Raw genomic sequence first — 72,089 nt, 5'->3', positions numbered from 1 at the left:
TTTAAAAAGCAATTTTCATGATAAAAATATAATATTCCCTGCCCCTCACGCTTTGAATATAGTTTTTTTTCTCTAAAATAGAATTTTGCCTTCCAAGATGTTATTATTTCAACCTCTGAAAGGTTTAGTTATCTATAGACACACCATGGACTATCACTTTTTTTTAAAAAGTAAGTTTTGTTCCCATAATGGTGAAACCTTCTAACTATGCATATTTCAAAATTTTCAAGATTTGAAAGTGGAACTTAATGAAATGGAAATCTGGTTGGTAATTATACCCAGCTCAGCCAGAGAGTTCATGGTGCTGTCAGCCTGTTTGGTCATGGGTAGCTAAGCAACACAGTCAACTAGCACCTTGATGGAGGATATTTTTAGCTTCATTGCACATTTTTCATTTATCTACTAGAGATTGATTTATTTTGCAATTTATTTTGAGATTTCAGTACCTAGAATGAAAGGTATACCCTTATACCAAAGGAAATGTACAAATGGGAATTTTTTAAAAAGATATAATAAGCTCCATGATTCGATAGAGACACAATATAAATGTTATTGGAGAGTTAAACATTATACTTTACATTTTTAAAAAAATTGCAAATACTTTTGAAGCTTTGAAAATAATGTCTCATCAATAAAGAAAAGAGATGGGTTCAGTGTTCATCAGTGAAGATACGGACACATCAAAAGTTAAATAATTTAATTTGTTTCTAAACTCAAATTAATAGTCTAGGGACAAGTTCATGATTGCTTGGTAAGTAGAGAATGAGTTAGACCCTAGGATTATGTACTTTTGTTAAACAGCATTTCAAGAATTGAGGAGAAATGTAACAAGTTGTCCGAAATCTTAAATGCCAGAGCAGCAATGGGCAAAAACTTTTGGAGTACTTACTTGATATCCAGATCCCTGTGTCCTGTGCTGCACTGGGGGAATGCTGATGGCCACAAAGAACCTTTACTCCATTGGGTCCATTTCCACTCACTAAGTTTGATGGAGTTTCTCTCTTTAATATAACCTGCTATTCACTATCACAGATGGGAAACTGAATGGCTTAGAGAGAATAAACAATCAACAAATAAAATGACAACTGTGAAGGGTTCAATACCAACTCAATTAGTATCCATGTTCCTAAATTAGGTACTTACTTTTCCTCTACTTTGTGTCCTCACTTATGCAATGGGGTGATATTTTTCTACCATTCAGAATGTTATGAATAGTGAGTGAAATACATAAAATATCTAGCACAAATTAGGCGACTTAAATATGATCCAGTTATGTTCCCACCCTTTGTAACCAGACACAATGATCAAGTATGGATAGTGTTCTAGACATTTGTCATAATCATATCTGTTATCATTAACACAATCTAGGAAGCTACCAGCTCTTAAGCATCATTGCCATTTTCAAGGAGGAATAATCAATCTTTCAGCAGCAGAATAGATGTTATTTCTAGAAAAAAAGTGGAAATTGACCTGGGGTAACTGAATATAAAGAAGGATTTTATAAACGTATATCTCTCATGATTAAAAACCTACTGAACATTTTAAATTTTAAAACTCTTCTCAAATATATTCCCTGCTTCATTCAAATATGATGATAGCTTGTTTAATAGAATAAAATCCTCTTTTAAGGGAGACCATTTATAAGGATTTCCTGTGTGATTTATTTAAGAGTCTGGAATCACGATTCTGTTTCCCAGGTGTATTCTTGGTGGTATTCAGTGTATTTCTTAAGTGATATCTTAAAGGGTGAGGGATTGTTGTCTGTTTAAACTGAAGGACTCCGTGTTTCCTTCGTGAATTGATAGTGGAGACAGTAACATGTTTGAGGAAGATTCCCCTACTATTCCATTGTTCATTTTTAGGTATTAGCTAAGTTGAATTTCAAGCATTAGCATCTGTAGTTGACGAAAGTGATCACGTCAGGGTGCTGATGTAGCCTCCTAAAGAGATGCTCGGGCCTCAATCCTAGCACAGTAAGGAGACAACATGGGAGAAGCCTGGTTGGACTCAAGCAGTGATGTGAGGAGGAGGTGACTATTTTTAGCTTGATTTACTCTTGTTTGTGTTCCTTTCCCAGTAGGCTGAATAAGGTAGAACCTGACTCCTGCTATTGGGGACAACAAAGAGAGGAAGTCACATAATACACTCCCTTTAGTTCTGAAGTGGAGATAAGATTAAACAATACTAATGCTTCTCACTACTGACATAAAAATAAATTGAAAACATTATCAGGAACGCCACTAATTCAAAGTTCCCCAATCACACTTCCAATAGAGACACCCATTTCCTGGCACTCTGGAGACTTGCAAATAAAAGGATGAAAATGTAACTACTCCTATAAAATGAGTCATAGGTGGAGTAAAAGCCAACAGAACATCCATGCCTGAAAATTGGTAATGACATCAGGTAATTGCAAAATATGAAAAAAAATTCTTTTCATTTAGTAGTTTTTATTAGTTAATAGTAGAGACAGGCTTCTACATGTTGGTATGCATGATATATGTTTGAGCACTATTACTTGTGAACTATATTACTGAACACAATAAAAAGAAGGTCATATGCATTTGAGGGTTTGCACATTAGTATATAAAAGATATAAATGTTAGTATCAAATATATAGAGAGGGTGGGAACACCTTGCTATTCTGTGCACACTACTTATTTTATGACTAGAGGCCTGAAGCACAAAAATTCCTGCTAGAGTAGGCCTTCCTTCTTCCCCTGTCTGCCCTGGCTGCCAGCATCAGCTTCCCTCCAGCACCCGGGACCCGGGCTGCCAGTACAGGCCTTCCTCCCACACCTGGGACCCAGGCTTCCCTCCTCCAGCTGCTGGCAGGCACCCAGGACCCGGACTGGCTTCCCCCCAGCCCAGGCTTCATCAGGAAGGATGTCTGAAATGACTTCCAGAAGATGTCCTGTCTAATTAGCATATTACCCTTTTATTATTATAGATGAGTTGCTATTACTCTAAGATAGTGTCTTTATCTGTGGTTCGTTTTTCAGAGTTTATTCAGTTTGATTTGTATTTGTTATTATTTTCCCATAGCACATTATTGGGCTTACAGATCATCATAAACCATTTATTTCATCTTCCGTTAATCTGAGTATTTGTTCTTAAAGCATCCCCTTTTAAAAAATCACCGATTTTTAAAGTTTAAATTTTAACCCAAATAAGAAAGCACAAATAATATTCTAATTATTTTAAACATGGTTAAACACAGCTGTTGTTGACCTTGATATGATATTGATGATTTTAAAGTTTTAGGTCATTTTCTTTCCCTTCACTTTTGAGTTGTATAAATGTTTAAATAGCTAATCTTACACAAATATGATAAAGAAGTTATCCTGAAAGAAATCTCCTTTATTTCATTTCTCCTTTTTTTTTGTCTTTTTATTTTTCTTTTACTTAGCAGGATATACCTTATTAAAATGACCATGCAGCTTTTCCCTGATATGTCTAGATTCATCAAATTGTTTTTTTGGTCCTTCATTTTTGACAAATATTCATTAATTTAATATTTACAATATTATCTGTCAATAATCCTAAACTAGGACAGATATAATTTCTAAAGAATGTATGCAATTCATTTTAAATATATCCTTACTGTTTTTATTTAAAGTTGACTGTATCAAACTGTTTTTAACTCCTAAATTTTGCTTCACAGCCTTAAAAATATATAATTCCATGTTGTAATATAGTTAGGCATTTAGTAATAGGTTTTATTATATGATGATACTTCTCCATGTTCTATTATGTATTGATTAGAAGAAATATAATGTATGTGGTGAGTGAGATTATGGAATTTTGTGTCAGAATATAAAGTGTAACAAGATATTAAACACTTTTGGACCTAAGTTTTCCTATCTGAAAATGAACATAAGTATATAAACTCTTGATAATAGTAAGATATAAGTGAGCTTTGCATATGAAATACCTAAAATTTAGTTTGATATGCCACTGATATTCAGGAAATTGTAGCTATTATCATTAAATATATGCTGAACTTGACTTTAAAGTTTTAATTAATGAAAATGTTTTCAGGAAATAAAGCAAACATTTAGATTGTGCTACCAACCAACAGCCTGGTCTTTATTTTTTTCTGGGACAGTTTATAACTGAATAAAATTATCGAGCTTAAAGTATAAAACAGATATGGATCTTTTTTCTAAAATGGATTCATTAAATTTTGCTATTTCAAACTTTGTGATTATCTTCACAAAATTCTGATTTTTGAAAAATATGCATGTGGTTTTTAAAAAAAAAATTTGACTAGTTCCTTCCCTAAATGTGGGTGGCCTCAACTGAAACACTTATACAAGGAAGCAGGAGACATGATCCAGAATATATTTCAAAGAATTTAAATAGGTATCCAATTAATTAACATCTGTATTCATTTATGCCTAGCTTTACATTGGATGGATTCTATAGTCTATATTCTTCCATGGTTCAGAGCACAGGACTCTTTCTAACTAGAAAAATAGATGTAAAATAATCAACGCAAAAAAGATTGTTCACTTCACCTCCAAGGAAAACTTTTGGCTTCTTTATTTTAATGTTAAACAAGAAACGTTTACTCTATCAATATTGGCATTTGTGACAGCTATAAATAAGTGTGGGGAGGAGGAGGAATCCATAAATATTACAAGAAGTTCTTGGTTAGGAAAGTACCTTCGATACTTCAGCATCCTTACATGATATGAATAATTTTATGAATGCATTCAAGAAAACAATTGGAATTAATACCTTTAATTAATCCATTTTTCCTATTTGAGTGATGCTGCAATGTAGCCATTGAATAAAATCAGTCACATTGAGGGAAATTTGGGCTTGGGGCTATGCTTTTTTAATATATGGAAATGTCATAATTTAATAGTCTTCTAATACTAATTACCTCCTGTGATATTTTTTCTGAAGTTTCTTTAGACAAACCTAAATTGGACTAGATTATTTATCCTTCTCTCTTCTTATCTAAGAACCTTATTTAAATCTGAACACCAAGTATAAGGTGAGTGTACCTTGTTTTCACATTGGTGCTCTATAATGAATATATTACCCCAGGAACCTTCTTGGCTTACCTTTTGCTGTTGAGTAACACCACATTTTATTAAAGATCTGTGAAGTATTCCCTGAGTTGTTATGTAGCCTGTTTTCTAGACGGTAAGTTTTGCAAAGTCTTGGCTTTGTATAGGTGATAACAGGAAACAAGAATAATGAGATAAAACCTCTTCTTTCAGGTTTTTTAATTGAGGAACAAATTATTTCATAGTTTCTCATTAGTTATTCACATGGATTCTAATGACAAGGTGCCAATGTTCACACCTTAAACAGGTTAATTAATCAGGTAGTAATGAATTGGGTGATACCTGAGTGTTGGTGTGCCGAATAATCACAGTTCCTAATAATGTGCTTAAATGTCTGTAAACCCGAGAGAACAAGTTGAAATTCAGATTTTCTGAGTTCTGCATAAATAAGCATGTATTAGCTAATGAGAAAACTAATTTTAACTTAGTACTGTAAGTATAATTTTTAATTGTGATATATATGTACATATATAGGTAATACACACATATATGTTTATATCCACAATTTTATGTATTTTTATATGAGTGCCTGAGCCTGATTACACTTCAGCCTTCACATTTAGATGATTTGTGCTTTGTTTAGCCATTCCATAAGATTTTATATTTTAAATTTAATTGTTCAATTGTGATTTCACATATGAAACTAGGTAAGAGTGACATTTTAGGTGGGATCCCATATTATGATACAGTATGTAAGTGTATCAGTAAGTATAGGTGAGTCTAAGTACGTGTGTCAAATGAGATATCATGATCAGGAAGACATTACCAAGTTGTAAATAATCTCAAGGACCTGAGTGTCCCCTGATAACAAGGATACATTGGAGAGGTTTCAGGTTCTTGTCACCTGGATTTCCTTTTTTTAACCACCTCAGGAAAGATCAGCATGCAAACAAATATACATCTGTTATGCTGAATGTCACCTTGTTATAGTCATAGAAGATTTTAATAAGTATTTTAAGAATAGACAAGTTATTCCTGTTTTCATAATGATTTTATAGACAAGTTTCGCTCTAAGGAAACAGAAAGCTCAGGATACAAGGTGGTGTGTTTTCTCTCCCACAGTTTCATCCTTGTGAAATCAATAGAGAATCAAAAATGTAGTATGTGGGGCATTTACATTGCACTGGTGACAAAATATTGTAGGATAATAACCGAGATCATTAACTCTCAATAATTAGGATTACTAAATAGAGGGTGGGTGTGGGAAGAAAGGGAACATTCAAATTCCAATCATTCTATCAATTTTTTTATTGTCAAAGTGAGTTAACGTGGTTAGCATCAAGGAGCTTGAAATACCTGACACTTCTAGGGTGATGCTGCCCAACGGGCATTTAATCATAATCAGATCTTGATCACAGCTACTACAGAATGGGAGCTACACAGCAAAGCCATGAACCTGGGTCACTAAGGACAGAAAGGAGCATGGAAGGATGGGGTGCAAGGCTCCCATCCGCATTTCCACCATATCCTTAGAAGGCTTGAAACCTGGGATCACAACTCTACCCCATGGGGACCTGGCCATCAAAACTCAACAGGCACCTCTCTTAAGCTCACTGCCTTTGAGAGGAGGGCACTTGGCTTACTCCTGCTGCAACTTAAATTCAATAAGCCAGTAAGCCCCCTGCCTTTGAGTAACTTACAATTCTCTCATTCTGCTTACTTATCTATCTACACATATTTGTGCATGTGTAATATTTATTTTTACATGGATCAGTTGACATACAGGCTGAAAGATGTATATACATGAGCATGCATGTCTGCATATTTATGTGTACCTAGCTTTCCTGAGGTATTTTATTTTTTCTTTATTCTCATTTTTGTTTGTGGATTTGTTTCTATTTGTTCTATTTTGACTTGAGTTAAACAGGACTCAATGCCCCAACTTTCTGAATGGCGGCATTGTTCAACCACTCACAGTCTCATTAGCAGTACGATCTAGGGGTCAGACTCTAGTTACCCACCTGCCTGGAGTATGACATATACTGATGAATTAACTTTTAATTTAAATAATGCATCATGTGAAATTCAGCAAATGGGAACAATGAATGGATTTTATTAATGAAGATCAATATTAAATAATACATAATCATGGAGTCATGGATTTCAAAACACTCATTTTAGACAGGAGAGAGAATGATAGATTTTCTTATTATTCTTGAGTCTAAACTAAAGTTTTCTAGACCCTATGTGGTCTAACAATTAAATTTTACTCTGCTGGAATATAATGAATGACACTCTGGCCATTGAAATACCTACATATTTTTATTCTTATTTTTACGTTACAATGTGTAAGTAAGAATGAAGCCATGATCTTTATTTATATTCTATTATGAGTAACTGTCAATAATACTCATTAATGGAAGTATAAGATGAAGGAGCCAAAATAAAATATTTTATGATATTCCAAAGGCACTTAATATTATGCAGTTTACCTTTTTCCTCCTAAAAACAGTGTATGAGCAATCCAAAACCCCAAAATGCCCCTAAAGCTTTTGTTTAAAAATGACATGGTTTTGCTAAGTTGTTGTCGAAAAAGGAAAAAAAATACAGAAACGTGTATATCATTAGCACAATGGCATTCCACTATTTTCTTTTGCAAAACAAATTACATAAATGGGGTTTGCATTGTTTGCTATACTTTACCCAGAGATTGGGATAATTAAGTTTCAAGAACTGAGATGCTTTAAAACACATTTAATTTAGTAAAATTGGTAAGGAAGCTACTGCAATTTTAAAATAAATAAATAAATACGGACAAAAGTTTCCTATGTCTTACTGGGTAATTTGGAGTGAATTTAGACTATGGCATTAGAAGTACAAAAGGTAACTAAAAATGCCATTAAATGAAATGTTCCAAGTCCAAGCAATTTCCTTTTTAACAGAAAGCAAAATGCAAACAGAGATTACTAAAGCCCTGCTGTGTTTAATTTAAGTGTATGTAAGCCTTTTACTCACAGTCATTTTGGCTGGAGATAATCACGGCCATCCACCGTGTTCAGGGCTGTGAAGCACGGGTTGTCCAAAGTTGCTCACTCTTTGATTCCACCTTGCTTGTGTCGGCCAGGGTTCACATCACACAAGTTCAGCTCATTCATCTTCTGACAGGGTGGGATTCTCCTCTTTCTGTCTCCATCAATTTGCTTTGGTTGCCTCCGGACTGCTTGCGGCAACATGAAATCCCGTGTATAACTGCATGCCCACCATTGCAAGGTGACACAATTGGCCACATAAAGGCAAACAGACCTCAGCTGTATAGATGTAAATTACTTACAAACACCTTCTATGTGGATTATTTGTGTATATATGCATGGTTTATTCAGTATAAAATGTCAAATGATAAACCTTGCAAATAGGAAGTCATCGTTTTTATACTATTCAAACTGCTAGAAGTATCTGTTACACACAGGACCCATTTTGAAAAGTAAGCAAAATCTTGGTAGTGTTTCTCAAAAGTAAAGAAGAGACGTGACTAAGCCCATCTTTTAAATATATAGAGAATTAAAGAGGTTAGGAAAGACACAGGTGCCAACTAATGAGACTATTTGTTATTTGAACAAATTGATTATTTTTCTAATATTTTTAAACATATTTCACAATTTGAGCTAAGATATTTGGAAGACAGAGGTTGCCACTTATGAAAGAGATGCCCAATTTTATATTTTAACTTCTGTTAGTAAGGAGAAAATTTACCATGTGTGATGATTGGGTCATTACTTAATTTTCAAAATAATACATTGTGTGTTTATTAAGCATCTCAGTGTTCATGAATCCCAGATGATAGTTTATATACACAAATAAAATGACAGTGAATGAAATAACAGTTTTTGGCTTCAAGTTAGAACATGAAGAATTGTAAAAATTCCAGAAGGTGTGTCTGTGACACAGATGTATGAATATGTTCTGCCACTTTTCAATAGAAAAAGAAAAGATTCTTGGAGATCAGGACAAGCTCTTTCTTAAGCACTTGTGAAATGTTACACTGAGACTATTTTTTTTTGTTGTTTTTGGTATGATATCTTATATAATAAAAGCCTAGTATGCGAAGTGTCTGATTGTCTGGTCATCTGTTCAACCAATCAAAGTGTAATATGCTAATGATATGCTAAGGCCGCTCAACCACTTGCTATGACGTGCACTGACCACCAGGGGGCAGATGCTTTGACCCGTAGGTTAGCTTGCTGCTGGGGTACTGCCAATCGAGCCTGAGTGAGATGGGCTGGACACACCCTGGATCCCTCCTGCTGTCCCTCCCTGGCTGGCCAACCTCCCGCGTCCCTCTCCAGCCCCAATTGTGCACCAGTTGGATCCCTTGGCCTGGCCTGCACCCTCTAACAATCTGGAACCCCTCGGGTGATGTCGGAGAGCTGGTTCCGGCCCAATCCACAGGCCAGGCTGAGGGACCCCACTGGTGCACGAATTTGTACACCAGGCCTCTAGTAACTAAATAATGGTCCCTGAAAATGTTTAATATGATCCAGAGGAGCATAAAAAATTTCAGAAAAGTTATTAAATGGTGTGATCCAACAGGCATTAAAAAATAGTGGGGTCATCTGAACTTCTGATGCAAAATGATAGGAGTGGCTTCTGACATGAAAAATTCAATCACAATACCAACTGGAGTGCTGTTTGGTCTTTGAGCTCACAGGAGCATTGGATGTCATCAACAAGCCTGGGTTATAGCCAATAATGAGTATTTCAATGCGCTCTGTTGTGATGTGTCTGGCTCAGGAAAAATTATTACTTAAAATGAGCAGTTTTACCTTATTTATTTTAGGTAGCTCTTTCAGGGAAGTTATTAGAATACATATGATGGCAGTCATGTATTCTAATTATCATTAGAATAATTAGAGTGGTTCCTCTGTTAACAATATCATTGACTACTAGAGGCCTGGTGCACGAAATTTGTGCGCATTAAAAGGGAATTAATTAGAGGAAATATTTTAATATTGCTATTTGCCCTTTCTCTGTAATAGAAGTGTCAGAGATGAAAGAAAATTAGTAAAATGTATATGAAAATCTTCCTCCTGTCAGAGTCTGGGACACGCCGCAGGACCCAGAGTCAAGTCCCCACTCATCCACGTGCACCTCGAAATCACACAAGACCAAGACCCGGCCGGCCCCACCCCCATTGGGAGAGATCCAGACCTGGCCGGCCTCACCCCGTTAAGCCCCACCAGGTGGGGGGTGCAGCCTCAGGTCCCGTGGCCTGGCGCCGGGAAGGGAGCGCAGCCTCAGGTCCCCCGTCAAGCCCTGCTGGGTGGGGGAGTGCAGCTTTAGGTCCCCTGGCACACCCTTAGGTCCCCTGGCCCAGCACCGGGGTGAGGAGTGTGGCCTGAGGTCCCCCATCAAGCCCCACAGGGCAGGGGGCTCAGCCTCAGATCCCCCACCCCGGCCTGGCACCACGCAGCCTCAGGTCCCTGCTGATCACTCGTTACAACTTGTTACGGGAACCCTGCCTCCACTGTGGGCTCAGCCATATTGTGTTACGGGAACCCCGCCTCCACTGTGGGCTCAGCCATATTGTGTTATGGGAACCCTGCCTCCACTGTGGGTGCAGAAATCTTGTGACGATGTGACAGAGTGAGGGTCAATTTGCATATTACTTCTTCATTATATAGGATATTCCCAATTCTGTGAGTTATATCTCTGTGACTATTCTGTAACCACCAATTTGTACTTCTTCATCATTTCAACTTTTTCGACCAGCCCCCCCAACCTCTATGCCCTCTGATAACTGTCAGTTTGTTTCTATATCTATTAGTCTGTTTCTTTCCTGTTTATTGGTTTATTTTTTTCTTTAGATTCCACATATAAGTGTAATATATGGTATTTTATTTCCCTGTCTGACTAATTTCACTTAACATAGTACCCTCTAAAATCATCCATGTTGTCTCAAAATGTAAGATATCATTCTTCTTTAGGGCCCAGTTGTATTCTATTGTGTAAATATACCACCACTTTTTACCCACTCATCTAAAAATGGGCACTTTATTTTTCTTCTATATTTTGGCTATTGTTAATAATGTTGCAAATAATGTGGAGTTGCATATATTTTTTCAAATTAGTGTTTTGGATTTCTTTGTATATACACAGTGTCCCCAAAAATGTGTATACACTTTAACAGATGACAGATCAATTTTGAAAATGACATGTATTTTAATGAACATTTCTTTTACAATTATTCAAAGTGTGTGTGTCATTTTGGGGGGACATCCTATAGTCTCAGAAGTGAAATCACTGGGTCATAAGGCAATTTCATTTTTAATTTTTTGAGAAAACTTTACACTGTTTTCCATAGTGGTTTCTATACAACTGAAGCAAACATAGAATAATATTAAATGTAAATGGTAATTGAAAAATAAATTAAAAATAATTAATTAAGAATAAAACATTAGGGAAAAACAGTGAATGCTAACTTCTAATCAAAGCTGGATCTGGAATGATTTTTCAGGAAGGTTCTAATAGAAAAATTCAATTTAATTGTTAGGATTTAGAGCAACTAAATAATAGATGCTCTATGATTTCACAACCATTCACCCAAGTGAAAAATATCTGAATTTATTTATACAATAAAAATTAGTGCAAAAAATACATGGTGATGAGGTGTGTCTATATGTAACTGTCCTCTACAAGTTTGTCACTATGAACATCATTAAAAGAGCTTGATATAAACCAGAACTGCAATATATATCTATCCTATATAATAAAACCCTAATATGCAAATTGACCAAATGGCAGAACCACCAGTAGCTATGATGCACAATGGCCACCAGGGGGCAGACACTCAATGCAGGTGCTGCTCACTGGTGGTCAGTGTGCTCTCAAAGAGGGAGCGCTGCTCAGCCAGAAGCCAGGCTCAGCCAGAGCCTCTCCCACCTCTGTGGCAGTACTAAGGACCTCTTCGGGGATGTCGGACTGCCAGCTTAGGCCCACTCCCCATGAGGAGCCGCCCTAAGCCAACAAGTGGACATCCCCCGAGGGAGTCTTGGACTGCAAGAGAGCGCAGGTTGGGCTGAGGGACCTCCCTCCAGTGCATGAATGTTGTGCACCGGGCCTTTAGTATGTATTTATATAGCAGTTTATATATATATATAATCATTGTTATAATTAATAATTTTTTACATTCAACATATATATGTGTGTGTGTGTGTGTGTGTGTGTGTGTGTGTGTATGTAGTTGGCAGTGTCAAAATATGTGGTCATGTGGATTGAATATTTAATGCTCCTGACTTTACCTAAATAAAAGGATATTCAAACTCATGAAAGGGGAAAATAGTGATTGCCAGGAGCTGGTGTGTAAGGTAAGTAGGAAGCTGTTGTTCAATGGGTATGAAGTTTCCTTTAAGTAAAACAAATAAATTTTACTCATCTGCCTTACAACATAGTCAATAGCAAGCAGTACTATATTGTGTACTTTACAAATATAAGGAGGTAGGTCTTTCATTAGGTGTTCTTACCACATGCAAAAAAAATAACAGAAAACAAAAACAAAGGAGTATGAGGACATTTTTAGAGGTGGTAGATCTGTTTGTTACCTTGATTTTGGTGATGGGTTCATGAGTGTATGCATGTGTCCAAACTTACCAAATTGTGCATATTAAATAGTTAATAATGTGTTTGTATATATACACATTCTTTTGACATATGAGAAAAAATTTTAATGGTGCTCAGAGTTGGCTGGTAGTTGTTCAAGTACCGATTTTTATATTTTCAGGAATTTTGCAACCCATCTGTTCAACCAGTGGTAGTTTAAACTTAGCAATAATGGGAATATTTACAATGAAAATTCACAAATGCTACACACAAAGGTTCTTCCTTTCCCTCCAAAACTGGTTGCTAAATATTTATTAGCATAACACAGATAGTAATTTTCACAATGAAGAGTAAAGAAGCAATATTTAAGATTATATATATATATATATATACATATATATATATTTAAGATTATATTATATTATATATATATTTAATATATATATATATATATATATATATATATAGTAAAACAGTGGTTAACAAAGTAATAATTTATTGGCCAATATATAGGTTAAGAATGATGACAAGATTGATACCAAAGGACTGTAATTTATTAAGAGAACTTTAAAAACATTTTTTATCCCTGGGGTATTTTAATTCTATCTACAAGATGTTAATATTATACATATTTGTTAAAAGAACAACAGGTATAAAGGAGAAAATTAATTCTATCTTACATGTTATTTACAACTTCCTTTTTATCCCTCATTCCCATCATTAGAAAAGTAGTAATACGCAAATTTCAACATTATTCATGTTATGCTATTGTTACTTGACTTGATATACAGAATAAGTTATTCACTTTCTTTCTCATGACACCTGACTATTTAAATCTTGACTGCAGTCCTGCTCGCAATCACCTCAATAGTTGGTGCAGAATGTTCCAGTCCTTTTCTAACTCAGAATGAAACGACACCAGAGTTATCACAGCAATCTTATCCATCCATTGATTTCTCGTCAGCTGAAGGATTGACTTCAAGGCATCTTTGAGTTCTTCGGGGTTTTATTTGGATTATGAGATTGAAGGCTTTGTTTCTTTGTATTTGATGAAAGTAATTACCACCGATTCCTCATTGTAGGGGTAGAGCATTACTAGAATTGTCAAAGTTCACCTGGTGATCGTGTGGAATGGAAGTGCTTTTTCTTTATGGCTCCAACTTAGAAATCCATTGATCAATCTGTTTTTATTTTGCATATTACATTCAAAATTTCTTTTAAAATCATTTTAATCTTCTTTATAGTATATTAATTATTTTGGTGCTTAGTATATTTCACTTTCCAAAATCAAAATGACTGCCTAGTATATTTGAAAACTTCTACATAAAAGTGCACTACAAAACAAATGCTTTTGTTGCATGATCACAATTTCCAGCCACCAATCAGGAACATGATCTTACAAGATTATTTCAGCCTCTGTGTTAGGGGAAAAATACATTTTGTTTGTAATGCAGTTCAAGGAGTGAGAACTTGAAAATATTTTATGTTTTCTAAAATATAAAGATAACAGAGTAGCTGCTTTAATCTAATATACCAGAATCATTGCAAATCTATTAAAATCAACTTTTTTTATTATCACATTTAAAATGTAGTTGGAAGTGAGTTCTTGTGACATTATCAATAACCACATTTTTTTCACATGCTGTTATTTTTCTGGTTTGCTTATTTGTTTTACTCGAAGAGAAACATTTGAGTAACAGAGAATAAAGTATACTCATCCTTTGGAACTATATATATTCATGCTGGTGATTCTGAAGCTCCCTAGATTTCTTCTGAACTTAATGTGATTTAATTCATAGAGACACTTGTTGCTGTGATACCTTGAATCCTGGAGGAAATTTAAAAAAAACTGAAAGTGATACAATAATGATCAATTTTAAATGTGGAATCCCTGATTCAAAAGACTAGCATATCCATCTGAGCAACACTAATATACAAATAGATAAAATTCCCCCTCAAAGCTGGTGGCCAATTATTGGTATCAGTTTTAAAGAGACAGAAACCTTTCTCAGGCCAAAGGGACAGCAGGAATAGTAGTAATATCAGTTGGAACCTTGATACACATCAAAGGAAATGAAGCCCTATGGCTGAAGAAATTACATGGGTACCATAGACCAGTAATTTTAAATATTAAAAGGCTTTTCTCAAGCTAAGGACAAGTACTGAGAAAAATCAGTCCCTTGAACTCGATATTATTTTTACCTTCAAGCTTCCTAACGATATTATTTTTACCTTCAAGCTTCCTAAGGATTAAGCAACTCATCTAATTCTCTCTGATTATTGTGATGTCGTGTGTGTGTATGCTTTCTTATTAACTTATGTACATATTTAAAAAATACACTTTCTTTAATCCATTTTCTATATCATATATGGAAGAACCATACCAATTTTTAAATTTAAATAGAATTGTATTGTCATTTGGGGTGTCTCTGGCCTATTTTAAACCTTGCATTTAAGTTGAAATTCAAATTTGAAGTCTCATTTTCTTTCTTTTATTTTTTATTTTGAGAGTGTGTTTATTAAAGCTGGGGACAGTGAAACAAGGAAGGGCTTATGTTAGAAGAAGCAACAAAGGGGGCTTTGGAGACAGGTTCAGGGGATTAATTTACATTTTAGACTTTGACCAAGATATTAGAAAGAAATAACATGTATTACTGTCTGAAAATACAAAATAATTATTTCAAAGTGGAAAAGAGTAAAAATACTTGGATTATTAAGATATTTGTGTTCATATCATTTATTTTTAAAGGAAGAGAATTCAACATGATTTGTCACTAATTAAATAGTATTTTGAAAGTTGTGATTCAGTAAATGTTTGCCATTTCCAAATACCAGAGCAATCTTTGTATATAAATTTGTATAAGGAGATTTAGATTTTCAAATGAGGTGATGTTTGGACATATGTATAAAACTTAAGATTTCTTCTAATATGATCATATTGATGTGAACAAAATAAGCTTTTTGACTATGTGTTTGACTTCCATTTTTTCTTGTTTTATTTAGAGAATAATTTGATTTAAACATATATTTATGATCTTCTTCAGTCTGAGTTTAATACACAAGGTAAAATCTCAATGAACAGAATTCTTAGCTTCTGGGTTATATTCTGGTTAACAAAATTCTGATGAAATTAAGATTAACTCTTAATTGTAAATTGTAAAATATATTTGTCTATTTTTCTACCTTACTATATTGAGCTCAATTCAATCTTTTTTTTCTGAATTCATTGTGTGTTTTTTTATTGTACCTTAGGGTCATCTTCTTGAGCATGAATTATAATTTTCCAAATATTGGATTTTAAAAATCCTATATAAAAAAGAGGTAATATATAAATTGACCATCATGCCCTTGCACAAGATGGTCGGCCCCCATGTGGACACAATATGGCTGCCACAAGTTGGCCGGCAGGGGAGGGCAGTTAGGGGTGACCAGGCGAGCAGTGGAGGGCAGTTGGGGGCATTTGGGCCAGCAGGGGATGGCAGTTGGGGCCAATCAGGCTGGCAGGGGAGGGCAGTTGGGGGGAACCAGGCTGGCAGGGGAAGGTAGTAGGGGTGACCAGTCCAGCAGTGAAGGGCAGTTAGGGGTGATTGGGCCGGCAGGGGAGGGCAGTTGGGGGCGACCGGGCCTGCAGGGGAGGGCAGTTAGGGGCAACCAGGCTGGCAGGGGAGGGCAGTTTGGGGTGACTGGGCCAGCAGGAGTGGGCAGCTGGGGCAACCTTGCCAGCAGGAGTGGGAAGTTGGGGCAACTGGGCCGTCAGGGGAGGGCAGTTGGGGGCGACCAGGCCAACAAGGGAGGGCAGTTGAGGGCGATTGGGCTGGCAGAGGAGGAAGGGCAGTTGGGGGCAACCAGGCCTGCAGGTGAGGGCAGTTAGGGGCGACCAGGCCAGCAGGGAGGGCAGTTGAGGGCGACCAGGTCAGCAGAGGAGGGAAGTTGGGGGGCAGGGACCAGACCTGCAGGGGAGGACAGTTGGGAGCAACTGGGCCGGCAGGGGAGGGCTGTTGGGAGCGATTGGGCCAGCAGGTGAGCAGTTAGGCGTCGATGAGGCTGGCAGGGGAGTTGTTGGGAGCCAGCATTCCTGGATTGTGAGAGGGATTCCAGTTTGAAGAAGGTGAAGGCTGGGCTGAGGGACACCCCCTCCCCAGTGCACGAATTTCATGCCCTGGGCCTCTAGTTAGGTTATTAAAGGAATGACAGGAGGACACTGAGAAGCTACCATATTCAACCACAAACAAACAAAGTAACTCCCAAATTAGCTTGTTTTCCCTGATTATTGCCTTCCTCCTATAAAAATTATAGAAAAGTTTTTCTTAGATATTACTTATTATCTGAGGATTCTGATTGGCTGGAATTCATTTAATCAAAATTTAATTAAGAAAAATGATGAAAATGACCCAAAACAGATATATTATATATGGTTAACAAGAGCAATAATATAGATCCTCAACTTAATTTGTTAAAAGTCAAAAAATGTTGAATTCACTGTTACTTTGGACAAGAGAAAGTTTGGAGACTAGAATTTTCCAATAACTTTTTATTGGGGGGCTTTACCTGATTATGTATCTGTAAATAATTTCATGCTTGAAGGAAGCCATCCAAATCTTATCTCAATAATAAGCCTGTGTCAAATAAATTGTCTCCCATTTTTACTGTTTTCTCTGGTTGATTTGGGAATACGGTGCAAACCAAATATTTAAATGTCCTTGTACAGTTGCCTACTTCCCATGTACCTAATGCTTGGAGCTGTCCCGAGTGTAGTTCACTAAGGCTTTGAATACAAAAAGTCCTCTGACCAGCCCATCACGGCACTAATAGAAGTTTTTGTCCCATGGATAGCTCAGACCACACATGTAGTATAGCAAAAGTGCCATCTGGAAGTGATTCACTGTTATTGCTTCTTATCAGGACTGCTGAGGATTTTTTTTATCAAGCAGTAATGAATCATAGAACAGACTGATGTATGTTCATTAAACTATAAAAATTTATTAGGCTATCATCTTAACATGCAAAATGAAAGTCTAATAGAGGTAAGCTAGATCATGTGAGCCCATGGTATGAATGTGACATGTGAGGGGAAAAATAGACTGGATTCTATCTGTGTTATACCAGGAAATTACATATTCTTCTTAAAGTAAAATAAACACTTGACAAAGCTGTTAATCATCCCTAGTGAAAGGATTTACAGATTCAATATTAAGATGATGAGCTTCCCACTGGTCTTAGAAGCACTGTAGTCAAATGAATCCATTTTCCTCTGAAATCATTTAGATAAAAATTATATTCACATTGAGGAATATGAATGGCTTGAATGCTAAAATGTCACTTTAAAAATGTATTTTCCCTTCAGTAGGCTCCTAATAATTTCCAGTTAATATTTGGTTAGAAAAGAAAGACATTCAGATTCAAACCACTTTCTTGAATGGAGAAATAACTAACCTATATTTTCTATGAAAAAGAGGATAAGACTGGGGATGACAATCGAAGCAAGTACATACATCTCTCAAATTCACTTCATATTCATGCATGTAACTCAGCCATAAAAGAATATTCGTTTTCATCTGAAGACTACTTCATAAAACCCCTTTCATACATTTTAGAGTAAATTGAAATAATCTTTCATTGATAACATATTTGGAAATTTACCTGCAGTGATATTGTAGCTGGTAACTCCTATAAAAACAAACACATTTTAGAAGTTATCTATTCACACCGAGATTATGGATTTCAGTGGTTAAGGATGGCTGCTGTGCTGTCTAAATGCATTTGTTTCCTAGGAAACAAACCAGTACTGTGCCACTGAAGAAATTTGTAAGCGTTAAGATATTCTGTAATCAGGCCTCTGGAGAACATATACAATTTTTTAAAAGGAATACATATTTGACATCCTAGCCTTTTTCTAAATATACTTGTAGATGAGTTCTACTTCAAAGGGCTGCTTCACAAATGATATCATACATGAGCCAAGAACATACTTTAACATGGTTAATACAAGTGGCAGGATTAAAGCAGGTATCAGCCTGAACAATTGGAGTCATTCAAAACCGTAACGTTAGAATGACAATTATCATAAGACAAAGGAAAACTAATTTTAGAATAAAGATTCAGAGGCAGGAATGAAACGACATAGATTCAAAACACAACCCTCTTTAAATCAAAAGGATGTAATTAAAGAAAAAGTTAACCTATTCTCAGGAGGCATCATTACAGGTGGCCAGACTAAGAAAGTGGACAACAAAATAAGGCAATTTGCTGAACAATTAAAGGTACTCCAGTCTAAAAATATGTTCTCTGTGTTTTTATTTTTTTAATCTTTATTGTTAAAAGTATTCCATATGTCCCCATTTTTCCCCCCATTGACCTCTTCTAACCTGCCCCCACCCCCACCCAAGGTCTTTACCACCCTATTGACTGTGTCTGTGAGTTATGCATATAGGCATGCAAGTTCTTTGGTTGATCTCTTCCCACACACTTACCCTCCCCCACCTTTCCTCTGAGGTTCCACAGTCTATTCCATACGTCCATGTCTCCAGATCCACCCTGCTCATCAGTTTATTTTGTTCATTAGGTTTCAAATATCAGTGATGTCATGTGACTTATCTTTCTCTGACTGGCTTGTTTCGCTTAGCATAATACTGTTTTTATTATAGTGGCTAAAATCTCCACGACTCAATAGCTACATTTCTGAGAGACCTTCAGTATCTTTGTGACTATGAATGAAGCTATAAGATGTTTATGGAGCTTTTACTTAAATGCTGAAATAGAGAATATAGAATGTTCAAATCTGGCCTCAATATCCTCATCTATGAAATAGAAATTATATTATATCTGCTTATTGTGTTATCAAAGGGATACATTTTTTGAAAATTCCAATATATGAAATAAGTGTCTTATTCAATTGAGCATTCAATATGTGAGAGTAGTTTATTTTCATTATTGAAAGTAAGAGTCATACATTTTTAGGAATCATGTATATTCAAGCACCTACTATGCACATTGCCTTCATCCCAGTGAGTTTTTGCTTCCCATAAATGGTAAAATATAAACAACTGTATAATACATCTGATTATGATTTTTTGTTCTGAAGAAAAAACAGGAGTGGTGGGGGAGTAGGAGATCCCATTTTAGCTGTAACAAACAGAGAAGGCCTTTCTGTGCAGAAGACATCGGAGAGAAGAGCTAAAAAGTAATGGTGAATAATCTAAAGGCTGGTGGAAGGGCAAACAAAAAGTTGTTGTGGATGGGTATACTTGGTTAAGCAAGAAGCAAGAAGTATGTAGCTAAAAATAAGAATGGAGATTAAAAAATAAATGGAAAGAAATAAAATTAGGATGTAGTTAGAAGCCAGAAAATACTGTGATCAGAATCTGTGGCCAGAACTTTGTTATTTTATGTGTAATGGGAGGTTACTGGAAGTTTGTTCAGTGAATATGAGTTGATTTGTCTTTGACTAATGAGATTAAATTCGATATTTAATTGGTGGATAGGGTTGTGAACTCAAGGAAAGGGTTTTAGCACTGTGCAGGTACATATTGGGCAGAGCTGGAATAAGTAGGTGGCTGGTGTGGTAAGCTATGCGTCTGTTGGCTGCATGAGGATCCTGGGGACCTCTGAGTAGCAGGTATTACCGGGAGTAGAAGAGTTTAAATGCTGACTCTTACTTTCGTGGACAATCTCTATGTGCTCAGGATACAGTATCCAGAGGTGGCCATAGAATCAGCATCGTTGCTAGAAATGCCATTTGCCTTTTTCTCCCCTAATCATGTGTGGCCCCAAACACGGGAATCACACATGCTCCTCATTAAAGAAGAAATATTCAGAGGTCAACTTTTGTCATTCTTGTCTCTGCAATATACAGATGGAGAACAGCATGGAGTATGTGGGGAAACAAAATATTTAAAATCTGAAGTTAGTGGTGGAATTGGGGTTTATTTTCATTTGGGAAATGGTGAGATATCTGTTTTACAGTATTGTGCTGTGCAGAGGTTCTCTCAACCATGAGGAAACTTTATTGAAATTGATCTAAGCAAAAACTTTCTATTGGCGAAGCCCTAAGAATATGAAGATATAAGCACTTGCTTATCTAATATGATCACGACTAGTCAGGAGACTATATACAAGTGGAGTAGGAAAGTCTAAGAAAGATTTTTGAATAGATTGTAGATATAAAATACATACATGTTCATGAAAAATTGCAGAGAAGTAAACTTGGCCATTACTCCATTAAATGAGATATAAATACCTATCTTAGGCAATTGAGAACTATAAATAACATGGAGAGACATTTTGAATAACTTTTGAAAACTCCAACTTAAATTCTGGCCATTATCTCACCTACCATAGAATGTCTCCTGTTCGTTTCCAAAGCATCTTTATTGAACCTTTGGTTATCAGATTTGGCATCGTATCTTGCTGTTGGCAGTCTGCTTGGGAAAGAATGAGGAATGGGATTAAGGCTGGTGGCATGTTAAGCTCTAGCTCCTTTGGCAGAACTGCATGGCAAAGCTGGCACAGCACCTACCTACATTGATCCTCTGGCCCTTAGCCAGTGAGCTTTATCAAATATACACGTGAAGCCTGAAGCCCTACTGAGTAATAAATAGAAAAAACATGGTTTTAAATTGAAAGCAAACATTCCTGCATGCACTGAAACTGAATTGTCCAAAACAGTAGTCACTAGTCACAGGTTTATTGATTTTAGCTATAACTATTGCAACGTTTGAAATATGGCTAGTATGAATGAAGATGCTCTGTGAGTGTAAAATATAGATGTGGTTTAGAAAAGCACATACACAAAAATAATGTAAGATATCTCATTAATAATTTTATGTTGATTACATGTGAAATGATATTGTTATGAATACTTTTATATAGATAAAATATAATTTTGAAATTACATTCAACTATTTTTGTTTACTATTTAAATACAATTATGAGAAAATTTTAGATTATCTATTGGTTAATACTTATGGCTTTTATCAGATTTCTATTGGGCAATGTTGTATTAGAAGTTTATTGGGTAGGACTTCAGTTTGGCCAATGTACTGTGCATTAGAGAAAAAAAAAAAGAACAGTATTGTGTCTTGGATATGAAGGTTATATTTTGGTGTCCAATCTGAGTCTGAATCCAAGTTACTTAATAATTTAATAACTATGTGACCACGGGTCTTTTATTTAAATTTCTGAGGTTCAGAGATATTTTATGGTTAAATAAATAATAATAATAATATTAGAGACTTAAGGTTATGAAAAGTAGACTTAGCATAGGTCCTAGTTCATAGAAAGTTCTAGGTAAATTTATTTACTTTACTTTTAGCACGAGAAAAAGAGAAAACTGAACTCTGCCCACCCTTCTCTAATAACAAACTTTATGTTGGCAGGCTTATCTGTTCATTTCTTTCAGCTTCAGTTAATTCAGATGTAAAACTAGTGTTAAAATGCAATTGTTTTGAATATAAGTACCTGTGCAAATTGATTTTCTGAATTATTTTCACTCCAAATATATAAATATTAATTGTTGTATTTCTAATGACTCAAAACATTACAAACAGAAAAAAAAAATAACACTAGAAATCCTGGCTTCTCTTCAGGATTTAGAATAAAATAAACTGAAGTTAACTAACAAAAATGATCTCCATAAGATTAATGTATTTGATATCTTTAAAATAGGGAACAATATGTTTTATCTTTAACTATTTTATTAAAATTAAATACCTATTCTTTAATTTTAAAAGCTTTTGCAAAGTGACAAGTTTTCTCCACATGTTTGAAAAATATTTTCTCCCTTAAAGCCATAGATGCACCTCTCCTGTCCTTCATAAAAGTAAAGGTACTTTCCCCATTGAATATATTCCATGCTTTCATAGCAGCACTGTGTCCACTATGAAGGCAAAAACTTGCCTGATTTCAAGGAAACTTGCTTGGTCAGCAGTCAGCTTGTGTTAACAATCAATTTGTGCTAACTTTGCCATTTATTTATTTATAATTTATCTTTATTGTTGAAAGTATTACAGATATTACTTTTTCCCCCATTGACCCGCTGGAGCCTGCTTCTGCTCCTCCCCCGATCCCCAGGCCTTCACCACCCTATTGTCTGTGTGCATGACTTATGCATATATGCATATAAGTTCTTTGGTTAAGCTCTTTCTACCCCACCCACCTCACCCACTTCCCTCTGAGATTCTTCAGAATGTTCCATGTTTCCATGTCTCTGTATTTATTTTGCTCAACAATTTATTTTGTTCATTAGATTCTATGTATGAGTGAGATCATGTGATACTCATCTTTCTCTGACTGGCTTATTTCCCTTAGCATAATACTCTTCAGGTCCCTCTATGCCAGCGGTTCTCAACCTGTGAGTCACGACCCCCTTGGGGGTCAAACGACCCTTTCACAGGGGTTGCCTAAGACCATCGGAAAACACATATATAATTACATACTGTTTTTGTGATTAATCACTATGCTTTAATTACGTTCAATTTGTAACAATGAAATTGGGGGTCACCACAACATGAGGAACTATATTAAAGGGTCGCAGCATTAGGAAAGTTGAGAACCACTGCTCTATGCTGTTTCAAAGGATAAGAAATCCTTCTTTTTTATGGCTTCATAGTATTCCATTGTGTAAATGTACCACAGCTTTTTTATCTATTCATCTACTAATAGGCATTTGGGCTGTTTCCAGATCTTAGCTATTGTAAATAGTGCCTCTAAGAACATAGGGGCGCATATATTGTTTCTGACTGGTGTTTCAGGCTTAGGATATATTCCTAGAAGTGAGATCACTGGGTCAAGTGGCAGTTCTATTTTTAATTTTTTGAGGAAACGCCATACTGTTTTCCATAGTTGCTACACCAGCGCCCTTTATTTTTTAATAGGACTATAAATATTTAGGACTGGTTGACATCTAGCCTCTTTCCTAGAATGCTGTTATACTTTTTAGAGCTCCTTTAGTTGAGGTTAATTAACAATTGGTATTCCATTGAAAGTTAGATTTCTTATAGATAGGAAATACCTTCGTTTTCTTCGACTCTGTAACCCTTCAAATTTCCCAAATATGACTACTGACTTAAGATCTAACAAGGGAACAGTGCTCCTGTTTTATACAGTCAGTGTCTTGCCCTGGAAAAGTCATTATCTCTACCAACAGGTTGTCTTTGGGTAGTTAACCTCACTAAGAAGGCTTGTATACATTTGACATTTAAAAAGATGGTGTTGGAGTAAATGAATCAGGAATTTTATTTTTATTTTTTTAATTTATCTCTATTGTTACAAGTTATACAGATGTACCCTTTTTCCCACCCCCATTGATCTCTTCAAACTCCCCCTTCTCCTGCCCAGGCCTTCACCACACGATTGTTTGTGTCCAGAGTTATGCATATATGCATATAAGTTCTTTGGTTAAATTGTTGCTTTGAGATTGGGTAGATTCGTATATATATATTAAACTTCCATCCCCAGAAAAGACATCTGGACACAAAAACACATGCTTGCAAAGAGGTAGTAAAGAGACTCCTATATTCCAAAGGAATTTTGTAGTAGTTTATCTCAATTCCATTTTAACAGAAAACTCTCTGGAGAAATGATTTATGGTAAGTTTAAGGATAGAAAGGGGCTACCTTGTCTCAGAGGGTGTGGAATAAGAACAGCATAGGGACATACTTAAATTCAAAATGGAGAGAACTGAGCACTATAGAAAAGAGAGCATTATTTTGAGCCAAATAAATCAGAAGAAAATGGGGAAAGAGAGAAGAAAGAAAAATCGTGAGAATGAACTGTTGGTTGTTTTCCAAACTTATGTAACACAAAGAAGGAGGAATTCTGGTGAGAGTGCAGCTCACATGTGTACACTTTAGTCCTTTTTTGTTGTTCAATTTGCTTTCTTACTGCTAAATAAGATTAATTCTGTAAATCTATAAAGTACTTTCTTGTGCCTTTGGCTATTTTCCTAATTCAGAGTTATTTTAAGTAAGAGTACTGAGTTTTGAGAACAGTTATTTAAGGTAAAAGTTCAACTCAACCATCTCTAGGGAAAATTTTTAGATAGATCACTTGGTAATTTGGAGAAAAAGAGCTCTTTCCTTGCTATTTTTTAAATTGTAATCCTTCTTCAGGTTTAACAATTTATTAGGACAAACAAATGCAATTCAACATTCCTCTCAAAACAACAACAATAATAACAACAAACAACTGTTAACGTGCCAAAGAATCAAGATAATAAAATATAAAAAAAGGCTTTTCAAGTGGTAAAAGAGTTCATAAAAAATATATTTTTCTATAAACTTTTAAAAATACTGTATTGTTTCTGATTTGTGTACTTTTTTAAAAGTAGAAGGAAAATGAGTCCAATTCTATTTTTTTCTTCAAAATAGAAAATGAATGTATCACCTACTTGGATGCCCAGTGTATGGCTGGGAATCAAATTAATCATTTTCATGAGGATTAAATAATAACCTCTCTGCCATGCATTTAATTTCTAAATCTTCAATTTAGGACACTGACTTGTGTTTTTCAATGCCCTTCATGACACATCATTTAACTTTTTAGAAGTAGAAAAATCTATTTGTAAAGATGAAAATAACAAAGATCTAAGAAAGTTATCAGTGTTCAAATTCAAGAATGTAGTGTGTCTGTCCCAAAGTATGATTATTTCACCAGGGGATTTAAGCTAGCAATCAAGGTTGTATTGTATGTAGAGAAGAAATAGCAATGTAACTATTGGGGGAAAAGCAGAAGTTGAGAAATTGCCTTCTGGGTAAAATGTAAGTGGGGAAACAGCATGATTTATTGCCATGTATGTGGTATTAGCATGCATGTCGGTAAAACAAATTAAACTTATGTTTCTGCTAATAAGTAAGCCAGCAAATGACAGTATCCAGAGAACAAATCTCTAAGAAAATCTACCTGATAGTTTTGTGGTTTCTAAATTAGCCTTTTAAATTTTAATGACGGTGTCATAGAAGGAACATCATATTTCATAGCTTTGGAAATACAAGGCAACTTTAGAAATACCACAGGCTTTCTAAGAAATCCTTTGCTTTCTGTAAATAAGTATTTCAAAAGTTCTATTAGGAAAGCATTTTTGAGATTTCTACTTGTTGGCAGAGTATATATTGTCCTTTTTCCCCAAAGGACAATCAATTTCAAAAGACACTTAATAAAAATTATTGGATTCAAATTAAAATTTGTTTCATGTTTTTGTTCTTAAATATTCCCAACCTACTTTAAATTTAATTGTCTTTTCAGTTTAACATGCCACATCTTTGGGGGAAAAAAATGTTTTCTACCTTTTAAATCAAAACCTTGGATTGCATTACAGAAAAAACAATTCTTGTAACAGAGGAAAAGTAAGGTTGAATAGCAAATAAATTAGATTCAGGCTTGAGATAACAGAAATAGCTGTAATCAGAAGATATGTTTTATTATTACAGATGGAGATAATGGTGAGAAAAGTGTGGGAGAATGCCTAAGGCTTATTTTAAGACAAATGTAACAATATATTACCTTTGTGGCTTATTTTCACATATGTATTTTTTAAAAATGCCTTTTTCTGGAATTTATTTTTTAATAAGGAAAAACAAATCCCATCACACAGAAGGAAGTTTAAAACTACAGTCATCGCTGCATATCCTAGATATACAATATCTACAAGGCCACCTGCTACATACTGAAGGTTAGCCAAACCAAATAGTTTCATTCCTGTCTTCAAGGGGTTTATTATCTCTTGAAAATATTATGCACTCCAGAAAAAAGTTGAGATATATTTAGTATCAAATGATTCAGTAAAATGTCTATATTTTTAATTTTATCTATTTATTTATTTGCTCCACAGAATGGCAGTTTCATACCTTATTTTATACATTAGAATCAAGGGAGGAGGTTTAAAGGGGTTACTTGAAATCCATCAGTAATATATTAAGGAGCCAAAGCGAAGGCTAGGGAAGGGGGGATCTCTGGGATTGGGTAAAAAGTAAAAGGATTAGACACAGACTTCTTTTACATAGGTGGGTATAGGATAGTTAACAGTTCATAATGAACAAGATAACAATAACAATGAGGGATTTTGTGGTCTCTGGTCTGGTGAGAGATTGTGCCCTGAGGTGGTTTGGAAAAAGGAAATTACCCTGAAATTCCAAAGGTATGTTATCATAGATGCAATAGATTTTTAAATTCAAGAAAGACAAATATCAAACAAATAATAAACATATGTGCTCATTGGACTCTGAGGAGTCAGGTATGTGAGATATTTCAGAAAGAAAGAATACTGATTTTTAGTAGAAAAAAGCTTGGGATAAGTTATAGAATAGAGGAAAGGAGGGAAAAGAGGCCACATGAAATTTTTTGGCTCTGGGTCAGGGTATTCAAATTTGAAAAAAAAAAAAAATCTGAATTAATGACCTAATTTGGAAAAAAAAAATTTTACACCCTCTTTTCCTCATATTGTCCATTATTATTGAAAAACTAGAGGCCCGGTGCACGGATATGTGCACTGGTGCGGTCCCTCAGCCTGGCCTGCAGGGATCAGGCCGAAACCAGCTCTCTGACTTCCTGGAGGGGTACCAGATTGCGAGAGGGTGGTTCTTGGGTGACGCACACCGGAATAGGGCTCCCTCCTCTCTGGTTCCATGTGTGTCACCAGAGAACCACAGCTGCCAAGTCACTGCAGCTCCCCCCAGCTCCTGCGTTGAGCATCTTCCCCCTGGTGGTCATTGTGTGTCATAGCTACTGGTCAGATGGTTGAACAGTCAGACAGTTGCTTAGGCTTTTATATATAGACTAGAGGCCCAGTGCACAAAAATTTGTGCACTAGGGGGCGTCCTTCAGCCAGGCCTATGCCCTCTTGCAGTCTGGGACCCCTTGGAGGATGTCCACCTGCTGGCTTAGGCCTGCTCCCTGGGGGATTGGGCCCAAGCTGGCAGTCAGACATCCCTCTGGCAGCCCGGCAGCCCTCGGGGGATGTCCACTTGCCAGTGGGAGTAGGCATAAGCTGCAGTTGGACATCCTTAGCGCTGCTGAGGAGGCGGGAGAGGCTCCCACCACCACCACTGTACTGGCAGCCATCAGCCTGGCTTGTGGCTGAGCAGACCTCCCCATGTGGGAGCACACTGACCACCAGGGGGCAGCTTCTGCATTAAGCGTCTGCCCCCTGGTGGTCAGGTGTGTGTCATAGTGACCAGTCATTCCCAGTCTTTCTGCTGTTAGGGTCAGTTTGCATATTACCCTTCTATTATATAGGATAGAGGCCTGGTGCACGGGTGGGGGCCAGCTGGTTTGCCCTGAAGGGTGTCCCAAATCAGGGTGGGGGTCCCACTGGGGTGCCTGGCCAGCCTGGGTGAGGGGCTGATGGGTGTTTGCAGGCTGGTCACACCCCCTTCAGGGTGGGAGTCCCCACTGGGGTGCCTGGACAGCCTGGGTGCGGGGCTGATGGCTATTTGCATGCTGATCAAGCCCCCCTGCCAGTGGGGACCCTCACCCCATGGAGGTTTGGCCAGCGTGGATGAGGGGCTGATGGCTATTTTCAGGCTGGCCACACCCCCTTTAGCATGGGGGTCCCCACTGGGGTGCCTGGACAGTCTGGGTGAGGGGCTGAGGGCCATTTTCAGGCTGGCCACAGCCCCTGGCAATGGAAGCTCCCAGCCTCTCCTTTATTTATTTATTTATTTATTTATTATTCTGAGATTTATTTACTTTCTATAATTGAAACTTTGTTTGTAGCCTTGAGAGGAGCTCAGAGCGGGCCAGCACTGGTGGGAGGGAAGCCTCCTGCTCGCTCCAGCTCTGTGGCCACAGCCGGCTGAAAGCAGGTATCTGGGGTTTATTTACTTTCTATAATTGAAACTTTGTTGCTTTGAGTGGAGCTCAGAGCCGCTGAGGCAGCTGGGAAGCTTGGCTTCCTCCATCATTGGGGCAACCAAGCCTACTGCTTGCTCCAGCTCTGTGGCTGCTGGCCGCCATCTTGGTTGGGTTAATTTGCATATAGTAGCTCTGATTGGCTGGTGGGCGTGGCTTAAGGTGTTGCAAGGGTACGGTCAATTTGTATGTTTGTCTTTTATTAGTGTAGATAATTCACATATCACTGTATAATTTTAATGTGCAGTGGTTTGATTTACATGTATTCTGAAATGATTACCCAACAGGTTCAGCTAACTTCTGTCTTCTCAAATAGGTACAACAAAAAGAAATGAAAGAAGAAAAAAGAGGAAAAATGTTTCTTTTTGTAATGAGATCTCTTACGATTTGCTCTCTTAACAACTTCCCTATATATCAGACAGCAGTTTTAGCTATAGTCATCATGCTGTACATTACATCCCTAGTAATTTTTTATGTTATAACTAGAAGATTGTACTTTTTGACCACCTTCCTCCAATTCTACTTCCTCACACCACTCACCTCTGGTTTCATCACAAGTCTGATCTCTTTTTATATTTTATTTTGTTTGTGTGTTTCTTGTTTGTTTTATATTCTATGTATATGTGAGACCATGCATCATTTGTCTTTCTCTGATTTATTTCATTAGCATTTGTCTACCAATGGACACTTAGGTCAGTCCCATGTCTTGGCTATGAACATGAGTTGCAGATATCTTTCTGAGTTAGTGTTTGATATATTCCCAAAAATGGAATTGCTGAATCACATGGTAGTTCTATTTTTAATGTTTTGAAATCCTCCATACTGTTTTTTTTTTTTTTAATAATGACTATACCAAGTCTCCTCATATATTAAATGAAACAGTTGGATTAGACAATTTTAATATATTCTTCAGTATTGGAATTTTAATAGCTCAAAGCGACAAAGATTAACTGTTGTATGTAATTAAATAAATGCTAGTATAAGAATTTATATTATTGATAACCAAATGTAATTGTTATATTCCTTAGGTGTAGAACATTTTAAAGAAGCTTATAGCAAATTAATTAAGTTGTCAAAAATGATATTATATGTAATTACAAGATTTATATTGAAATAAAGGTGATATATATATGTATAATTTTATATATATAACTAGAGGCCCGGTGCACAAAAATTTGTGCACTCGGGGTGGAGGGAGGGTCCCCCAGCCTGGCCTGTGCCCTCTCGCAGTCTAGGACCCATCGGGAGATAACGACCTGCTGGCTTAGGCCTGCTACCAGGTGGCAGAGGGCATGCCCAATCCCTAGGTGCAGCCCCTGGTCGGGCTCAGAGCAGGGCCGATTGGGGAGTTGGGGCGCCGCCCCCTGTCATGCACAGAGGAGGGCGGATCGGGAGGTTGCGATGCCACCCTCAGTCACGCTCAGGGTAGGGCCGATTGGGGGGTTGGGGCACCGCCCCCTGTCACACTCAAGGCAGGGTCGATGGGGAGGTTGCGGCGCCACCCCCTGTCACGCACAGAGCAGGGCGGATCAGGGGGTTGGGGCGCTGAACCCTGTCACTCACAGAGCAGGGCAAATCAGGGGGTTGGGGTGCTGCCCCCTGTCACTCACAGAGCAGGGCCGATCAGGGGGTTGGGGGCACTGCCCCCTGGTCACTCACAGAGCAGGGCCCATCAGGGGGTTGGGGGTGCTGCCCCCTGTCACACACAGAGCAGTGTCGATCAGGGGGTTGAGGAGCTCCCCCCTGTCACTCCACAGAGCAGGGCGGATCAGGGGGTTGGGGCCCTGCCCCCTGTCATGCACAAAGCAGGGCCCATCAGGGGGGTTGGGACTCCGTACCCTGTCACACACAGAGCAGGGCCCGTGGGGGGGGTTGGGGCGCTGCCCTCTATCACCCACAGAGCAGGGCCGATCAGGGGCTTGGGGCACTGCACCCTGTCACACACAGAGCAGGGCAGATCAGGGGGTTGGGGAGCTCCCCCCTATCAGGCACAGAGCAGGGCCCATCAGGGGGTTGAGGAGCTCCCCCCTGTCACTCACAGAGTAGGGCCGATAGGGGAGTTGGGGCACCGCCCCCTGTCACACACAGAGCAGGGCGGATCAGGGGGTTGGGGCGCTGCACCCTGTCACACTCAGGACAGGGCCAATGGGGAGGTTATGGCTCTACCCTGTCACACACAGAGCAAGGCCCGTGGAGGGGGGTTGGGGCACCACCCTCTATCACCCACAGAGCAGGGCCGATCAGGGGGTTGGGGCGCCGCCACTGTCACACTCAGGGCAGGGCCGATGGGGAGGTTATGGCTCTACCCCGTCACACACAGAGCAGGGCCGATCAGGGGTTTGGGGTGCTGCACCCTGTCACACACAGAGCCGCAGGGCGATCAGGGGATTGGGGAGCTCCCCCCTATCAGGCACAGAGCAGGGCTGATCAGGGGGTTGGGGCGCCTTCCCCTGTCACGAACAGAGCAGGGCGGATAGGGAGGTAGTGGCCCCGCCCCCTGTCACACACAGAGCTGCAGGGTGATCGGGGGTTTGGGCGCTGCCCCCTGTCACGCTGATCCCGGTGCCGGGAGGCATATTACCCTTTTACTATATAGAATAGAGGCCTGGTGCATGGGTGGGGGCTGGCTGGTTTGCCCTGAAGGGTGTCCTGGATCAGGGTGGGGGTCTCCACTGGGGTGCCTGGCCAGGCTGGCTGAGGGGCTGAGGGCTGTTTTCCTTCTGGCGGGTGACTGAAGCTCCCAACCGCTCCTTTTTTTCTTTTTTTCTTTTTATTCTAGGCCAGCTTTAGCTCTGAGGCCTTGCTGCTGAAAACATTGATACAATGTTGCGGTCAGGCTGGCTGAAGCCCGGCTGACTGAAAGCCGGTTTCTGGGGTTTTGTTTAGCTTCTATATTTGCAACATAGTTGCTTAGAGTTGCAACTTAGAGTTCCCGGCAAGTGCGGGGAACGTTGGAGTCCGCAGTCACTGGAGCAAGCAAGCCTCCCTGTTCGCTTCAGTGCATGGCTGCCGGCCGCCATCTTGGCTGACAGTTAATTTGCATAAGGATATGCTGATTAGCCAATGGGAAGGGTAGCGGTCGTACGCTAATTACCATGTTTCTCTTTTATTAGTGTAGATTATATATATACATATATATATGTTCTCCAGAGAAACAGAAACAATAGAAAGTACATACATGTGGAGATTTATTATGAAGAATTGATTCATAATTAAGGAGGCTGAGAAATAACATGATCTGTCATCTGCAAGGTGGAGATTCAGGAAACCTGGTGATATAATCTAGCTTAATGTCTAAAAGCTTGAGAACCAGAGGAACAGATTATGTAAATCCCAGACCATGGGTTAGAGAAGATGAAATGTTCCAGCTCAATGAATGAGGCAGGAAGAAAAGGAATGAATTTCTCCTAAATCTCTCCCCACTTGATTCTATTCAGTCCCACAACAGTTTGAATCAACCATATTGGGGAGGGTAATCTACTTTAATAAGTCCACCACTTCAAATAATAATCATGTCTAGAAACATCCTCACAGGCACACTCAGAAACAATGCTAATCTGGGCACCCATAGCCCAGTCAAATTGACACATAATATCTGCCACTGGATTTCGGAGTCCTAGATAAAACAGGGTTTTTGTTTATTTATCTGGCAATCCTAACTAGACATAATTTTTTTTTCATGATTCCACTGGAGTACATGAAAGAAACCTTAACAATCCCTTTAAAATTGTGTTCACAACTCATAATTTTATTTAAAAAATTTTTTAAAGTGAAAGATGTTATATTCTCCCACCAAATGATTTGAATGAGTTATTGACAGCAGGAGCAGAGTGAAGAAATTCAGTTGAAAGGTATGTGGAACAGATGGTAAGGTTTATGCATCTCTAATCAAATGATATTAGTTTTATGGCTATTTCAATTAGTGCAGATGAGAAAGTCAACATTCAGAATCATAGAATTTTATGATTGACCATGCATGCTTAAGTATATGTGTGGGTCTCTACATAATGGTGGAGTTCTCAATGTTATTACTATAGAATATGTTTGTGACTTAATAGCTGTTTAATCACATAGAGCTAAAACTCATGGTGTAATATGCAAGGAACACGTTTATTTTGCTTTTTAAATAGTGTCTCATTTTGGTACTAGAAATTTTCCTTTGAGAATTGATCATAGCCTCTTCAATTATGTAATGTATCTTTTATTAATATACATAAAACTGATGTTTTATTGTTATATAGTTTTATAAATTTTAATGAGTGTATAGATTTATATAACCATCAACACAATCAGGAGACAGCAGTTCTATCAATGTTCCACATTCCCTCATTCTTTAATAGTCAAACTTCCCCCCCACTCCAACCCTGGTAACCACTGATCTGTCCTCTGTATCATTATAGTTTGGTCTTTTCATAAATGGAGTCATATACATTGACTTTTTTTTTTCAACAGCAATTTTTTATTAATTGGAGGATACCTAGGGCTGACTCAAAAGAAAGTGGTGACAATTGGCCTGGCTGGTGAGGCTCAGTGGTTGAGCATCTACCTATGAATCAGGAGATCATGGTTCTATTCTGGTCAGGGCACATGCCTGGTTGTGGGCTCTGTCCCTAGTGAGACACATGCAGGAGACAGCTGATCAATGATTCTCTCTCATCATTAATGTTTCTATCTCTTTCTCCCTCTCCCTTCCTTTCTGAAATCATTAAAAATAAAAAAAAAGAAAGTGGTGACAATTGGCAAGCACTCCTCCACAGAGAAGAAGAGGCATTCTTGGTTGAGGGAAGGGGTACTTATATCTAATGGTCAGGGTCCCCTGCTCAACTTGGACCACCCAGGAAGCTCTTCCACTTGGCACTCAATATCACCAGTGCTGGCATGGAAGAATCTGCGATGAGTTAGTTCAAATTAGTTAACAGTTTTCCCAGTTCTGGCCAAGCTTTGAACCTCCCCTTGAAGTCTTCTTCAGTGTGCTCCTTCACTAACAATTTGATTCCTTCAGGAAGATTGCTTTGCATTATCCTTCATAATAAAAGGGTAATATGCAAATTGACCCTAATGGCAGAACAACCAGAATGACTGCTCGACCAGTCACTATAAGGCGCACTGACCACTTCTCGGTCCCTTTCCCCTGCAGGCAGGCTCCCATCGCCTGATGGCAAAAGGGGAACCGGAGTTTGGTGGCAGAGGATGTGGGCAGTGCCAGGGCCAAGGCTCCCTCTCCATTGGTCGCCCCACACATAGAGGGTGACCTGCGGTGGGAATGGGGCCAGTGGGCAGGCAGGAACAGCCGACCTCTCGGTCCCTGCTCCCAGTCAGCAGGCTCCAATCATCTGATGGCAAATGGGGAACCGGGGGTGGGTGGTGGTGGGGAGGGAAGGACCAGCTGTGGCCAGCTGGGGAAGATGGCCCTGATTGCAGGCCAGGCTTAGGGTTCGTACCCGCACACGAATTTTGTGCACCGGGCCTTTAGTTTTCAATAAAATCTCTTCTAATGTAACAGTTAAACCGCTGATCTGAACCACTTGCTCCTAGGGGGTAAAAACAGAGTCCAAGAACATTTTGCTGCCTTGATCCTGCAGCCGCAACACCTCAGTGGTTTTGGTGGGCATTGCATAACTTTCCTCCACCTTAATGGAGAGGTGGTTGCAAAGATTGTGAACATATTGGTCATAACTCTGCATGTGCAATTAGGTGAATGTTTAAAACCCCATATTCATAATCTGTTCCCAGATTAATGGGTCTCGTTTACACTTTCCCTTCTTTTTCTTGGGCTCTTGTGCTTTATTAGATGCTTGTAGCTTCCAATGCCATGGGCTTCATCTTGTATTGCCTACTGGTCCTCAGCAGGGTGCCACCTGCAGAGCAGATGGGATTGTCTCCTGAGGTTTCAAACCTTAAGGGGGGAAAGGCTTGCTGGAAAATGATATCATTCCTCAAACACAGCACTTTCCCAGAGCTCCTTGTGCCCTTCCTACTGTGGCCTGTTATGGTGCAAGCCGAAGACTGGCCCAAGCAGCCACAGTCTCTGGGAGGCTAAACCCTGGATTTCTGAAAACACTGCATTTGACTTTTTTTTTTTTAAGTACAACTAATTTTATAAATAGTGTGCACAGAAAAAAGGGGGACACAGAAAAAAGTTCAATGCTAATAATGATTATTTCTGAAAGGTCAGATTGTGAGAGATTTTATTTCTTTCTGTATAACTTTCTGTATTCTTTGTTATTTTTAAAAATCTTTACTGTTGAAAGTATTACATATGTCCCCTTTTTCCCCCCATTGACCTCTCCTAGCCAGCCTTCAACCCCCGCCCCCTCCTGCCCCAGGCCTTCACCACCCCATTGCCTGTGTCCAAGGGTTATGCATATATGCATACAAGTTCTTTGGTTGATCTCTTCCCACCCACCCACCCTCCCCCTCCTTCCCTCTGATATTCCACAGGCTGTTCCATGCTTCTATGTCTCTGAGGTTGACTCTTGAGCAACACTGGGGTGAGGGGCACAAATCCCCATGCAGTAGAAGATCCAAGTATGACTTTGACTTTATAGTTCGCCCTTCACATCCCTGGATTCAACCAAACTGCAGGTTGAAATGAGTATTTTCCATCTGCAGTTGGGAATCCACAGTTGGGAATGTGAAAATACTGTTTGTGATCAGCGGTTGGTTGAATCTGTGGTTATGAAACTGAGGATAGGAAGGGGCGTTATAGCAAAGGTGGAAATTTATTGAACTTACAGATTCCCACATGGTGAAGGGAAAAGAACCTCACAACACAGACTCCCACATGGGGAGGGGGAAGAGTCCCACTAAGTCCCTGTTTCCATGGATTATAAAGGCTGTTGATCTTTATGCCTTGATATCCCCTCTGATTGGTCACTATTTTCTTGGACTGGTTACTATAGTAACTCCTGAGCTCAAAGGTTGAACCTCACATGGGACTTGTGAGGTCTTCCTCTCCTCCTTCCTTATTGTTCTCCTATTTCCTTTGGGCTTTCTTCTTCTCCTTCTGAAGGGCTTCCTTCCCTTTATTTTGTAAATATAGATCTTTTGCTGTTCCCAGCTCCCTCATTCTATGGAAATGTACCTGTTGCAGCTTTTCAGCTCCCCTATTCTATGGAAATGTACCTTCTGCTGGTCTGCAGCCCTGTGCTTCTTCCATGGTCCCCGTAATTTCTAAAATTTCCTAAACCTGTCTTTTTCACCCCTAAAAATTCCTGTTTCACTTGGTTCAGCCTTCTGCCTTTTAGAGTCATCCCAGTTATGGTATTGTATGTTCCTTTTTATTGCTTGTGCTTGTATCATAGTTTATTAATTCACCTATTGAAGACTGTTCCACTCCTATGGGAACGTATGCACAGGTGACCCAGAGCGCCTCATTTGGATATACCAATACAGATGTCAAAGGGTACTTACTATTAATTAATATGGCCGAGCTTAACCAAAAACTAAGAAGAGAGAAGACACAGGGGATAAACAATGCAAGAAATCACACAGGTTTATTTACCAGAGAGCTGATGGGTTTCAGTCCTTGGCAGGCCACCCAGAGACACTCGCTGACAGAGACACACGGAGGTCGTCAAATACGCCGCGGCAAGGATCTCGGTCTCTTGACTCGAAGAGAGGCCTCTAACAGTCTGGGCTCAGAAGCAGAGCAGGAACGGCAGTTTCCAGGGGGAAGGAGAACATCTCGTCTGTGGAGGGCAGACAAGCGTCTGACTGCTGCTGTGAGAGTCCTTCTTTTATGCCCCATGGGTGGGCTTCTTCAGTGTCTCATATCAGTGTGCTCCGGTGGCCTTCTGGGCTTATCGGGATACACACGCAGGGAGTTGTTTGTCAGGAGTTACAAGTTATTTGTCAGGAGTTAACATGCAGGGCATTACAAGTTACTTATCAGGGTCTCGCACACACACACACAAATTAAGTTCCTCTTCTAAGTAAAGTTTAAAATTCACTCTAATAAAAAAATGAAATTTGATTATACTATCTTATACTAACTAAACTTATTACTATAACAGACATTTGTGTTATTTTAGTGAATATGAATAGAGTCGCTAACCATACTGTGCACAGTTTTTGTGGGTGAGGATGAGGTTATTGGATAGGGTGGAGTCCTAATCCAATGTGACCAGTATCTTATAAAAAAGGAAAATTTGGACAGAGACACACATAGGGAGAATCTCATATAAAGAGACTGAACGCCAAGGAATGTCAAAGACTGCCAGCAAACCCCCAGAAATTAGGAGAAAAGCTTGAAACAGGTTTCCTTTTATAGCCAATGGGAGGAACCAACCCTGCCAATACCTTAATTTCAGACTTCTAGGCACCATAACTGTGAGATGATATATTTCTATTGCTTCAGTCACCCATTTGGTGTTATTTTGTTATGGTAGCCTTAGGAAAATATTACAGAACTGTTGATATCTGTAACTATAATTATAGATATTTATATATCTTCTTTCAGTTATGTAAGCCATTGTTTTATGTGTCTTAAAGGTCTGTAATTATACACTAGTGGCCTGGTGCACTAATTCATGCACATTGAAAGGAAATTAATTAGGAAAAATATTTTAATATCGCTATTCATCCTTTCTTTATAATATAAGTGTCAGAGATGAAAGAAAATTAGTGAAATGTACATGAAAATAATATATAAATTGGTTAATAAATAAACAATAACATGATATAACAATGAATATTTTCCATGACATTTTTACTGTCCGAATCTTTGTTTATCATTAATTTATAAAAATATGTCAGTATTCTGGAAAATTTATATCATTTGGACAAATTTTGCCTTTGCTACATCAAGTAAATTTTTCATCAGAGAAATTTAGGGATAGGCAAAATTGACATGTAACAGTCATTCCACCACAACTGTGTTAGATAATTGCATCCTGATTTACCTCATTTTTGCTATAAAGGCAGTTCCTACCAGTATTGGTAGTACTTGTCGATGATTGTTTTTCAGACATAGTTTGTTGACAATTTCAGCTTCAGAATGTCAACAAGAATGTGATGTCATTACCTGGCGCCAACAGCCACCTTTTGTGGGCTGGGTTGGGCTGTGGGCCCCATTTTGCGCCATGGCAGCATAGGCTATGATTTGGTGGGCTGTTGCTCCAAGTGGCGGTGGGGCCTGTGTCCCACTTGGGGGAAACGAGTGTTGCTTTGTTAGCGCCAGGCACCAGGTCTGTACTGCCGTTTCTCTGTGCATATCTGCCCCCCGGTAATCAGTGCATGTCATAGTGACCAGTTGGACAGTGGGAAGGACACTTAGCATATTAGCCCTTTATATATAGATAAGCACATTTAGAGTTGTTATATCTTTTTACTGAATTAACCCTGGTTGCATGTAAGTGTTGAACTGCTTCTCTCACTAATTGGCCAGTCTGGGGCCTGGGCTATGATCTAACTGGTACTTGACTGCTCACATATTTCGTTATGCTGACTAGGATCAGATCCATTTGTTCCTAGTGTGGAGGTGAGCTCAGGAGTTTATAAAAAAACTTTATAGGATTGCTTTTCTGAGCTTCTCCCCATGATCTCCACAATACTCTCTAGGTCTCTGGGATTCTCCTCTTTGATCCTCTGACAAATAAATGAGGATTTGGTTTCCCTGCTCTGCTGTGCCCACCTCTAGGCCCAGAGAGACAATGGAAGAGATTGAAAGCATCAGAGTTTGCTACTTCCTGGGGATCACAGCTCCCTTAATCACAGAGGAATATTCCTCTCCTTAGTCATGGTCCCCCTGAGCCTCCATTGCTGCTGCAGTTACTGACATCACAAGATTGCTCAGAGGCTAGTGTACAATAGATTGATGACTTTCCTTTTAAATGGAAGAAAGAAAAGACAAAACAAAACAAAAACAAGGGATATCTACATGAGTCATGAGGCATTTCCTTTCCTATTCTTCAAACCAGAACTAGAAGCCTTCTCCTGGAGTCCCCTCTGTCTAGAGTCTAGTACCCCGTCTGACCTTAGGTTAAATTAAAATTGAAGATAACAGGTGTTTTTTCCCCAGTGGTTACAGTGTTATATTTGATACAGGTCAAGGGCATGTACCTCAGTTGCAGGCTCCATCTGTGATCCGTGTGGAAGGCAACCAATCAATGAGTCTCTCACATTGATGTTTCTCTCTCTCTCTTTCTTCCTCTCCCTTCCAGTCTCTCTAAAAATCAAGGGAGAAAATATTTTTAAAAATGATTGGGTTGGAAAATACCAGAGGAAAACTAAAATGGTAAACTCACTGTCAGAACATTGATAACTTTTTAGAGTTATCAAATAGCAGCTCTATACATGTATGCAGGTTTTATTTTTCTGTGTCATGGGCATATGCTTACACCACATTACCTGGAAAAAGAACACCAGTATACTCTTCTTTAATCCAATTGTGTCACTGTATATTCTTTAAATATTTCCTGGGAGGTAGTAGAGTGATTTTTATGTACATTAGTTTCTAAGCCAGACTGACTCAGCTCAAGTGTTAACTCTACTACTTACTGCTATAGACCATGTACAGATTATTTAAACTCTTTCTGATTGTCTTATCCTCTTTTTAGAAGTTACAATGATAATAATAGTATCTTCCTTTCAGTAAGTTACTTATAGTTTATACATGAAAGTGCTTAGAATAGTTCTTGGCACATAGGGAGCATCATATAATCTCTATATAAATGTAGTCTGAATAAAAATGTAGTTTCTAACTCACTGTCTTTATTGTATAACTTGAAGAATACCTACTAAGCTATAGTAGAAATATTAGGATATATATGAAATCACTGTGTTCATTTCAGACTTTGTAAAAACGCAGATTATCTCTTCCTAGCCTAGATTACCAGTTTTCTCTTATCCTCACTATTTCCTTCAGTGCATGATCTCAGATTGTCCTGTGAAGATGCAGACTCATGACCTGGTCTGACCACTGTAGCAATTAAATCACATAATCAGAAAGCTAATTCCATAGCACTTTGAGAAAGTTATTAATTGTTGATGTATATATTTCTGAGAAAGTCAAATATTGGGCAAAGGGCATAGGCTGATAGTCATTCATCAGCCAGGATTCAAAGGGAAACTTAAAACCAAGCTTCCTCAGGATGAAGATAACAATCAGAAGACTGATGTTATGATGTGGGGGTTGGGGAAGAACAGACCATCTCTCACTTTTCCTCCTCTACTCAGGATAGGTCATTAAGAGGTTGCAGAGAATTATTACATATTTTCCCCCAATAATATTCACAAAATTTAAGGCAACAATAAAAATGGAACATACTTTTATACCTGATGCCCAGACAAAACAAGAACATAACATAATTCTTTTTGGAGGATATTGTTAATGGTGTCTAGCCTACGTGTGTGTGTGTGTGTGTGTGTGTGTGTGTGTGTGTGTGTGTGACATTATTAGTTCAATGTGTGAGATCTTATTTGTTTCAGAGCAATTTGTTGTTCAGTGAGATAAGTGGGTAAAGTAACTAGTTATTTATTTACTTACTTTTTTGAAGACTAAAGGAACCTTGATATGTAAAAACAATGTTTCAGATAATAGCTGAGTAAGACATTTCTATGGAAAGGCATCACTGTGTGTTCTATACCTGGAATACCAGTTTTTCAGTAACTGCTATATGTAAACACTCTAAAATGATGTTATAAGTATTTAACAATCATTAAAATGTATAGTATATTAATAAACTTAATACCTGAAAATTTTGATTTAAAATAGGAAACAAAAGAAACTTTGGATTCATGTGTTTAAAAACAAGACCCCAACTAGCTTAAACAGAAAAGAAATTAAATTTTGGTTCTCAAGCAACAGAACATCCAGAGGCAAGACTAGTTTTGGCATGACCAGAATCATAGCATCATGAACAGGGTTCATTTACTCTCTGAGAGTCTCAGGCTCTGTGTGGCAGTGGGTATGAAGAATGTGTGTGTGTTGGGGGTGGGAGGGCAAGTGGAGCAGTCTACCCTCAATGGAAGACTCTTCTATCATTGACATTGTTTAGAATTATTGTTTAGAATTGCCAGTGAATTGTGATGATAAAAGTCACTTTTAAAGTAAGTTTTAGTATTATCTTAAGTCTCTGCATACAATGCCTGAACCCAGGGTGACAACCCCTGGCTCTCACAATTTCAACATTACATGGAAGAAAGGTAGTGTCAGCAATTCCATCCCCTGTATTCTTTTTTTTTTAAGTGAAAATTAAACATAATGTGATCTTTAATTAGAGAGCACACTTTACACTGAGCAGATTATGGCTGGTTATCACACAGTCGAGAGGAAGAACCTGCTACAGGGGAAGTAGTGGAGGAGATGGGGGGTGGGGACAGCAGTGTCCAATGTCTTTAGGATGCTGCCTTAGAGGGCTTGGGCACTCTACTACTCCAGTGGTGGATGGTCAAGGCAAATGGAAGGTGAGGGAAGTTTGCCCTAGTGACCGTGCTGGGGTGACGTGAGGACATCTGAGGCTGTATTTGTTCTGTGATGTTCAGGTTTTACAGCCATATGCTTAGAGCTGACATACAGGTGTTAAATAGATGATAGCTGTTTTTGTCAGTGCTGCTTCCTCCCAAAAATCCTGAGAAAAACCAGAGATAGTCCTGCGATTAATTTACAGAAGAGGAAACTGAGGCACAGGGAGCCTAGGTGGCGAGCCCTGGATCACACAGGCCCTATAGACCTGCTTCGGCACCCAGTGGGCCCCTCTGTACAGTGCCCTGAGGGGAGGGTAAGTAGCTTTTGTGGCAATCAAGAATTTGCATAAGCCAGCTAAGTCTACACACTTAGACCCTGCCCTTTGCTTCAATTTCTCTCAAAAATATAAGTGAGCCATCACTTCTATAATTATTGTCTTCAGTTCTTTCTTCACTAAAGGACTTGAAGGAGTGAGGTGAAGGCAGGTCAGGATGTGGGTACAATGACATCCAGTGACACTTAAATTCACCCTGGTTTCTAATAGTGCCCCCTGGCCCATCAGAATAAACAGCTCCTATATTTTCTAGGAAGAAAGACACCTGGTTCCCTCCTAGGCATCTCAGGGAACTTTCACCGTGTCTTAATCTCTCTGACTGGAACCTACACATCTTTGAACCAATGCCAGTGGTTAGAGCAGTGGTTCTCAACCTTCCTAATGCTGTGACCCTTTAATACAGTTCCTCATGTTGTGGTGACCCCCAACCATAAAATTATTTTCGTTGCTACTTCATAACTGTAATTTTGCTACTTTTATGAATCGTAATGTAAATATCTGATATGCAAGATGTATTTTCACTGTTACAAATTGAACATAATTAAAGCATAGTGATTAATCACAAAAACAATATGTAATTATTTATGTGTTTTCTGATGGTCTTAGGCGACCCCTGTGAAAGGGTCATTTGACCCCCAAAGGGGTCGAGACCCACAGGTTGAGAACCGTTGGGTTAGAGGAATGCTCTTAAGCAATTGGCTTATGCCAGTCAGGGTTCATGCTAACTTCATCAGCACCGTAGGAGTAAGAGTAGCCAAGGGGCAGCTTGCCAAAGGAAGGTTAGTGAGGCCTTCTTCCGAAAGAAGGATAGAATTTTCCTTAGGATTCTCTATGTATTTCACCTAAGTGCTTTGGTATAAAGAAGGAAGAGTTGATTATTACATGTGGCTTCCAGTTGCAAGGTGGAATTTTTGACCCTCTTTCCTTTTATTCCTCTTTCATACCATGATATACACAGAGAAACAGAGACAAAGCAAGCCAGTCCCAAGAACATGTATCACTTATTACATCTATCTATGCTAACTCTGTGGCCAACAACATGCATGGGATTTTAAGTGAGTTATATGTTTGCATCTGTATTTGGTTAAATATATGAACTGTTCAGTATTGATTTGTCTTTCCAGGTTGAATCAGCAACCATAAAACACAGTTAAATGCATCCTTGAGGAGTAATAATATAAATAACTTTAGACCTTTTATATTTATCCTGTCAAGGCATCCATCCTTTTCCATGTGCACTTTTGCAGGAAAAAAAAGAAAAAAAAAGAAGTAAAGGAATTCTACAGTATTTACCATTTTACTGCTTGGTTAATTCTAGCAAGCCTGATTTGACAGATATGGACTGTATTAGAAATTGATCAACTATGGTTCATGGGTGAAATCTGTTTATTTTATAAATATGGTCTTATTGGAACACAGCTAACTCATTTACACATTTTCTATGACGGCTTTCATCCTGCAATGGCTCGAAAGGTCTAAAATATTTACAATCTTGCCTTTTACAGAAGAAGTTTTCTAACACCTGAGCTGTACTAATGGCTTACATTTATTGAGCACCTGTTTTTGCCAGGCACTAAGTTAAATTATCTAAATGCTTGATATGGTTAGATTCTTCTAACAAACTTATGAAGGCTAATTGTAAACATTCTGGAGATGAACAAAACAGAAATAGAGACATAAATAAGTAGCCCAAGGTTACTTAATCAGATGCACAGAGAGCCCAACTGGAAATTAGATTTTTTTAAAAATATTAAAGCCAATTCATATGTCCACTGCTTCCTCATATCCCTAATGTTTGTAATTCATACTAGGTGCAAAAAAAATAAAAAAGGATACTTAAATCAGGAAGTATGGAGTAATGTAAAGAATTTTGAATTGGGAAGCAGAAACCAAGGCTCTAGGTATGTCTTGTCATTAGTTAGCTGTAAGGATAAAGAAATCACTTCAGCCCTGACTGGTTTGGCTCAGTGGATAGACCGTCGGCCTGTGGACTGAAAGGTCCCGGGTTCGATTCCAGTCAAGGGCATGTACCTTGGTTGTGGGCACATTCCCAGGAGGGGGTTGTGCAGGAGGCAGCTGATTGATGTTTCTCTCATCGATGTTTCTAACTCTCTATCCCTCTCCCTTCCTCTCTGTAAAAAATCAATAAAATATATTTTTTTAAAAAATCACTTCAGCCCTGGCTGGTGTACTGAAAGGTCTTGGGTTAATTCCCAGTCCACTGAAAGGTCTTGGGTTAATTTCCATCCCCGGGTCCAGTCTGGGCTGGTGTGGGAGCAACTAGTCTCTCTCACATCAATTCACATTGATGTTTCTCTCTCTCTCTCTCTCTCTCTCTCTCTCTCTCTCTCTCTCTCTCCCTCCTTCCTTCCCTTCCACTCTCTCTAAAAATCAATGGAAAAAAATATCCTCAGGTGAGAATTAACAAACAAACAAAAAGGGAAATCACTTCAAATGTTCTAGCATCAGCTTTTCCATGGGTGAAAGGAAGCAATACTATGAGGTGACCATTGAGGCTTCTTTCAGTTTTAAATACTTACTAGTAAGATGCTAAACTATCTAAAAAATAAAAGCCTCCTATTTATAAGGAATAAAATAGACTTGATATAATATTAACAACATTTGTTCAAGTAAATCTATATAAAGTAAGTAATTATATAACAAGGAAAAATATTGACTATAAGTGAACTGGTTATGGATGTTGGTTATTTGGTATATTGACATAACAACAGGTCTGAACAATTGACTTCGGGGCAAATCTAGAGTCAGTGTCAAAATATATTGGAAATATATAATAAGAATCATGCACTATTTCTGTTTGTACTCCTCTACCTTCACTGCATTCTATATACAATCATAGATATTTGATTAAAATTTAAAATTATATAACATGAAAAATTCAGTTAATTACCCAAAGGGTTAAATTACAGAATAATGTTATTTCTTAAAACATGCTGTGCAATTCCTGCAGATGTCATTCAAAATGCAAACTTCTCTTATTTAGGTCCCTAAATATCCCTACATTTCAGGGAATTCTTTGCAACTACAGAGGAGCATGTTCTTCATATTTCTTAACTGGTCTTTCCGTTTGAAGAACATGAAGATATTTGTCCTCAAGAGATTTCCTCTCAATCTTATCAAACTCTATAATTAATTTCCATGAATTTTAACTAGAATTATCATCTTAAAGAGCAACTAACAAATGCTGAGGGCCACAGACAAACTGGAGCAATTTGACATATGTATCTGTCAAAGGCAATACATTCATAGGAGAGAAACCATAGAGATATATAGAAACATGAGTCTCTTTGAGATATAAGGAAATCCATCAGTTAATCAGACCGGATGAAACATCCCTGTGCCATGTTCATGTAATGTAGGGATATCAAATGACAACTTTAAAGACAAGTGACAGGATTAGGGAACCAGCCCTCCTGCTGCTTCCACATCAAATTAGCCTGTGAAATTTACAGAGCTCCTTCAGGGGCGTTTTGGTGGAGGTTCATATGTGCAGGAAGGTGGCACAGTTGGTTTCTAAGACATGGACCCTTGTGTATGGGCGTATGTCTGTGTATAGGGGAATGGGCCATCCCTTCTTGTAACATAGAAGATTCAAGAGACACATGTTTTAGAAATCTAGAAAAATAAAGTTGAAAAATATCTGCATAAGTTACCCATTCTCCTGAATCCTGCTTAATTTCATCACACAGAAAGCATCATAGAAACTTCTAGTGAGAAAAGATCCTCAGGCCGCGGTCTTTGGCAAAAACTGGCTCCTGGTCTCTAATCAGCTTTACAAAACAGATATTTATTCAAATGCTAAACTTGTGTTCATTATGGGGGCGGTTGTATGTATTTGTGTGGTATGGGTGTGTGTGTGTTTCTGTGTATATTTCCAAGAGACACGTGGAACCATGGTGCAATGGATGAGTTCAGATGAACCTGTTCAGTACTGACTGAATGACATGACAGGTAATAAGTAAAAATATCTGAAATAATTAATGTGCTATTCTCTGATCCAATGAGTATGTATAAGTGTGTGCATCAATATTTTACATTATATTATTTTATCAATCTGCCATTAATTCTCTATTAGTAATAATACTGTCTCATGAGCATTAATCTTCAAAAGAAGTAGTATTTTCTAAGACTTTGAATGAACACTACTTTTAGAAAGGACTTTATGTCAAATTTATGAAACGTTTATATAAGAAATCATCAAAAGATGTAAAATTACATCATGCGGTTGTATTTATGTTCATGAATATAACAATGTGACTTTTTTCACTTCACATAGGTCTGTATGACTGTCAACCCCAACCTTTCCAAGCGACATTTTCATTTAGAGTCTTATCATTTTGTAATTATTACTTTTCAGAACTCCCAGGGAGCTAACAAAAGCTTCATCTTTGTATTTCCATTGTTATGTTTCTTTGAAGAACAAATTAAATTTCAACCCTAGCCAAAATAAACCTTTAAATGGCAAAATAAATCTAGAATTATATGAAAAAAAAAGGCATCTAGGGAAAGCTTGACTCTGGATATCATAAGTTCAGGTGTATTTAAGATAATTTACTACCATGTTTTCTTTTCTTTGTGCAAGGCTGTGGCGCCATATGCTCCCTTTGTAGTAGAAAAGGGAGGAAAGAGCTAAGGTCTGAAAAACATTACTACAGAATGAGCTGAGGAAACTAGTTAGTATATCATTCTATCCTGTCCTGAGAACAAAGACACAAAGCTGAATTTTCCTTCCCAGCTTAACTCCCATCTATCTCTTTTACGTTCCCTTTTCCTATTAATGTCAGTGATATGAGGGTATATAGGAGGAGTCTATAGTCTGAATCTACATAGTTAAATGCAGTGGCTCAATGTACCGATAAAAGAAAATTAACAACCCCTTTGGTCTATGAGGCCATCTACCTAAGCTTCTCCCAAGTATTTTGATCCTATGGAAACAAAATAGACAATTTCATTTAGCACACAGAGCTGATATGTCAAATGGACTTAAGGACTTTAAATTTATTAAAGTTATGGTTTAACTTTCACATAAAATGACTCAGTAAGCTCACTAGGATGGGTCTCTGTAAGTTGCCGTATTAGAGAGCCCACAGCTCACCATATTGCTGAATAAACTGACTTCCCTCTTCCTTTGTTTTGGCTTCCCCTGTGTTTTCCTTGTATTTTTCTGTTTATTTCTCTTATCCTCCTCCTTGGTTCTGGGTTCTTACCTTTTCTCCTGCTGAGTGTAAACACACCTTAAGGCTGTATTGCTGCTCAATGTAAAAAGAAATAAAAGCAGGGCTACTTGGTAAGAACACTATTGCACTTTTATTATAAAAATAATGGAAATGCAGTATCATGACTATATACTTTCACATGTGCTCAAAAATATCAGAATAAATTAGTAAATTCACTGTAAAATATTTTTCAAAAAGATCACTTGGCAAATTTTCTCTTAGAGGGACCTGTTTATTTTCTACTTTGGTATAATTTCTGAATTCTACCACTGTGTTGACATAGTACTGTTTTGTGTGTTTTTTTGTCTTTCTTTTCTCATTGGCTCTTTGTTTTACTAAACTAACATTTTTATCAGTTTTATAAAATGGATTGCTTTTTCAAGGTGGGGTTTTTTTTGCATTTTAATTGCTTTACCCATTTGGTCCTATTCTTCCTTTCATAACTTTTCAGATCTTTAATTTTAACATGTTAAATTGATATAAACTAATCTAATAAGTTAAAAAAAAAAGTGTGGTGTTATTCCAAAGCTGCTATGCTGGTAACATGTTCTGAAGTCTTTGTGTTAATATCTGTAAATGAAAACGGATTGTGCTGGGACTGGTTGCTGTATCTGAGGTCTCCTGATACAAGAGTTATTTTAATTTCACTATTTCAGGACATTTTGTGGTCAGTGGAAGAAAAAGCCCAGGATATGAATTCTCATCTGGAAAATAACAAAATAAAAATGATGCTTTAATTTTTTGCTCTTAAGGTGTTCAACGATTAAATACCCCCCCACACACACACACACATTGTGAAGGATAATCTTATTTATTTAAAGCCAAGTAATTATAAATATTAACAAAATACCTTTACAGCAACGTGTTAGAGTAGTGATTAAACCAATAATTGTGTACTGAAGTGTGACCAAGTTGACACATAAAACTAACCATTACATGCTTTGGTGTGGACCACTAGTTAATGTGTGTGAAAACTGAAGCACTTTGGAGGGGCAGAAACTATAAATAATCCTCTCTAAGCAAGTCCAGGGGGTCTTGATCCACTGCCCTTAGTCTCTTATGTAGACTGTCATAGCGATCAAGGCCTCTGCTTTTCAACCACTCTGCTCTGCTACTTACGTCCTTGTGAGCTTTGCAATTTGCTAATTCCTATGTGGCTCATGCTCCTGACCAAAGAGGATGTTAATGATACTTTCCTCATGGTGGGAGGGGGTTTGCTAGGAGAAAATAAAGTCATACATTAAATCCCAAGGCCAATGTCCTCTATATTCTACTAGTCCTTACACATTAGTTACTTTATTATTTCATCTGATCTTCAATATCCATCTGATTGGCTTATTACTAGGGTAACAAGATAATTTTGTCAAAACTGGGTTGTATTTGAGAATGAAAAAGAGGTTTATGGAAGTTTATTCTGATAAAATGAGCATGGACCAGTGACCAGGGGAAAATAGACCATATGGTTAATCTAGCTGTACTGAAATTTGCTGTTGATTTCCTTTCTGAGTTGAAAATGCTTAATACATTAAGTTTCTTAATTCTTTGATTTTTTTTTTTTCTTCACAACTAGTTAGTCATCACATGCAGTTTGATTCTGGCAGCTAAAATGGACATAACTGCCTGAGGCAGACTCTATTCATTTCTTGTGGGTAGGTGGTGTTAGAGAAAATTTAATTTTTCCTGAGGGTCCCTGCAGATGGAATTTAGCTGGTTTTATGACATCAAATTTAATTTCTTGCTGCTATTATTCAATATGTAGGTATACCCACATGGAGGCTGGGTCTGCAGCCAGATTCAAATCACTAAATAAATGACATTTATAGTTATCTCTATTTTTTATATGCAAGAAAATTTCAGCCTTAGGAATTCCATAGTCTTGCCATGAAAAAACTATGGCCTGCTTAAATCTTATGACATGTTCAATAGAGATAGCCTGGGAGAAGTAAAGCCCACTTGATAAATGCCATATATTGTATTTAATTGTTCATATATTTTATGCCTTTTATTACAATAAAATCTTTTAATTTTTCTTACTCCAATTTTATGGAAATAATAAATTTCTCTCACTTTTACCTTTTTTGCCAGGACAGGAATATCATTGATAACATCTGGGGCGCTATATTCCAAATTTGCTAAGAGCAGTCCAGAAGGAATGATTGGCATACTGGCCAGGGTTCAATCAGAGGAGCAGATCCACTAGGATTGATATAGAATACAGAGTTTAGTAAAGTGATTGAACTTGACATAATTTGGGTAAGCAGTCTATATAAGCCTGCCACACCTGCATCTGGTGATGAGCCTAATGTAGTCAGCAAAGACATCAGCTGGGGAGAGCAGATACACATAAAGTCAGGGGACCAATGAATCACAGGAACCTTTGAGGGCCAATTGGAACCACACCAGTCTTTCAGTGCCTCCAGTATCAATGATGCAACTAATCCTCAGGGTAAGCTTGTACCCCTTCTGCACACATATGACTAGCCCAGGCTTCTAGGGAGTTAAAGGAAGAGATCCCATAAGCCTGGTTGCTATCCACATGACAAGATGAGAAGGAAAATCAGCAATCACATAAGTGAATGGTGACAACACTTTGCCTAAAAAGTGCGAGACCCTAAATGCCTGCTCCTTCACTTCTGCCTTGCAAATCTCATATAAATTTCTCTTGTGGCCAACTCTGATCCAGGCACCTGTAGGAAAAGGAATTCTGGGAAATGAAGTAGCTAAGCGAAGTAGACACTGGATAAAGACACTAGAAATTTCAATAAGTTTCTTATGGCTAAATGTAAACTGGGAAGGGCTTAAGTCATCACATTTGCATTTCGTAACTGTTCTTATTCCCCTGACTTTGGAGGCTCTGCTGTGATGGAGTCTTTTGTGGCTAATCTTGGTGACCTTTTCACAGTTTAAAACCAGCTGCCAGAATGTAGTAGTGTCAGGACAAGATCACCATCTCATTTCAAGATCTAACTTCATCCAATTTTAATACCCCATCCTCCCCTACATAAGTAGTAACATATAAACCAAAATCATGAAGAAACTATTAAGATCACTATAATGTTCAAAAAGCAGAATGTGTTTAATGGTTAAGAATGATGCCTCTGGGATTACCCTAGGTTTAAACTAAGGCTCTTCTTCTTACCAGTTATACTCTGTGGGAGAAATTAAACAACCTCTCTGTTTCAGCTTTCTCATCTGTGAAATGGGGATAATAATAAAAACTGCCTCATTAGGCTGTGGGCATTAAGTATTTCAGACATAGAAAGTGTTTAGGTCAAAGTTATGCTTAATAATTCTTGATTAATATAATTATCCCACACAATTGATATAATTTTGTATAATTAGTTGAGTAATAATAAGTTGTATGATATTTCATCAAATTCCTCATGATTAGGAAAATTAAACTGTGTTGCCTTTTTCAAGGTAGTCTGATCTTCAAAAGAAAAATGCTATGTTGGATATGAATATCTATTTTGATACCACACCTTATCATTTCTTCTCATATGAGAATTTTTACCTGAACCAATTTTATTTAAGAGCCTGGCCTTGCCCGGCTGCTTTAACCCTCTTGCCCATCACCAAAATTAAAGGTGTTCATAATCCTCTTCTCTTTCTTTATCTAGTGAATTTGGACAAGTGAATTTGGCCCTGAGAATTATGAGAGGAGTCAATGCACATATAACCAGCTGCTTAAAGCTTTTAAAGACTATATTTTCTTTTCTTTTTTTTTCAGTGATGTTGAATTCAAGCATATTCACATATAAAATATTTCCATTGAATCTGGGAACCACCAATGGCCTCTAAGTGTTGATTTCTGGACGTGTGAGTAAATCCTGCTTGTCCCAGAAAATCCCATTCTGGGGCGTAGTGCTCTAGCCCACACTTTATTGATACGTGTTAACCTGAGGTGGCTAGAATACTAGGCAGCTGTCTTTCTGAGCTTTCAAAGAAGCGGATTGAAACTTGGAGCCAAGTTTGTTCATATTTGACCATTTTCACCTTGTGAAGTTGTGATGGAATTTCCCACTATGCGTTAGGTGGAAAATGTGAGTAATTGCATTCACTTCAGTGAGTAAAATATATATTTTATTATCATTCTTAAAGTTGAGGAAATTATGTTTTCTAGCTTTGTTGTACATAGATCAAAGAAGAGACTCTCATTTATGCCAGATTTCACTGTATATTAAACGAGCTATTTTTGGTGACATTATGAGGTAACAAAAAACTCTTTTTAGTTTAATTTTACCTTAACTGAATTCAGATTGCTTTAACTGAAGAGTCAAAGGGCCTGACCCCTAATTCATTAACATAATCAGAAGCACATGTAAGCTACTGGCTGCCAATCTTTGCTACTCAGTGACTATAGGATACACACGGCAGCCTTAGAGGTTTTACTCAGTGGTACTCTGGGGGTAGTCTTAGGTACATGGCAGGAAAGAAAAAAGTATAGAGAAAGAAACAAAGAGAGAAAGAAATTCTATATAGTTTGCATACAAATTGGAGCCCAACTTTGCATACAATTTAGTCAATTTCATAAAGGAAATCAATTTTTAGGTGGATAAATCATGGAAATAAATCCTCCTTGCTTTTACAAATATCCGCCCTTAGGTTTTATTTATTCTGTAACTCTTGAAAATTCCAGTGGCAGGTGATTGTAATAGCTCCCCATGAGACAAGCTCTCATGTGGAGTATTAGTTCTCCAAGCAAATTAACTTTTGGTAAGAATTTCAATAGGAGAGGAGGGGAATATATGGGCTACAAATTTGCCTCCCGACTCACATATAGAGGGTAGGAGAGCAGAAGGAAAATCCTTTGATGAACTAAAACAAGAGCACATAAAAGTGGGTGACGGCTGAGCACTGTCTAATCCTTAGGGACCGTACCCTAGGAGGGTTTTGCAAATGCCTCTTTTTCCAGCTTACATTTTTACTTTGTAAAACAAGCCTCATTCTTGTAAAAGAAAACTTTAGAGAAATAAATTAGATATAGTATGATTCAGGATTTTATTTTCTTTTTCTGTCATCTGGCAAAAGGAACCAGAATGTATGGGATATTGTGAATGTGGCAAATACAGAAATGCAGACACTAGCTCAGGAAGTAGACACCACTGACCCCACGAGGTGGTGGCTGCAAGCAGTACCCTGCGGTAACAGTCTATATTCAGCAATGTTATTCCACTCTTACCGAAATGCCATCATGAGGAGTAGTTTTGCCGGGGTCCAGCCCCAGCGGTCCAGGCGTTCCCAAAGGTGTGGACGGAGTCGGCGAAGAATGTTTTACATGGAGACAGCGTTCAGAACTCTCTAGCTCTCTTTAGTCTCCGTGGATCTTCCTGTGCCTGGCTGAGGCCACAGAGAAAGATCTCGAGGCAATCTGAGCCTTTATTTTTATAGTCAGAGGTAAACAAGGTAGTGGTTACCAAAGTTACACTGTTCTTGTGAGTTTCACTTGTTTACACTGTTCTTGTGAGTTTCACTTGTTTTTGTTCTTGTTGCACTTCCCTCTGCCCATTAGCTTCCCAGGTAAGATCTAGGGAGCTTCATAAGGTCAAGCCTAATTATGACCTCTAAGCTGGGACTTGTTTGTGACTTTGCCAACAGGTCAGTCCAAGGTTTAACCCTATAGAGGCTCCCCACATAGTTTGTCTGCCTAGTTGTTTGGTTTTGGTGTCATGCCCTTCCCCCACCTTTAAACAGTGAAATCATCATAGCTGATTACCTCTGATTACTTAGCAACTTATTGCCTTATTCATATCTGTAAGTAGGCAGAAAGAGATTTGTCCCTGGGGACAAATTTCATGTAGGATATCTCAGTCACTCTCAATGTTTACATTGGTTGTTTCTGCAATTTAATTCTCTGAATCATATTTCTGCATTGTACATAAAATGTATGCCTGTGTCTCACAAGTCGGCAAGAAAAATATTGATATGTTTGTGATCCAGAACCACTCTTCATGCTTAAACTGATCTGAAAGAATGATTCAATTACTTTATCTTTAAAGCCTTCTTGGTGAAGCCATTTAAATATCACCATGAATTTCTTTGCCAACCTTTTTTTTTTGTACAAATGTATTTTGATGAACCATATAAAGTTTCATTAACTCAGTCCCTGATATAGAAACTGGTAGATAGTAATTACTCAACAATTTGGATGGACTGATCTGATATTTTATATAATGCAGCTGCGATTAAATGGGAACACACCTAATGGTCCAGATCTGAAAAGCCAGTGCTAAACCTTGTGTCATTAATTCTCAGTAGCCAGAGTATGTTATCTGTTTTTGCAGAGCACTTACTATTCTTCTTCCACCATCTCCCACTACTCGTCACTTATTCCATGTTCACCTTCATTTCCTACTGCACTTCTGAAGTGGACTTTTTGTAACATTTCTCAAAACTCTTCCATTTCTTGATTTCTCATGTGTTGTTTTTTTTTTAGAGCACTGTTGCTGTCAGCTGCTTCTTTAACTCCTACATTGTTGTCCTTTTGTTGTTCCTATTTTGAGAGTCAGAACTGTGCTAGACACAGAGGCAGATTTTAAAGTCTGAACTGGATTCAAATCTCTGCCAACTATTACTTGCATTTTAAGTAAACAAGCTGATGAGTCCTATGGGGACTGACCGATTCATTTGTAAAATGGAGGCCTTGGCTGCCTCATAGAATTCTTATTTGTAGAATAGTAGATTTTCAATAAATATTCCTTCTTTATACTTTCCTTAATTTTTTTGGCCTCCTTAGTTACTGATTTCATTTGTTTGCTTGAGTCCTTTATTTATTTGCTAATGAAAACTATGCTTCCTTCTGTTTAACCTCATTGTTTCTGCCCAGATGTGGAAAGCACTCCCCTCCCAGGGGCGTTTTCCCCCGACAGGGCCTCACCTATCATTATCTTGTGGACTAGAATTTGGAAAGATGAAAAGTAATTTTTCACATTTGGGTCCTATTTGGATTAATGTTTCTGACTATTTCGGACGAGTTCGCACTGAATGTACCAAAATATAGATCTTTAATCTTTAGCTTTCTACTTTAAATAGAACATACTGACTCTGTAATATTGTTTTATTTTATTTTATTTATTAGAGGCCCAGTGCACGAATTTGTGCATGGGTGGGATCCCTAGGCCTGGCCAGTAATCAGGGCCCATCGGGGCCGTCTTGCTTAGTCCTGATCAGGGCAGGGCTGATTGGGGCCAGGCCAATCAGGGCCTGCCAGCCGGGGGGAGGACTGGGATGAGGGACTACAGGAAGTTGGCCGGCCAGGGGGAGGGACCAGGGTAGGTTGGCTGGCTGTGGGAGGTTGGATGTGGGAATGCACTGACCACCAGGGGGTAACTCCTGCTTTGAGCGTCTGCCCCCTGGTGGTCAGTATGCATCATAGCAACTGGTTGACCAGTCCTTCCGGTCGCTCAGTCATAACGGTTGCTTAGGCATATATATATATATCTATATATATATCTATATCTATATACCATCTCTTTTCCCAGCCCCCCTCCAAGGTCTTCACGACCCTGGTGCCCATGTCCATGGGCTATGCATATAAATAAATAAGTTTCTTGGTTTATTTTTTCTCGTCCCCCTACCCCCACATTGAGGTATGTCAGCTTGTTCCATGCCTCCATACTTCCGGTCTTATTTTGTTTGTCAATTAATTTTATTTATTAGATTCCACAAATAAGTGAGATCATGTGGTATTTGTCTTTCTCAGATTGGCTTATTTCACTTAGCATAATAGTCTCAAGGTCTATCATTATTCAGTCTAATGATTGGGCAACAAATGTGTGTCTCTATTCTCATATAGTGGGGAAAAAAATTACCCTGTAAAGAAAAATCAAACTTTCCCCCCTTTCAAGACTGGTATTCTTTAGTGCCCTTCTATTTAAGCTGTGGTCCTTGGATCGCTAGCACGAGGATTCACAAGGGAGATTGTTAGAAATGCAGATGCTCAGACGCTGTCTAGACCTGGTGAATCTGCATTTCCACAAGATCCCAGGTCACTTCTGTGCACAGGAGACCTTGGGAAGTGATTTAAAGAATATTAATTGAAAGAAATGAAAGGCGTTTTTAAGCTGGAGAAAAAAACAGAAAAATTGAAGCAATCTTTAAACATCATTTATAAACTTGTAAATGGGGGGCTCAGAAGAGGTCTTATTTTGAAATCTGCCAAAATATAGTTAAACTAATGCTAATAGAAGTGACAATCTACAATGTCTGCCATGACAAAGCAGAAGGTAGCGTAGATTTTTCTGCTTCATCCTGAATGAAGCCATGGAAAATGTTGTTCGTAACCACCCTGATGTTATAAAGAAAAAATTACCAAGTGACATATTTCTAGATTAAAAGGAAATATTAAAACTGGCTTTCAATATTTAAAGCTTATTTCACTAGTAACACTTCGCCTGACACTGACTCATGTCATTTTACTTCACTCTTCTTTTGATCCAGGCAAATAGTTACATGGTTTAAAATATATTATCATATCACCTTTTTGAACAGATTAGATGAAAGAATTTTTTAATACTGGGTGATGAACCCTATGGCCAAGCCTTGATGAGACAATGTTTGCAATAAAGCAGTGAATCCAGGCAAGAAAAAAGCCATATTTTCCTTTTTAAAAGTAATGAAAATGCATTATTTATACCTACTCTTTCAATATTGAGCACACTGACAATTAATGAGAAGTTTTGTGACCATTTATTTGAGGTGTTCCCATGTGTGTAGGAATTGTCAATCGCATTTTTACTCCTGGAATCAAAAAAGTAGGAAGCCATTGGGATTGTTTCACCTCGGATTTGTAAAGATGCAAAGGGTATCATAAGAAGTATTAACATAAAATAAAATTAGCTCTGTTCTGCTATATTTTAAATCAACTCAGGTTATTTATTTGTTTTTTTCTTTGCTGCACATTTGAAGAACTAGGTTCCTTTCCCATACTTGGTATGTAGTACATCTTTTTTCTCTGAGTTAATTCTCCAAGTCTGGTCTGTCAGCCAGTATAAACAACACTTGATGAATGAGACTCAAGGTGTTTAGTCACCTGAAGCAGCTGTTTGAAGTAACTCTACACACAGCCTGAGGCCGGTGTTTTCACAGCTGTGAGAACTCTTCAAAAGCTTTCCCTCTTGGCCTAGCTCTTTGCTGTGGCTTTAAACTCTTAGCGCAAAATCTGGACTATTTCAAAAGAGCAGAATGAAACTAGAGACAGTAATTTTGCATGATTTTGAGCCAAAAATGGCCTAAAATAAATAAATGAAGTACATTTGAAAGTGCTTTACCTAGGTGGGCTATATATCTGAGAATTGTTCTCCCTCTCTGTGTCCCCATATACTCTCTTAAAAGGGAGATGTGTGGCTGAAACACTACGCTTTGTTTATATGGCAGTATTTTCATTTTCTGTTCTGATTCTATGACACCAAGACTGAAATCTTATGAACTTGGAACTATTTGTACCTGAAATAGGCTCAGGGAATTGCTAGATGTTTGAGAGAGTTCCAGGCTCATAAATCGACCTAAGGTGATTAAAAATGGCATTCTTTGCCAGCCTGATTAGGTGATTCAGGCCTTTGAAGTTCCTCTGATGTCTTCTATTGACCTGGCACACTAAACTAACGGAGCACACTTAAATGTGACCACTACATTTGTTACAAGGCTTCAGACTTCCTTGAGCCTATTTCAACAACAGCTGTTTCTCTTCCTCTTGTACATAACGAAAAGGACATAGTTGCTTCTCACAAATAATACTATTTCTTCTCTATCAGAAAGGTGTAAGGACCATTTGTTCTGAATATATATAATAACAAGGGATTTATCTCTGAATTTAGAAAACAGCTGTGTTTTTTTCTTGGAGTTACTTGGCACCATGCCAAGTAAAGTACGCTTGACTTTTATAAAATTTTCATGTGTTTCCTAGTTTATATTTTTCTAACTATTCTTCTTTAATTAATTAAATTAAAGAGAATAATATGTATGGTTCAGCTATTTACTTCTAAATATGTACTTAGTGTCTATATGTGCCAAGAACTAGATTAATTGCTGAGAATATAGAAGTAGACTAGACACAGTCCTGCCACCATATGGCTTAAAATCTAATTGGGAAAGCATGCATTAAATAAGTAACAAATAATTAGTGTTTTACAATTGAGTTAAGCGCAAGAAAGGAAGGTCCAGGATTGCATGAGAGCAAGTAATACCTAACTGTATCTCTTACTTTCTCTAAAGCCTTTGATGTTAAGATAATGTGAAAATCAACACTGATAATGAATTTTTATGATAGTAGTATCTTAGTGCATTAGTTATTACATATAGATATGTATATATGTATATATGCATAGATATGTATATATCTGTATATATATATATATATATATATATGTTTCTTTATTGATTTCAGAGAGGAAGGAAGAGGGAGAGAGAGATAGAAACATCAATGATGAGAGAGAATCATTGATCGGCTGCCTCCTGCACACCCCCTACTAGGGATTGAGCCCGAAACCCAGGCATGTGCCCTTGGCCAGAATCAAACCTGTGACCCTTCAGTGCACAGGACAGAGCCCAACCAACTGAGCCACACTGGTCAGGGTTTAGCCATGTCTTCTGCTTTTAAAAAAATATTTATTGTTGAAAGTATTGCATATGCCCCCCCTTTTCCCTCATTGATTTCCTCCAGCTCTTCTGCTTTGAATGATTTTCTAAGATAAAGGTAGAGTTGGGTTAATTTTATCCATTTATTTATTTTATTTTTACATTTTTTTGTTAAATCTTTATTGTTGAGAGTCTTATAGATCCTTCTCTTTCCTCTCCTCCAATGTCCCCCTCCACCCAGTTCCCACATTTATTTATTCACTAGAGGCCCAATGCATGAAATTCGTGCAAGAGTAGACCTTGGCAGCCACAGTGGCTGCCTCCATCCTGCCTCGCAGCCGGGGGCGGCTCCCTGGATCCCATCCTCACAGCCCCAGTGGCTGCTTTGATCTGCGGCTGCAGCCCTGGCTTCCTTCTGGAAGGACATCCGGTCTAATTAGCATATTACGCTTTTATTATTATAGATTCATTGCGCAATTTAGTGTTTATGATGTGCCATATTTGTCCCTGGGAATACAAAAATGAATACATTATAGCTCTTATATTTGTAAGTGAACACTTATTTCTCTAACTATTAAACTTTGAAATTTCAATGACCTAACAAGAGTGAGCATAGTAGCCCTACCTTGGTTTTATACTTCTCGGTCTAAAACTGGTTGTTTTCTTTTAATTTTCTTTTTTAATTTAAAACAAGAGTACTATTTCATGCTATGTGAAAATTATATGAAATTTAACTTTCAGTGTCATATATGAAGTTTTCATGAAACATAGCCACATCCACTCATATATGTAATTGTCTTGTTGTTTTTGCTCTGCAATCAAAGTTGAGTAGTTGCAATGAAGAGTACAGGGTCCACAAAGCTGAAAACATTTACTATTTGGCCTTTACAGAAAAAAATTTTCTAACCTCTGGCCTAATGTAATATGAGTTTATTTTTAATATTTATAAAATAGTTGTCCTTGATCCATTATTTCCTCTCCTCAAAGTAGTGATTCAGGAACCCAGAAGTCATCTTTAACATGGTGTATAGACCAGGGGTGGGCAAACTTTTTGACTCGAGGGCCACAATGGGTTCTTAAACTGGACCGGAGGGCCGGAACAAAAGCATGGATGAAGTGTTTGTGTGAACTAATATAAATTCAAAGTAAACATCATTACATAAAAGGGTACGGTCTTTTTTTTTTAGTTTCATTCATTTCAAACAGGTCGGATCTGGCCCGCGGGCCGTAGTTTGCCCATGGCTGGTATAGACCATCTTTTGACCCAGGCCTAAATATATGATACACAATGATTCAGTTCACAATTAGTGGGAATGCAATCCTTTAGCCAACTGTAGATGATCCTGGGAAATACAGTCTAGCTTTATGACATGGAATACAAGGAAAGGGTTTAGCCATCAGTCACCAGCCTCTGCTATAAGCCCCCCACCCCAAATTCCTTAACAATTTGTGGCAAATAGGTAAAATATAATTTTATTATCCTACAATTATTTAATTAATAATTATATAAAACATACACTGAAAGCAGAAGAAAGAAATTACTTAAAGTTTTCTAAAAATGGTAAACTCAAGAAACTTGCAACAAAGGAAAGATAGAATGGCGTGCAAAATTTATAATGTTATAAGTCTCATGATAGAAATTATATAGTGTTAATGAAACTCCCAGAGGCTAGTGGGAGTATGGATAAATCAGAGAAGTATTTACAAAGAGGCTATCATTTTTATGATTAAAATAAAAAGAGCTACTGTTTATTGGGCACATATTATGCCTAAGATACAATAGGAAATCTTCATGTATTAAATACTTTATCAGTTACCACAAACCTATTAGATAGTTTTTAGTCACCATTTTATAAATGAAAATACTAAGATTAAGATCAATTTTTTTCAAGGTCACATTTTTGCACATTGAGATTTTTAGCCACATCTTTTATAATCCAAAGCTTGTGCCCTTGACTCTCTGAAACATTGTGCAAACAGGATACCAGATGGACAACAGGAGAGGGTCACTCCTTGTAGAGAATAAATTATATAGCAATAATGAGGCAGGATAAAAAGAACACCTGAAGAACAATAAATAATTCTTTGTGACTGAAATAGTGGGAAACATGGAGGAGAGGTCAATGATGGGGATAAAAATGCATGTTGGACTTCAGCCTAGGGTTGTAGGAATCAGGAAATATTTTTAGTATGTGAGAGAGCACCATACTGAAAATATGATTTTCAGAGAAATAATTTGGATGTCTGGTGAAGGACATATCTGAATGGAGAGATGAAAAATATTTTGAAGGGAAAGATAAACAAATTTCTAGGGGGAAAGTTTTCTTAGAATGTACCATTCATGAAACAGAAATTTGGTTGCAATTTCCCTAATTAACTAAATTTTTAAGGTAGTTTATTTCAGCGAATAAATAAGATAGTATGAATTTTGGGAAGTAACTTCATGTTTTTTTTTCAGTATGTGATGGACTTAGATTTCCAAAGTGTGATGGACAAACTTGTGAAGTAGCCTTGACTCACAAAACATTTAAGGAAGACTAGGATCAATTATTTTCTTAGGTGGAACTTTTATAGAGTTGAAAACAGCAAAACTGAAACCCCTCATGGACACTAATATAAACATTACCTGGCATTTGTACAAAAATTTTATGAGTTCTTTCTCACCATAAAGGGCAGTGCTTTTTTATTACTCAATTTAATTAAAACTTGTTGTAGAGACCACCTATGCAACACAACCAATCTCACTTTCAGAGTTCTAGCAGAGGACTTATCAGATATTTATCTGGGGGCTCTTCAGCCTTTTCCTTCATTCACTCTCCTTTCTGGGCTTACAGAACAGACTATTGGTCTTCTTGAGAATATGTAACTTTACATCAAAACATTTTACCTAATCAATTAATATTTTGACTTTACACTTCATGTTTCTAAGTCTTGGTATTTCTTTGTGCAATTGATTAGCTTACAAGTAATGGTTGTATATAGTGCTTGAATTTTGTATTTGCTATATTTTTCAAGAATAAACATATTTTTGATACTAAATCAATAATATCAAATTTGAATTTTTTACTCTACAGCTATTCTATTGCAATAGGACCCCAGGGTATGTATATATTTTCCTGAGTTACACACAGCTGTATTTTGCAATGTCAGAAACATGTTCTCTTTAAAAATGGTCTCTTATAAGTGGGGATTTGCCTAAATTCCATTCTTTTTTACTGCCATTGTCATTGAGCAATAGACTGCTGGGTGTGTGATAATCAAACAGTAAATGTTAGCTAATACTATGCAAAGTAATGATCATGTCATACTTTTGATATAAGAATCATTCTGACTATACCAGGAGGATTTAGATGGGGATGATTTTTGATAAAGATGACCATCAGTTCTTTACAAGTAGTACTTTAAAAATCAGTGCCAATATTGGCAAAGTTATGTATAAAGTTTATATACATACTAGAGGCCCGGGGCACAAAAATTTGTGCACTTGGGGGGGGAGGCTCAGCCCGCCTGTGCCCTCTCTCAGTCTGGGGCCCTCGGGGGATGACAACCTGCTGGCTTAGGTCTGCTCCCGGGGGGATTGGGCCTAAGATGGCAATCAGACATCCCTCTGGCAGCCCGGCAACCCTTGGGGGATGTCCACTTGCCAGCAGGGAGCAGACCTAAGCTGCAGTCGGACATCCTTAGCGCTGCTGAGAAGGCAGGAGAGGCTCCCACCACCACTGCTGTACTGGCAGCCATCAGCGTGGCTTGTGGCTGAGCAGAGCTCCCCCATGTGGGAGCGCACTGACCACCACGGGGCAGCTCCTGCATTGAGCGTCTGCCCCCTGGTGGTCAGTGTGTGTCATAGTGACCAGTCATTCCCAGTCTTTCTGCTGTTAGGGTCAGTTTGCATATTACCCTTTTACTATATAGGATAGAGGCCTGGTGCACAGGTGGGGGCCGACTGGTTTGCCCTGAAGGGTGTCCCGGATCAGGGTGGGGGTCCCGCTTGGGTGCCTGGCCAGCCTGGGTGAGGGGCTGATGGCTGTTTGCAGATGGTCACACCCCCTTCAGGGTGGGGGTCCCCACTGGGGTGCCTGGCCAGCGTGGATGAGGGGCTGATGGCTGTTTGCAGGCTGGCCACACCTCCTTTACGGTAGGGGTGACTACTGGGGTGCCTGGCCAGTCTGGGTGAGGGGCTGAGAGCCGTTTTCAGGCTGGCTGGCAACTGAAGCTCCCAGCCTCTCCTTTTTTTCTTTTTTTTTTCTTTTTTATTCTGGGATTTATTTACCTTCTATAATTGAAACTTTGTTGCCATCACTGGAGCTGAGAGCCGGCTCTAGCTTTGTGGCCACGGCCTGCTGAAAGCAGGTATCTGGGGTCTTTTTAGCTTCTATTATCGAAACTTTGTTGCCGTCACTGGAGCTAAGAACCGGCTCCTGCTCTGTGGCCACGGCCTGCTGAAAGCAGGTATCTGGGGTTCATTTAGCTTCTATAATTGAAACTTTGTTGCTTTCAGAGCTCAGAGCCGGGCCACGGCAGGCGGGGAACGTTGGCTTCCTCCATCACTGGAGCAAGCAAGCCTCCTGCTCGCTTTAGCTGCGTGGCTGCCGGCCTCCATCTTAGTTGGCAGTTAATTTGCATATCGCCCTAATTAGCCAATGGGAAGTGTAGCAAAGGTACTGTCAATTGCCCTTTTTGTCTTTTATTAGATAGGATAGTAGAGGCCCGATGCACAAAAAGGGGCTCAGCCTTCTCAGCCACGGCAGCTTGCCTCGGCCCTTACAGCCCCGGCTTCATCTGGAAGGTCTTCCAGGAGGACATCTGAAAGGTTGTTCAGCTGTCTGGTCTAATTAGCATATTATGCTTTATTATTATAGATAGGTATATGTGTATGAATATATAAATGCACATATATGTAAATTAGGATACATATAGTAAAATTTTTTAATAAGCATTAATATTAGTATCTACAACAAGAATTGATACCCACTTGTCACCATCTTTGCTAGGTCAGGTTCTCAAGGAAACAGACTTTGAGACAGAAATTGCCTTACAGCAGTGGTTCTCAACCTTCTTAATGCCGCAACCTTTTAATACAGTTCCTCATGTTGTGGTGACCCCCAACCATAAAATTATTTTCGTTGCTACTTCATAACTGTAATTTTGCTACTGTTATGAATCATAATGTAAATATCTGCTATGCAGGATGTATTTTCATTGTTACAAATTGAACATAATTAAAGCATAGTGATTAATCACAAAAACAATATGTAATTATATATGTGTTTTCCAATGGTCTTAGGTGACCCCTGTGAAAGGGTCATTCAACCCCCAAAGGGGTCTTGACCCACAGGTTGAGGACCGCTGCCTTACAGGAAGATGCTATAGATAAGCACTTATAAGGAAATGAAAAAAGCAGGAGATGCTAAATTATGATGCTATCACAACAGAGGCCTTGGCCTATCCCATTGGGATGTCAGAGTCTTATTGGCCTTGGCGAGTTATCCCAAATTGAGACAAAGGGACTGGACTTTTATACCCTACTAAAGGCCTAGTGCACAAAAATTCATGCACTCGGGGGAGTCCCTCAGCCAGCCTGCACCTTCTCAGTGGGAGCCCTCAGGGGATGTCCAACTGACGGCTTAGGCCCACTCCCCAGGGAGCAGACCTAAGCCACAGTCTGGCCTCCCTCTATGGGAGGTGACTGGTGGGCCAATCAGGGGACAGTGAGCATATTACGCTTTTATTATATAGGACTATTCCTCAGTCATTGAATGTTTCCTATTTCCAAGGAGGGGCATTGACCTTGGGTGGGGCAGTTCTCATCAACCTGGGGTAATCCTCAGAAAGGGACCCTGCTTTGGGTCACTACATCCTTTTATTTTTTTATTTAAAAAAATTTTTTAAATATATTTTATTGACTTTTTACAGAGAGGAAGGGGGAGGGATAGAGAGAGAAACATTGATCAGCTGCCCCCTGCACACTCCCTACTGGATGTGCCCGCAACCACGGTACATGCCCTTGACCGGAATTGAACCTGGGACCCTTGAGTCCACAGGCTGATGCTCTATCCACTGAGCCAAACCGGTTAGGGCCCATCACATCCTTTTAGATTATTATCTTAAACACTATCTTCAGCTGTACCTTCTGAAGGCTTTTTCACAGACAGCTTCTGGGTTGTACAGTAGATGACTGGATTAGCAAATCCCATGACCACAGCTAACTGTTGTACCTTTTTTGAAGTAAAGTGGTTTCCTTGGTCTGATATAATGTGCTGCCTGGTCCTTTGTATGTGAATCTCCCAGCCTGAAAGCCCTCAGTAGTGGTGCTGGCCAAGGCCCTGCAGATAGGAAACTATACCCAGATAGGCATTGATTCTAATCTGGATGAATTACTATCCCACTAAGGAAACAATGGGAGGGTACTGTCAACTACAATTATGTCCATTGAAATTATTCTCCAGAGTCTGAATATATGATGACTAGGTACATCTATTCACTCAAAGAAGTTACTCTCACTTCTATGGCAGTGTAGCACCATCTCCAGGGAAACTACTCAAAGAATCCACAGGGAGCTTGACATAGACAAGGACTCCATTTATTATCTGCCTTATATATATCTTCACTTAAACAGGTCTCTGGATTCCATATCAACTCAGACCCTTTGTCAAGCAATCTTGGAAAGTTTGGGTAGTCCCCTTTTACCAGTATACACCTTTTAAAAGAAATAATCAAGTTCTTAAACAAAATATTGGAGGAATAACTACCATATATAATTGTGCTATTGTAGGGTTCTTTCTGAAAACCCATCTTTTGGGTGGTTGAAGGTTTCCATGTCTGTAAACTGGCTCAAGTTTGGAATCCAGGTACAAAATTATAACATTTTATTGGGGTGGTTATCTTGCATCTCCTCATCTTCCATCTTTGATGACAGTTGACAGTTAATTGAATAAATTAAGCAAAACCCATGTTGACTGCCCATCTATCTTCTGTCTCGGGGTACTATGTACTCTTAAACATGTCCATCGCTCCTTTTATGTAGGAACCTCTAATTATTATTCTGACATTATTGCTCTTTATGAAAATTGCACACACTTTGATTCTGACAATCATTACACCATTGCTTCTATTATTTCAGGCCACTATCATCCCAATTGCTATAAGAAAGCATAATACTATAAATGCATCTTCTATTACTACCCCTGGTTTAGAGAAGACATCCACCACTGAGCTCCTTAGACATCCGGTACCTCTTTTAACAGTGCATTCTGTATTGCTTTTGAAAATGGAGCATCCCTAGTACCTTCCATGCAACATAGTTCAATGGTATGCTTTTCCAGCCTGACACAGTATATCCACTCAATTGTGCTTATTTCTCTGAGCTTTTTGATTCTTTCTTGTACTATGTTCTGCAGCTGTTCTGGCATATTTTACTACACTCACTGTGGGCTCTCACTTGTCCAAGTTACTAAGGTTCATTATGGCAGTGTAGCACCCTCTCCAGGGAAACCAGTCAAGGTGTAGATTCTGTATTATGTTCACAGAAATGCTATCTTACTGACAAACTCTTCCTGATCCAACTATGTTCTACTCTCCTTGACTCAGTGTCCTTGGGATCCAGTCTCATGCATACTCTCCTGTTCTTGCTTGTTTCTGTTGAATAGGTCCTGCAACTCCTTGGGGTTTCATTCCATTTTAACAACTTAGCCTATCCATGTTAACCCTAGCTATTAGTCCTATTGTCAGGTATATGGCGATATATCCTAAGTGGTCATATATTGCCCTGCAGGACAGAAATGTCTATATTATCTTCAAGTAAAGGCTTTGGCACTAATGTTTAGCAGGGGCAAGGCATCTACTTGTGCTCATCCAAGGAGGAATCTAAGGATTCAAGATTATTGAGTATTTCCATCCAGATGTCCCAATATCAAGTCTCAGGGCCCCCTCTTACCCAATCAGAGCTCTGACTTTGATGTGTCAAACTTGTCAAATTTGATACATCTGCTGTTCTGATAATCAAGCCCTGCATGTGATCTTCAGCTTTATCTTTGTTCTGACTTCAGGAGATCAGAACCTCTTTATACTCAATTAAAATCCTTCTGGTTTTCATAATTACTTTTAAATTTGTGATTAGTAAACTCACTCCTTTATTTTTCTTTCTCAAATGCATTGATATTTCCCAGAAATAATCGTATTATTTTACAGTTTTTATAATTACTACATCCTTTGAACTTTACAATTACCTAAAACATTGAACCCACCAAAACATTTTTTTTGCACTGATATTCCATATCAGTGTATCCCTGTTGAAAGTTTTAACATTTGCACCATACCCAAGGTAAGGATTCTCATTATTACATCTACTATCATACATGCCAGTTTGATGCCAGTCTCAATGGCAGACTGGCAGCTGGAATTCCAGATCCAAATCCCTCTTTAGATTCTGGATTCTTGGTCTACTTCTGCCACCAACTGTCTTAGGTGAGGTTCCCAGGAAACAGACTGAATAGATTTGTGTGCAGGAAGTTTATTGACAAATGTCTTCAGAATCAATACAACATGGGGATACAGAAAAGAGCATCGAGCAGAGAGAAAAGTTGAACTATGGTCCACTTGTAATAAAAACTTCAGTCTATCTCAGGAGAAGTACTGGAGTTAGGGGATTGCTTCAGATTTGTCCCAAATAGGAGGGAAAGTTGTGAACTTTTGTAGCTTCCCCATTGCTCAGTCATTGAATGTAACCTGATCTTGGGATGAGACATGAATGTGATTAGGCAGCCTTCTTATCTAAGGGAAATTCCGAGGAAGGAACTCAACTTTGAGCCATCATCAGCCAACACTCCTGGCAGCTCAGGAAATGAATGCTCAGTCATGAAGCGAGGAGAGAGATATGGGCAATGAACCTCAAAATTCACTAGCCTAAAACATTGATTGTATCTACTCAAAATAGCCCGCACAAATTAATTTTTGAATTGCATTAAGTCATTATGAAATAGTTTGGATAATTTTTCTTACCTTAAGAAATGTTGGCTATGAGATGGATGAAGACTTATGGTAATAACCAATGTGCTTGCTCCACCAAAAGAAATAATCAAGAAAGCATATACACATAGATAGAATGAAATAAACATGAGCTGGGAAAAAGGATTTGCCCTCATCCATCTTCATCAAATTCCATCCATATCTTGGAGACTACATACTGGTATTACATATAGATGCAAGGTTACATGTTGCATGTACTTGAGGACCTAGTGGTACCCCTTTCTCTTATTCATTTTATTAAATAGTGCTTGTAAAATCAAAGGAATAGTGTTTACTGTTTTAACTATGGAAAATCACATGATAACACACCTTGAATCTTTTCTAACCAAATTCTGTAGGTCTTTGTCAACAATGTAGCATAAGTTATAGCCAAATAAAGAGAAACAGAGTGAATCAAATAAATGAATATAAAATATGATTGCATTGTGACTGCACAGTGATGATTGCTGATGATGAGTTCTACAATAAGAACATTGAATAGAGAAAAGACATAGGGATTGTTAGCATGGTGGAATTTTAGACAGTGAGAATGGTTACCCAAAGAATGTGCTATGTTGATACATACATAAAGAAAGTAAGAGTAGTCTTTGCAGATATCAAGAGGAAGAATTCCTCAGGAAGAGAGAATAACAAGTGAAAAACACCTCTGTTGGGGCTACATGCCTGTGTGTTCAGGAAATAGTAAAGAGCGGAGGGAGGAGAGATGGTGTGAGTATGGAAAATTGTTTTGTCATTGTAAGAATTTTGTTTTTTTCTCTTAGTGAAATGAGTAACAAGATCTGGTTTTGTTTTAAAAGGACCACATTTATTGCTCTGCTAAGAATAGATTTGGGAAGGCAAGGACAGAAGTGGGAAATCAGTTTGAAGGCTAGTGCAATAATTCAGATAGGAGATTATGGGAAGGATGTGATAGTACCTATGGAATTTCTGAAAAGTAGTCAGACTGGATGCATTCTGGAGGTAGAGCTGCCTGAATATAGTGTGAGTGAAAACGAGTTAGGGATGACTTCTTTTGTTGTTGTTGTTGCATTGTATAATTAGAAGGGTGCTGATGTCATTTCTGGCAGTGGGAAGACCATAAAAGGGGAAAGTATAGTGTTGAGAAAAGGCAAGGCATTCAGTTTGGGCAGGTTAAGCTTGATATTGCTCTTAGAAGGTGAAGGTGACACATCAGCAGCTGAATACAGAAACCTGGAGTTCAGGGGACAGCTCCAAACTGAAAATATGCATTTGGGACATAACTACATTAAAGAGCTCTAGGGATGCAGATGAAAAAGAAACAACTAAAATAGACAGCTAAGAGGCAGAAGAAATCTCAGGGAAAGGTTATGTCTTAGAAGAAAGAAATGTTTGGGAGAGAAAAAAAATTTAGACTGTAACATACAGAATATTCTTTAAACAATAAATATAGGCAACCAATTTTGAATAGGTATTTGGCTATAAAGCAGTAATTCAATAAGCCAATAAATAATTTCTTAGTATATTAAGTACAGGTAATTCAATGCTTCCCACTTGTTAGCTGCCAAATTTGAGATCATGCTATATATTCAGGCTTATTAAAATTTCAGTTTTCTGAAAGAGTGGGAATATATTATTTTATCAATAATATTCAATTGGAAGACAATCTGTGTGTTCACTGCTTTTTCTCCATTTCTGTAGACAGTGTTCGTGTTGATAATGCTCTTAATACTGAAGCAATAATGCATGAAAGTAGAAAAATCACAGGTCGGGTCATCATCGTACAAAAGTTTAGAAATACTCAAATTTTTAATATCTAGAATACAGACTAGATTATATAAGCACATATAGTACCTCATTTTGTATTAAGCAATTTAGTTTCTCCCTAGCCCCTTGGTTAATTCGGGCACCATCTTACAGACCTCATTCCTCTCATTTTTGGCTTTCATGTTCTTAAACTATAATGCCGTTAACATCTATTTCAAGTAATCTCCCCTCCCTGGTGATTGATGTTAGATACAACAATTGCGGTGCCAATGCTGGGGATAATTCTTCACAGATGTTGTCAAATTACAGGTTAAATGGGGAAAGAGTTGCTTTCTTCCGGCCACCCACTCTTCATTCCCTTGAAATAGGTGCATAGTGCTGTGTATCCTGTGCTGTAGGTACGCCAGTTCCCCAGACCGTCGCTCATCTGGTTTAAATGACTTCCATTTGCGTTGGTGGTATAGTGGTGAGCATAGCTGCCTTCCATTTGCTTTTTCAAAGGATGACAGAATGTTATGTTCAGAGTGTTTTGCAGATACCAAAAATACAGTAATTCATCCTTGAATTTTAACTGGCAAAGGGAAGTCCATTGGGTCTGGCACACTAATGCTGATTTTCTCCTTATTATAAATAACATTTGCCAATACTAATAAAAAAATGAAATGATATGATGACTGTGTTTTGCTTCAAACTGTTATGGGAGAAAAAAGTAGTCTTGAGTTGACCATTGTTAAGGCTGGGTGATAGATACGTTGTGACTACTTCTATGTCTGCTTAACTTTACATTTAAAAAGTATTAAAAATAAAAGCAGAGTTTATGTTATTTTAACCCTTCATAAACCTTTATGTTCTCATAGGGAGGAAATACAAAAATTCCACAGGTAATTCTCCTCTCGGTTATTTAAAATAATGAAGTCATGTTTTCTTGGTCATTCAGTTTGGGCCAGTGGATTATGGTATGGAATTCCTTTAGTTTTGCATTTATTTTTGTAACAGAGTTCATTACAATTCTCAGCAGAGAAGAGAGAAGGATATGAGATGAGGGACAGAGCAAAGAAAAGGAAATTCGGGTTGCCAACTAAAGGATTAAGGTTAGAAAAAAGGTTTGGGGATTTAAGTTTTAGCCTCACCTAAGAACTGACATATTGTAAGCCAAGAAAGTTTGATCTACTTTTAGCTAAAATTCTTCCACCTGGATAAACTGGGGTGAATATTTTAAGAAAGTTTCATAGCTGTGTCAAGAGGCTCTATGAATAAATGTCAATCCAGAATGTGAACTTAATGACACTTCATATCTCTTGTTGGATCAGGAATAATGACAGGTATTTTTTGTTTTATGGAATAGTTTATTTTAAATGCAGTCTTCCTTCTCAAGGTGGAAATACTGTAAGTGGCATTTTTTTTTTTACACTACGGGTAATCAAATGTTCACCTGATATAGCCCAATATATCTTGGCAATATGTCACTTATTTCTTTTTGTTGTTGTTGTTTTTCTAGTCAATTCATCTAATTGCTTCCACTGCTCCTAAGTCAGATTTTACCTGCTGTTATGAAATGAGAAATTAAAAATGGGTGTTTTGGAGAGTTATCTTTTGGAATCCTACCTTCAGGGAGTTTGGCTTCAGGGAGTTTATAGGGCAGATTCAAATCTTATATAACAACTAGACAATTGAATAATGCAAGTTAAAGTAGGAAAAAAGGTTTAAATACAAATACAAGTGTAACACAATGAAGTTGGGACCCTTTTCAGATAACATTTTTTTAGGAAAGACCTCTGAGGTTAATATTTGAGCAAGAATTTCAATTATGTAAAGAGACTAGCAGAGGGGGGAAGGTAAATTAGGTGTAGAAAACCTGTGTAAAGTTACCAGCTCAATGCTGAGTACTCTAAGTATTCCAGCAATGTCTCAACCTACTCATTGTGTTTTTGAATTGCCATGTCAAATATAGTTACCACCTGTGCTTAAAAATAAAAATTAATATATACTTAAATACCTACTATCATGCTATACATCTTCAAAAATATCACATTTTCAAACATATGAATTAAATATGATTAAATAGATTTTATCATTCATTGATAAAACAGATTCAGATCTATCCTTAAGTTATCTCAAGTTAGAAAGCCTGTTTAGCTGTTAGTATATAAATTCAACCAAATAAAATTTAGGATGATAAAGATAAGGACACAAGAACCAAATTTAACATTTGACTGGAGTTGGAGAAAGACACAAGAAAATAAAAAATTAGAGTAAATATGAGTGGTCTGTTAAAAGAGGGATTCATGGTTCTCTTGGAACCAAGAAGGGCATTGCAAACAAAATTAAGGTCAGTAATGGCTTCCTGTCCAATGTGAAGGCTGAGCTGACAAGATGAAATCTTTGTTTTCTAATAAAAATGAAATTCATATAACATTAACTATTTAAAGTGTATAATTTGGTGGCATTTAGTACATTCACAGTGTAGTGCAACAGTCTCAGATACCTAGTTTCTAAATAATTTCACCATCCCAAAAGGAACCCTGATACCCATTACGTAGATACTCCCCACCCCTTCTACATCCCTAGCTCCTGGTAACCACTGATCTGCTGTCCATCTTTATGGAATTACATATTCTGGATATTTCATATAAATTGAGTAATATAATATGTTACCTTTTGTGTCTGGTTATATTTACTTATTTTTGAGATTCATCCATGTGGTAGGAAGCATGAGCATTTTTTTTTATAGCTGAATAATGTTCCATTGTATAGACATACCACAGTTTGTTTAGCCCTTCAGCCATTGATGGACATTTGGGTTGTTTCTGTTTTGGCTCTTGTAGATAGCACTGCTCTGATTTTCCACATACCAGTGTTTGTTTGAATACCTGTTTTTCAATTCTTTGGAGGATATACCTAAGAATGGGATTGTTGGGTCATATGGTAATTCCACATTTTAGATGAATTCTTGCTGTAGGTGTTCATCAGGTAAAGAAAATACAGAAAAGGCATAGATGAATATGAGGCGGCATTACAAAATGTCACTCTTGGGGATATGCATCATCTGTTACAGTAGCATCAAAGGATAAGTACGTATATGGGAGAGGTGGGGAGAATACTAGAGAATTACACCAAACTTGATTATGAAGGACCCTATGGACTGAAGAGCTTGGACTTTATCCTATGGCAATGCTTTCATGATAAAAATTCCAACTTTAAGTCTCAGACCCACCTAGTCCATGAGTGAATAAAGCAGGCAGCATGTATCAATGCATGGTGTCTAGGTTTATTGAGGTATCTAAACCTGTCAAAAAACACAGTCAATGATCATCCGTGATGGTGATCAAATGACAACCAGTGCAGTGAAAGATACATGATGAGTTTTGTAGATTAACAAAGTCACTGTGGAAACAATATAGGTGATGAACTATAAGACAGCATCGGGCACAAGGTAGGTTGCATCTGAAGGCAACAAGAGGGTAAGTTGGTCAAAATATTACAAATTAATAGCTCCCCCCGCCCCCGCATCACCCTCCTCCTAGTTGATAACTTGGAATACTCCTTTCCAAATTCCTAGAGATGCTTTGGAAAATGCCTACATTATTTCCACTTGAAATGTTACAAGTGAGTTGTTACCAATGTGAACATGTAAGTGTGGTGCTAAATGTCATAATTATTTTGGTATCATTCTGTGATATCAAAAACTTAAGGTTTTAAGTTTATTGCTTACATAAATAAAAGAAGGTAAGGCAAACATTAGGGCCCAGAGAAACAATGAAGAGATTAAAAAGGAATGTCTTTAAAATTAAGTTTGAGTCCATGGTTTAATGAGGGTTTCTCAACTTTGACACTAAATTTTGTAACAGATAATTATTTATTGTGAGGGACTTACCTGATGTACATTATAGGATATTTAGAAGTATCCCTGGCTTCTTCCCACTAAATGCCTCTGCAAACTGTGATATTGAAAAATGTCTTAGATATTGTCAGATATCCCGTGGGGTGTAAAGTCATCTTTGGTTGAGAATCTATAATCAATATGAATGGTTAAAATATAAGGCATTTAAGCAAAATTTTCTTTTTGATATACAATATTAATCAATTAATTTGTAAGATTTGTTCTGCTAATTTTTTCTCTGATTGAATGCATCAAATTCATTTGCTAATCTTATAATAATAATCAGAATAAATTGTGACAATGTCTAGAATCAAGATACATGGTATAGTCATTCAAAACAATCATTCGCAAGTTATTATTATTGATTGCTCACTACTTACATTGCATTGCATTAAGTTCTTTGGAGGAGACAAAATAAACTTCATTCTTTTAAGTAGCTAATAATGTC

General features: G+C 38.0%; 1 pseudogene; it reads right to left on the bottom strand.

Moving 5' to 3' along the window:
* Positions 1 to 33,355: 33,355 nt before the first annotated feature.
* On the bottom strand, positions 33,356 to 37,542 carry LOC102419476 (annotated as a pseudogene).
* Between the last annotated feature and the right edge of the window lie 34,547 nt (positions 37,543 to 72,089).

This window comes from Myotis lucifugus, unplaced genomic scaffold, assembly GCF_000147115.1.
Source record: "Myotis lucifugus unplaced genomic scaffold, Myoluc2.0 scaffold_32, whole genome shotgun sequence".
Taxonomy (NCBI): domain Eukaryota; kingdom Metazoa; phylum Chordata; class Mammalia; order Chiroptera; family Vespertilionidae; genus Myotis; species Myotis lucifugus.
This window is presented reverse-complemented; position numbering and strand designations above follow the sequence as displayed.